We start from the raw sequence: 72,089 nt of genomic DNA, 5'->3' as shown, positions 1-72,089 counted from the left end.
ACCCCAAGTTCCAACTAATTTGTTGGACTCTCAATTTACCACGTGCCTGTATAGCAGTGGCGGGCTGTGCATTTTATACCTGGGCCTTCAGTGCTGTCCTTCTACAGTTGAACCACCTCCTAATAACCTCATTATGACCCCACGGCTATGGGTTATTATTTATTTCTAGGGGTGTAACAATACATGTATTCGTAATAAACCGTTCGGTACGAGGCTGTCACAGCTCTGCCACTACTATCCTGTTTTTTCCCACCTCTCACTCACCTAATCAGTTCATTCAGTGCACCTGCCAGTCACACTCACCTCATCAGCTCATTACTCTCACCTGCTCACTCTGCTTCCTCCACTATTTAAACCCCTGCCTCACACACACTCACTGCCAGATCGTTCTCCACTTCCATGCAAGACTTTCCCGCGTACCCCCTTGGACTGATTCCCCGTTACCGACCCTGCCCTACCCCGTCTTGCCTCTGCCCCGATAACTCACTCAGCCTTCTGTCCCCGACCACGAGAACATGCCGCTGTTTTCCTGTGAATGTTCTACCTGATGTGTGTGCCGAAGAAAATAAAGCTTTGATTCAAACTATCCCCGGTGTTTGTCGTACTGCTCCTGGGTCCTTACTACACCCGTTACAGAGGCTTACGAACCGAACAATACGTTTGAATATTACTCGGGCATTAATGCAGAAGTTTAAATTGTGGGAAATATAATGTTTTCGGTGGACTACCATCAATCTGGCAACATGCTGTCTGACACACCCGCCCCGGAACCATAACATTGTACCCTGGTGAGGCGTGTGTATTCTGGGAGGCACACTATGCTAAACTAGCTTAGCAGGAAAACAACAGCAGGACACACGCTACACTCTCCCCGCAGCATTTAGCTGTTCCCTACTGATTCAAACCGGGCTAAAGCAATCGCCACACAATCCCCATTTCAATCATCCATCCATCCATTTTCCTCCGCTTATCCGGGGTCGGGTCGCGGTGGCAGCAGGCCAAGCAGGCTGACCCAGACTTCCCTCTCGCCCATTTCAATCAGTAGGGACTTAATTGGAAAGATGCATAGGGCATAATAAAAAATGTACTGACAGTGCACAATAGGAAAGTTGAGTCTTTTGCAATTAGACCCCATCATGACGTTCGTTTTTGAGGAGGGAAGTGATGCCATTGGTTGCCCCAATAGAGCCTGGTGGTGAAGAGGTGTAGAGCAACGGCTGAAGATGAGGAGCGGGACATCTGATTAGCTCAGTGGAAGGACCAGTGATTTTTCATTTGTTGCTTATTACAAAAACCTTTCAAGGTGAATGTGATCCTTCCACAGAGGAGCAATACGCCATGTCAGTGTAAACAAGACAAAATGAAGGGTTAGATAATGGATCTATGTGTGTGGGTGTCTATGGCATGGAAAGTTATAATGAGGTGTTCTCCATTCATGTGGAAAACCAATAGTGTTGTTAAAAGGGACAAATAAAGAAAAGGAGCAAGGAGTAGAAAGAGAGAGAGACTGAATCCTGTTTGTTGATTATTATATGATATATCGAATGTAAATCCATACTCTGCTGTTACATACATTTATATAACCTTCATATAGTCTTTAAATGATTACCGGCCGGTGCAGGTCCGCAGCTATGGTTTAACGCTGCGTATTGAATAGGTGAGAAGACAAAAATATCAGGACAGTTTGTAATCTTTTTTTGTGACTTATCAGTAATACTTCCCTTCAATATTCTTTAAAATGAACACTTACAAATCAAAGCTTTACTATTATGGGTCAATACATTTGGTCAACATTCGTTTCCTCTCGGCTTATTTTTTCTGTGAACTTCACAATAGATGTGCAGAACAAAATAAGCATTGATAAGGAAAGGAAAGTCCTCCGTTTTGTGTCCATTGCCCTCCTCAAAGCCTCAAACCGTGACTTCAAATGTCCGCTTTGTAGGCCTAATAATGCCACTGGACGAGCCACTCGCTAATCGTACCAATAATAGCTTTGTGTCTAGGTCGACAGCATCAGACTGTGGCCAAGTCCTGCACCAATGATCTTGCGTTCCCCCGGGAGGAGCACAAGCAGCAGCTGCGTTTTGCCCAGGCTGCTGACTCTGTCCATAGCCCGGTGCCAGCAACAGTGGGACGTACAGGTTATGATACAGAAGCTGGAGACCACTCACGAAATCCTCTGACCATCTCTGACCCCAGCAACCTCCCCCTCGCCACCATCCGCATCAGTATCAACAACAGAGCTGGGGGACCTGACGAGAGACCAAACGTCGAGCCATGCTTAGCCCCCCCCGACCACCCCCACATTGCTAATCTGGCATGTTCGTGATGCTGCCTCTGGGAGGAGACAGCAATTGCAGCAACAACCATATTCTTACAGTAAAAGGGTTGAAATTGTACATGGCTTCAGAGAATGTTTTTTACAGCACTACACATGCAGTTTTAAAGGTTTGTTGTTATTTGTGTTATTAGCCATCTTGTGTCAGCTATTAACAATGGCCAAGAGACGCCCCATCCAAGTTGGACAGGACGTTGCCCTTTCCTCCATGGACGAGGCGAATAAAGGGAATACGGTAAGTGATTCCTGTTTTTCCTCTACTTCCCCATTAGGGCCCCTACACCCCACTTCTGTGGCTAATAAGGTATTCATATCACACTGGTTATCTAGCCACCGATCTGCACAGTGAACCAACCGGGCCAGCCAGAGGTGCATCTGGGCATACTATTCTATACAAATGGTTTAACAAAAGTCAGGTTTTCAGGAGACACAGGCTGACATGAATTTACATAAAAGAGAATGAGGACGAAGCCAGAGATAATTCATGATAGAAGAGAATTGATGCGTAAAATACGAAACAAGGTGAAAATGTAGTGGATGAGTATCAAAGTACTGAGAATGTGCTCATCAGAGTTACTAAGGATAATTTAATAACTGCTTAAAGCTAAACGTAAACTCAGTTAAATATCTTACAGTAGCTTAAGCTAAACAACAATTTACCTTATTTTAGTGCTAGACACTACTCTATAGAATCACGGCAGTTGGTCCTTTGCCTGCATGAATCTATTTGAATCTTTTATGGAAAAGGTTATGCAAATTGCTTCACTGCCGGTATGAATAATTTTGACACTAAATATTTAAGATCAGCTTTTCATACATTTTACCACAAAGTTTTGATTGAAAAGCTCAAGCACTTGGTTGGTATCTTGTACGGCTTTGAAGTGGTTATGTTCTTAAATCAATAAAATCTGAATTCTTTAATATTTCTATTGTCTTACCTCACTTTTTAGTTAATTGTGGAGTCCCTCAGGGGTCGATACTAGAACCAATTTTATTTTTGCTGCCTGAACTTGGCTACATTATACAGACCTAAAATTTGATTCCGCTGCTACGCTGATGAAAAGCAACTTTAGCTCCCAGTAAGGCCTACAAAGACTGCAAACCTCTACAGGCCTAAATATTTTCTAGTAGATATATACATATATATGTGTCAGTTAATTTTCTTAATTTTCTTAATTTTCACCAACCAGTGAGCAATCTCAGATCCGTAGGAACCTGCTGACTACTGCAATTTGATGTCACAGAAATATTTGAAAATTGATCAAGATCGCTTAACAGTGCATAACATTGTGGCGGCCCCTAACGTTAAATTGACTTGCGGTTCAATGGGACAAAGGCTTAGCAGAACTGATGTTGGGCCTACTTTTGTACCAGTGTGATTCAGAAATGAGGAAGAAACAAGTGCTTAGAAAAGGTCAGCTGAGCACATAGCCTGTTCAAAAAGAAAACGAGTTCACCAGAGCTCAATGTACAATTGGTAGTTATTTTCAGGGGAGTAATTTTCCCCACTGCACTGGATTTTAGGGTACCCCCACCTGTCAAATCCCACTTTAATCCCTTCATCAGTGTGAAGAGGAAAAACTATTTCTCAGAGATTCTACAGCTTGGCATGAACAACATGACTGGAACAACAACCTGGCCAAGCGTAGGAGCAAAGCCTGGATCAATATTCTGTGGATTGATGAGATGATTGTAGCCAGGTGTGTGGTGAGCTGGGAGAGGCGATGAGCTGATTGCAGGAAGGTATGCTGGTAGGGTCCAAAGCAAGTACAAAAAGGATTTAAATTGACTAAGTAATTATTTTTTTCTGTGGCGTCTCTTTTTAATCAATTTGAATCTTTTTGTATTTGCTTTGTGTGTCTAGTTACTTTTCGTCTCTTTGTAGTCATTTTGCCCCTTTTCATAGGCATTGTGACTTCTGAGTATCTTTGTGTGTCTTCACATCTGGATTGCATCACTTTGTATTGTGTCTCTTTGTAATTGTTGTGTTCATTTCGAATCTCTTCCTGTTTGGTATGTTTCTCTGAGTGATATTTTGAAGGTAAATAATTTTCATAGGACATCATACAAACCGTTGTATGAGGATACGTTGTATGAGGATACGTTGATCCTGAAGCAACATCTGTTTCTGATATCAGGAAATAAATACTGTATCCCCCTGCGTTCACCGAGAGCTCTACGATACCTCATATCAATCGTAACGCCATTTCTTCACCGAAGTTGAACAATTTCAACTCATGTCGCCACGCCAAACGCGCCGCACCATCGCAAATTTGCTTCACTCCAATCCCATCATGTGAGTTGAACATTTTCAACTCATGCGATTGGGGCGTTTTGGCGATTGACGCTGTGGCACGATAGCCTATCAGTGTTGAGATGCTCCCCCTGTCATCCTGCCGTTGTTGAATCAGGAAATAAATACTGTATCCCCCTGCGTTCACCCAGAGCTCTACGATACCTCATGTCAATAGAGAACGGACCAAACTATGTGTATAAACCATATGGTACAAACAATGAAAAATATGCTGCCGTATTTACACCGAGATGACGTTATGTTGACTGTTGATGGAGCTGCTACATTGTTAGCATAGCATAGTACCGATCGATCCAAGCTCCATTGAGAAAACAAAACTACTTACCGACCTTAAGACTTACCGAAACTTGTTTTCTCATTGGAGCTCGGATCGATCGGTGCTAGGCTATGCTAACATTGTAGCAGCTATTTATTTCATGATTCAACAACGCATCTCAACGCTGATAGGCTATCACGCCACAGTGTCGCGCCATTTTTTATCCGAAGTTCAACAATTTCAACTTATGTTGCCACGCCAAACGCGCCGCACCATCGCAAATTTGCGTCACTCCAGTCCCATTGGGCCGTTTTGGCGATTGACGCTGCGGCACGATAGCCTATCAGCGTTGAGATGCTACCCCTGTCATCACTGACGTCCTGCCGTTGTTGAATCAGGAAATAAATACTGTATCCCTCTGCGTTCACCCAGAGCTCTATGATACCTCCTATCAATAGAGAACGGACCAAACTATGTGTATAAATGTGTGTGTAAACCATATGGTACAAACAATGGAAAAGATGCTGCCGTATTTACACCGAGATGACGTTATGTTGAGTGTTGATCGGTACTATGCTATGCTAACATTGTAGCAGCTCGCTACAATGTTAGCATAGCATAGTACCGATCGATCCAAGCTCCATTGAGAAAACAAAACTACTTACCGACACTTGTTTTCTCGTTGGAGCTCGGATCGATCGGTGCTAGGCTATGCTAAAATTGTAGCAGCAATTCATTTCCTGATTCAACAACGCATCTAAACACTGATAGGCTATCGCGCCACGCCATTTTTTCGCCGAAATTTAACAATTTCAACTCATGTCGCCACGCCAAACGTGCCGCGCCATCGCAAATTTGCTTCACTCCAGTCCCATCATGTGAGTTGAACATTTTCAACTCACGCGATTGGGGCGTTTTGGCGATTGACGCTGTGGCACGATAGCCTATCAGTGTTGAGATGCTCCCCCTGTCATCCTGCCGTTGTTGAATCAGGAAATAAAGTGCATTCAGTGCATTCAGTCAAGCAATACATTATGTCTTACAATTAACTGTATATATGGATAATTAAATATGGCTGAATAAATTAAATGAATAAATCAATCAATGCGGAAATAAGTGCATAAATAGATACATATTAAATAGATAATTAAATATATCAAAGCTCGAAGAAATTCATATTTTGTTTTAATATATTTTTGGAAATAGAACTAAAACGAATAACTCAGTAATTGCATAAATGGATACTTGTATGGCATGAATAAAAGTCAACAATAGATTACAAATTTGCAAGGACAGTAATGCAATGTATTTTACACTGACACAGATTATTTTATTCATTCGATGCACAAACACACACACATTTTTTATGTAATTTATCAAGGTCACAAATTGTCACTGGGACTGTAATTTGTTATCGACCCAAAAAAAGATTAAAACATTATGCAAAAATATAAATCGGAAACTTTACAGATCTTTTAAACATGATACATTTGTCATATTAGAAAAATAATGCCTATATCCTGTGATTTGAATCCGGTCTAAAACTTAATGGCTTCCTCCTTGGCCCATGCTACATCCTTCCACCAAGTTTCATGAGAATCGGGCCAGTGTTTTTTCTGTTACTCCGCTGATAAACAGACACACACATACTGAGCCGAAAACATAACCTCCTTGGCTGTGGTCATTATAATTGTTTCAGCTCCAAACTAGCGAACAGCTGTTTACAAATCTGTGGCAACATTTTTTTTATTTGTGGAAAGTGTCTAAACTCTGTCACAAATCAGGATTATGTTCTACTTGCACCATTTATGAATGCAGAAATGCGGATGTGCTTGTTTCAGTGCATGTGCACATTGTAAATGCGCACCATGTTGTTTTTCTGCAATCAGAAGTGATGGGGTGGGGCTAAGAACAACCTAATGAAAAACATTTTTAAGCAACCAAAATGTTACAATTGACTTTTCATAAACTCTTAGGCTTATTAACTTGCTTATTTACTTACTTACAGGCTTACATACTTACAGGCTTACCTACTTACTTACTTACAGGCTTACTTACTTGCTTACTTACTTACTTACAGGCTTACTTACTTACAGGCTTACGTACTTGCTTACTTACAGGCTTACGTACTTGCTTACTTACTTACTTACTTACAGGCTTACTTACTTACTTACTTACAAGCTTACTTATCTACTTACTTACAGGCTTACTTACTTACTTACTTACAGGTTTACTTACCTACTTACCTACTTACCTACTTACTTACAGGCTTACTTACCGACTTACTTACAGGCTTACTTACAGGCTTACTTACGTACTTACTTACAAGCTAACTTACAGGCTTACTCACTTACAGGCTTACTTACTTACTTACAGGCTTACGTACTTGCTTACTTACTTACTTACAGGCTTACTTACTTACTTACTTACATGCTTACTTATCTACTTACTTACAGGTTTACTTACTTACTTACAGGCTTACGTACTTACGGCTTACCTACTTACTTACAGGCTTACTTACCTACTTACTTACAGGCTTACTTACTTATGGCTTACGTGCATATTTACAGGCTTACTTACTTACTTACTTACAGATTTACTTACTTGCTCACTTACTTACTTACAGGCTTTCTTACTTACAGGCTTACTTACTTACAGGCTTACTTACCTACTTACAGGCTTACTTACAGGCTTACTTACTTGCTTACTTACTTACAGGCTTACTTACTTACAGGCTTACTTACTTGCTTACTTACTTACAGGCTTACTTACTTACAGACTTACTTACTTATTTACTTACAAGCAAACTTACTTACAGGTTTACTCACTTACAGGCTTACTTACTTACTTACTTACTTACAGGCTTACTTACTTACAGGCGTACTTACTTACAGGCTTACTTACTTATTTACTTACAAGCAAACTTACTTACAGGCTTACTTACTTACTTACTTACAGGTTTACGCACTTACAGGCTTACTTACTTACTTACTTACAGGCTTACTTACTTACAGGCTTACTTACTTACTTTCTTACTTACTTACAGGCTTACTTAATTACTTACTTACAGCCTTACTTACCTACAGGCTTCCTTACTTACAGGCTTACTTACAGGCTTACTTACTTACTTACCTACAGGCTTCCTTACCTACTTACAGGCTTACTTACTTACTTTCTCCCTTACTTACAGGCTTACTTACTTACTTACTTACAGGCGTACTTACTTGCATACTTACTTACTTTCAGACTTACTTACAGGCTTACTTACCTACTTACTTACAGGCTTCCTTACAGGCTTACTTACTTGCTAATTTGCTTACTTACAGGCTTACTTACAGGCTTACTAACTTGCTTATTTACTTACTTACAGGCTTACATACTTAGGCTTACTTACTTAGTTACTTACAGGCTTACTTACTTACTTACTTACAGGCTTACTAACTTGCAGGCTTACTTATCTACTTACTTACAGGCTTACTTACCTACTTACTTACAGGCTTACTTACAGGCTTACTAACTTGCTTATTTACTTACTTACAGGCTTACATACTTAGGCTTACTTACAGGCTTACTTACTTACTTACTTACAGGCTTACTTACTTACTTACTTACAGGCTTACTTACCTACTTAGTTACAGGCTTACTTATTTACTTTCTTACTTACTTACAGGCTTATTTCCTGACTTACTTACTTACAGGCATACTTACTTGCATGCTTACTTACTTTCAGGCTTACTTACTGACAGGTTTACTTACCTACTTACTTACAGGCTTACTTACCTACTTACTTACAGGCTTACTTACTTACTTACTTACAGGTTTACTTACTTGCAAACTTACTTGCTTTCAGGCTTACTTACTTACAGGCTTACTTACTTACAGGCTTACTTACCTACTTACTTACAGGCTTACTTACAGGCTTACTTACTTGCTTACTTACTTACAGGCTTATTTACTTGCTAAGTTACTTACTTACAGGCTTACTTACTTACAGGCTTACTTACTTGCTTACTTAATTACTTTCAGGCTTACATACTTACAGGCTTACCTACTTACTTACTTACAGGCTTACTTACTTACTTACTTACTTACAGGCTAATGTACTTACAGGCTTACTTACTTACTTACTTACACACTTACTTACAGGCTTACTTACTTACTTACATACTTTCAGGCTTACTTACTTACAGGCTTACTACCTTACTTACTTACAGGCTTACTACCTTACTTACTTACAGGCCTACTACCTTACTTACTTACAGGCTTACTTACCTACTTACTTACAGGCTTACTACCTTACTTACTTACAGGCTTACTACCTTACATACTTACAGGCTTACTTACTTACTTACAGGCTTACATACATGTTTTACAATTTCAGCCATTGAATGTTAAAAAACAAAGCTCGGTCAAAAATAAATAATCTACACCAAGCAAAATGCAAAAAATATCATAATTTCTTCCATATCTTTATATTTGAACTCTTACTACTACAGAGCTGCTCCTGCAAACTGAGCTGCACGTAATGCTGACGTGCTTATAGGCCAGCTAGAAGGCTCTGGCACGTCAAAGAAGACGCCCAACATGTCAAACTAAAGATCTGATTGGTTGAACACTATGACAATCAACAATATTGTCCCCATTCACTTAAACTGCAAAGGGATTCACTTGTGAGCCTGCAGGCCTCGGGCCTCTCTTCTTACCTAGAGACACAGAGGTGAAATCTGATTGGATAAAAGCTCTACTTAAAACAAGCTGCACTGGAAGCAGAGCAACTGAGGAACACAGTATCTGTGCAATGAGAAAATAAGATAATGGGAAAAATATTTTTATAAATTATGATACATGTAGTGTATTTAAGAACAATTATTAAATTATAAAATAGCTATAACTTTGTGATTCTGTTTAGGCCAGCAGAGAAGGCTTTGCAGGCCCTGACGGCCCGCCACTGCTGTATAGACTCATAGCAGGTAAGACACAACAATTGGGGGTCAATCTTGACACTCAAACCTATTTATGAAGCATAAGCCCCCCGTAAGGACTCAGCCTGCAAGGTTTTATGACCCTACCTTTCTCGTTTTACAAGTATTTACATTTCTGAGAAGCAGAAAAGACACGGAAACTTAAGGAAACCAAGTTTTGATGCAAAATAACATGCAGCTTAATTAATATGTTATGCTGAGCTAACATATGTTTTGACATGTGGGTTTTGGATCTTCTGTCGACCTCTCTCCAATAGACTAATTCCTTGAGCTGCAATCCACATCTGTGATTAAGTTACTTAATTAAGTTACTCTATTTTGGTCAATTTCAGTTATTATAACTTAAATACTCATGCTGATAAATAAATAGTCATAAGCTGTAGATCAAGCCTTAAATAGGCCGATCCTTTTATCTTAATCATTTGATAAGATCCTGCCTCATAGGTATCTTCATATTTGCAAACCTTACGTCCACAGAGATCTTAAACAGACATTTGAATGCACACAAATACCACATGTTTTAGTTAATCCTGGTATTTTGGAAATATATTTTTTAATCTACTTCAGTGTAACAAATTCACCCCATTCGCCAGCAGGCCATGGGAGGTGGGGGGAGCAGGCAGTTATGTCCGTCTGCAGACTCAAAGGCCCACTGTGAGCTGAAACATCTCCACAGGCTGAGAGGACATCCAGCCAACCTGCGACGCAAGAACCTGAACCTGAACCCAAATTGACAGGACAGTATTCTGAATACAAAACGTAACACTTGGTCTTAGTTCCGTCCAGTACACATGATAAGGTTGAGGTATACGGTTCAACAATGGGAATTCCACCAACCCCAACTATTTTACAGCAGAGAATACTTTTCTTTGGTGGTTTGAGTATTGCTGATATTTTAATACTGAGTCTACTAGAAATGTGACATTATGTCCTGCTATGTTTAAGGTCAATTCTGGCAATTTTCTAAACCCCTCATGATCATCATTGTACATAGCATACGTATGCTTGTATGTTTGAATTTGAGCTTCAATGTGTCTTATGGCCATCAATTATTTGTCATAATAAAATTGAAGCGGTGACTCACTCTGCATGGCTTATGTGGTGGATAGGGTGGAGGCGGAGCAGAGTCCAGAAGAAGGTCCACTGTGAATGCATTACCACTTTGTCTTGGTTGTTCCTCGGGTAAAGAAGGATAAAGTGAGCCACTCTTACATCGATCTGTAGGTTTCTCTTCCTTTCCCTTAATTCTGCCTCTTCTCTCCACATACTAAATGCCTCTCCCTCTCTCTACATATACTGTATAACCTTTAAAAGGTTTGTTTGTTTGTTGTTTTCTGGACATGTCTGTATGTCTCTCTGTGTCTGCCTGCCCGCCTTTCTTCAGACATATCTTCAAACTTCCATTGTGTGGGAAACCCAGTGCCCAAACCCACTTATCAAATTGTACCATGGATGCTTTGTCCTTTTCTGTCATGTACTTTATAATTGTTGGTAGGATTCTAGTGTGTCTCCTGTGTCCTCATCAGATTTCTCCTTACTTTGACCTGTCGCCATCTCTGATTATTTGTCAACCACCAAAAATTCTTAAACACTAGAAAGTAATCAAGGCACATCTGTCTGCAACTCAATTGCGAGCTTTAAACCAGTATTTAGTCTTTACTTAACCCTCTAACCCCGAACGGGACCCAATTTGGTCATAGAGGGGGGGAGACAGAGTGTACACATGTAGTACAAATCACTTCTGAGAACAAATTAAATGATATTTTATGATGAAATTCTGATAAAATGGACCATGTAACCTATTTTAATCACTCAAAAACATATATATACACAAAGTACTACAAGATACTACAAGTACTACCACAATTTCACCTATTTTTCGCCAGGAGAAGGCGAGCTATGTTCTCCGTTAACGATCCCAGGTGCGACCTCCGGCACTTTCACAGACAAACAGCATATCAAAGAGCACGAGGACTCCACACTGAATCCAACAATATCTTCCAAATTCTTCTCCTTCAAACCATTAAAAAGTTACAATTATTCTGCCACAGATCAACACAGCCAAACAATTGAAACGCTCCGCACCTTGAGATGTTTGTCTGGAAGAAAATCGCTCCAATTACTCCTTTCAGCCATTTGCTCCAGGTCTGTCTCCTCCGTTCTGTGAAAAAACTCTACGAGCTTGTATAAGGAATGGGTAAGCCTTTCAGTTTTGGCCAATGGGTTTGACCCTTGGAGGCGCGCCACGGTTTTTGATTTTTTTAAAATTCTGTCAATCAACTCAAAGAATGTACCATTAGACGCGTTAGACTCTTACGGGTTCAAATCTGTGTCACATGCGCAAATCGGCCAATCACAGGCTGTGTGAGGTTCAATTGAAGTCTGTGAAACTGAAATTCAGATGAGGATGAGCCATGTTTTACAGGTTTATAGAGGGCCCAGGCTCTCAAAATAATGCGAAACTGCTGTATTAGATAGATTGAACTATTGAACTATTGTTTTAGTGATAAAACAAATGAAATATATAGTTATATAGTATATAAAATTAGCATGGGAGACCTGGAGCAGCTGCATCCAAAATGAGAATTTGGCCTGATCTCGGCCGAACTTTCCATACAAAAGCATCTATTTTTCTATTGTGCTTTCACTTTATCAAAGTAAAAACAGTATGTAGAGTCTACTAACATGTTGTACTATGATTGTGGAGTTGTTTAGGCTTACTGCTGCATTATTTCAAATACAAATCAACAATAAAAGTGCTTTTCTTTCCAGGCGAACCTGAACATTTTCAATTTTTGCTGTGTGTTATCTTCATTCAGCATTAACCAGTAACATATACACTGATATGTACACATCTTAACAAAGCTCACATTTTGTTGTGTTATTATGCCATTTAAATTATTCAAATAGACCTTGTAGTTAGAGAGAAAAGCTCTTTTCAGTATGGGTATGACATTTCCGAGCAGAGAACTCAAAATAGGCTTAGGGGTTAAATTTAACTCCGCCAAATACCTGAATAATTCTTAATGAACTTCTCACCGTTTAAGGGTTCTTTTCCCTCTGATTTGGGATCGGAGTGATGACCAGGGCTCCGCCCGATGACAGCCTCTAACCTGCAGGGAGAAATTATTCCATGAGATCGACTACTTTTTTACTACTTTTAACTATTTTCTCTCTGCTGTCAATAGCACTGAATACTCAACTATAGGATATCTGATCATGCGCCCATTATTACTCGGCCTCTCTTTCACACTTTTACAAAAACATGCCCCCCCTAGAGATTGAATTGCACACTGATAAATGATGATAGATTCTGTGAAACAATTTTCTAAAGTGATTGATTTCCTTATATCTATGACTCTGACCTCATGTCTCCATCTTTTCTTTGGGAGACATTAAAGACGGAAGTCCAAGGAGAAATGATATCTTACAGTGCAAGGCAAAATAAATTGAGAAAACAAAAACAGGAACAGTTTATGGAGAGTGTAATAGAATTGGACAGCAGACTGTCAGTGTCAAAATCTACAAAAGCTACAGATCTACAGATGACTTTCAATTTGCTGTCAACGCAAGAGACTGAGAAGTGACTTTTAAGATTGCACAGATTTCTTTATGAGCATGGTGAGAAGGCAGGACATTTTTTGTCTCACTACATTAAGAGCCAGACAGCATCCCAGCAAATAAAATAAATAAGGAGCCCCTCAGTTAAACTCACAGTAATCCCCTCTGTCATTAATGAAACCTTTAAAACGTTTTGCTGATAAACATCTCACAACCCCCTGCTGATGACATAAGGTTTCTTACACTTGAAATTGCAAACTCGATTAAACTAATGCAAAGTGACAAGGCCCCTGGTGCAGATGGCTATCCAATAGAATTTACAGTCTAGCCCCTCTCTTTTTAAAAATGTTCACTGACTCTCTGGATCTAGGAACCCTACCTCAAACTCTAACTGAGGCTTTAATAGCCTTAATATTAAAACCAGGTAAAGAATTTTCTGACTGCAGTTCTTATCGCCCCATCTTTCTTTAAAATGCAGGCTATACAATTCTAGCTAAAGCAACATTATATCACCAGATAAAACCAGTTCGATGAAAAACCAACACTCCTCTAATATCCTTCATCTTCTCAATTGTATGTTCTCTCCAGCATCCACTGAGACACCAGAGGTGGAATTCTTAGATGTAGTTCGGAACATACACTTCCTCTATGCGAACAATTTATTATTTTTTATCTCTGAACTGATATCCACCATCCTCTAGGCCAGGGGTGGCCAACCAGTCAGAGACCAAGAGCCACATTTTTTACTGTGTTACCGCAAAGAGCCACATCATACACATGGGCACACATGAACATCACCCTATCCCTTCCTCACACACACACATACCTTTGCTCAGCCAGATTTATTGTAAATGTCACACACCAATATGATAATGACAGAAATTGACTCCTAAGACCACAGGCCAGTCATTTTCAACAATGAACATTGTGTACACCAGGGGTGTCAAACTCATTGTCGCTCTGGGGCCACATCAGCATCATGGTTGCCCCCAAAGGGCCGGTTGTCGGCGGGGGGGTGCTGCTGCTCCTTCTTCGTCGGCGGGGAGGGTGGCTGCTGCTGCTGCTGTCACATACGCTGGTGGAGGTGTGCGCGGCGCGTGCGGATCGGGGAGGAGCTCCGCCTTGCGCGATACAACGGATATTTGTAAATTGTCCGACTTTTACATTTTTACTTAAAGCGGGGCTTTCAAACAGTCCGTCTCGGCGTTAAATGGGTCGACGAGGAACGTAATCTGTGGCCGCACATGCGCGTTTGACGAAAATACCGTATTTAACTCAAGCGAAGCGAACACGAACATTAAAAAAACACAAATACAAACTTCGATATGAACGTAAGAGCCGCATGAAACCGGGCAAAGAGCCGCATGCGGCTCGCGAGCCGCGGGTTGGCCACCCCTGCTCTAGGCAATCAAACTGCTAAATAGATTTGGAGCTTTTTCAGGTTGCCAAAATGCACAAAATGGTCCTCTGGATCCAGGAACCAACGTTAAATTGGTGCTTCTACTTCACTTTTGGCTTTGCTTTCATTTAAACTGGCCATTCAGCCAACCCAATTTTCTTGTAGCCCAATTGTTGTGCACCTGTGATGATGAATCCGCTCTTTCTCACTCCCTATACTGACATGGTCTTTTCTCCATTGCATAGGTTGGGCCTACAATTTAACCTCCCATTTAACCTTCCAATATCTCATTTATTTCGATATTTCCAAGTATCTTAGTCCGTGTTAAACTAAATAACACCACCGTCCCCAATACCCCGCCTAATTCAGTAATTTACTCAATTTTAGACATCCCCACGAATATCAAAGGCCCCATCTCAAAAATGTACACCTAAATTTCCCATCTCTCAGAGGCCTGTCTTGATAAAATCAAAAAAGATTGGAAAGATGAACTTGGCACAGGTATAGATGACAATGATGATGATGCATTAATTAGAGAGAGTGACAATACATCTTGTTCCAGACTCAATCTGATACCATTTAAGTTGTTTAGTGCATCTATTTCACCAACTCCAAACTTTCAAAAATGTAATTCGGTGTCACAGATACTGGTAATACATGTCACCAGCAAACATGACGCACATGTTTTGGTCTTGTCCTAGACAGTCTACAAGGCTACTGGACAGCCATTTTCAAACACCTTGCTGAGGCTCTTAACATGGAGCTGTGACCATGTGCAGAATATCACTAGTTTGTCAAATAATTAGAACACAACTTGCTTTGGATATGTGAGGGTGAGTGGTAGAGGGTGTTAACATAATGTTTCTATTTAAATTTCATGAAATGATGATTCATAAATCTGGTAAGAAATGTAAATATTAACTTTTTTAAAACTACGTTTTTCAGAACCAAATTATGTTTCAAACACAATATTGAAATGGTGGATTTTTACTTTAAATAAATCTGAATGCGAGAAAAACACATATATAAAATATAAAGTATTAAAAGGCCTTATTTCTACAAAAAAATAGTTTTTCATGAATGGTTAACTCTTTATCAACAAATAAAGTGATGATTTAAAACACATTGCATATATATTTTGTACAAGTATACAATAAAATTATACAATTATATTTTTTAATTCAATTCAATATATTTGTATAACCCAAAATCACAAATTTGCCTCAGAGGGTTTTACAATCTGTAGAGCATGCAACATCCTCTGTCCCAGGACCCTCACATCACAAAGAACACCCTCAATTTCTCCAGAAAACAGTATGTTCACAGCCTCCTGAGTTGAATAGTTTTTGTGGATGCATTATACGCTGATCGTATCATCAGAAAATCAAATCACAACTGTCAAATACATCTAAACTGTTTTCCCCATTCATTCCCTACTTCCCTTCCGTTGACATTCAGATCCCCTTTCCATTGGAAACAATTCGGAGTAAAAACTATAAATCTTGTTTATAATATTTTTATATGTTTATGTAGTATAAAACCTCCTGTTTATTTGAAACAGTTTAAACACAAATGATGTACTTTAACTACATGATCGAATGTTCCTTAAACACTCTTTGCCTCACAGCCGGCTATTTGCTTAAAAAGGGTCTGTGGTTCTATCGCGGTCCATTTTAGATAATGTGGAATACTAATTGGCTTAAAGACATTCAATCCAATTGGTAATCATTTGTGCATTTGGGTGGATTGAGAAGACACTAATTATAAACCTTGAAGTCCTAGAAAAGTCTGTCCTGTCTATTTGACTGGTCGGGGTATCTGAACAGTTTAACACCAGCATGTGTTTTATCACAGTACAGTCATATCATTTAGTTTACAGCTCCATAATACATGTTTGAGTGTGCAGTACTTTTTTAAATGATTAAAGATCAGTGACGCTCACCTTAGTTGTAATGAAAGCATTCATTCCTGTGTCAATATCACAATTGAATAAGCTGTAGTTGGGCAACGTGTAATACAATAACCCATCTTAACAAGCTGTGCTTTCTCTACACACTCTAAACACAGCTAGGATGAACTCTCTTTTAATAAAGCCCACACTCAACCCTTCTGATGTAAATAATTACAGATCTATCTGTCTTCTTACATTTCTTTCTAAAACACCTGACCATGCTGTTTTTAACCAACTCTCTGCATATCTCCGAACAACCTTCTTGACTATACTGCTAGAGCAGCTTCCCTCTTCATCATCCTGGTAGACCTTTCAGCAGCATTTGACATGGTGAACCACCAAATCCTTCTCTCCATCCTCCAAGAGCTGGGAGTCTGAGGTTTTGCACTCTCCCTGTTCACATCACCTCAAGGACAACACTCACAAGGTAACGTAGAGAAAATCTGTGTCTGAACCATCTAGCCTTACAACGGGGATTCCTTAGGGTTTAGTTCTGGGTCCCCTCCTCTTTTCTGGTGTGGCTACATGTGACATCCGACCTCTGAAGCTAATCCAGAAAGCAGCCAGTTCTTTCACACTACACAGCTCATCCACACCCTGCACTGCCCGATTTGGATTCAAAACACTGGTAACTGCCCGCTGTGCTGTGAATGGGTCAGGCCCATCCTACATCCAAGACATGGCGAAACCCTAGCCCATCTTCTACGCTCTGCTGCTGTGGTATTCCCTCACTACTAGGTGGGCCCAGCTCCCACTCAACAAAATCATCACTGTTTGCTATCCTGGCTCCACAAAGATGGAATGAACTCCACATTGACATTAGGACAGCAGAAACTCTAAACACCTTCCGTTGCAGACTGAAACGCATAAAATAAAATAAAAAATAAAAATAAACTCTTTCTCTATCTCATATTGTCTCTAAATGTAGCAGTTGAAGTAAATCAGCATATTTAATGAAGTTGATGAACTTTCATGATTCTTGCACTTTTTGGGATGGGACCACATGGCTGAATAAACTTATTGTAGTTCCTTTTGGATAACAGCGTAAGCTAAATAGAAGTAATGTGATGTAATGAAATACCGACTGCTCCTCTTGACTTATGAGAAATGTAAACTTTAGTTCATTTTAACACTGGAAAACCTAAAGAGATGATCATACTTGGAGCTGAGGGAGAATCTACCTCTTATATAAATAAATAATAAATAAACCAGTTTAAAATGTGAGAGTTCAAATTTCTTGGCACTATAATCCTGCAAACTTTAAATGGGAAAGCTACATTCACAAAATCTCATCAGAGACTATTTTTTTGGCGTAAGCTCCAAACATAAAGTGCTTTGAGTAGTGGGAAGACTACAGTACAGTCCATTTATTGGGTGTTTCAAGGAAAACCATGGTCTGGTTTTACACATCTGTTGTAGAAACTGTGTTAACAATCTTCATCAAAGATTTTTACTACTAAAACAAATACATTAGAGGAAATAGTTGAGACTGCATCTAAAATACCTTCAATTTATAAAATTTGAAAGAGGAAATTTTGCATTTTTGTTATTTGAATAAACCTCCATAGGCCCATTAATTTTTCACTATTGAGTACCATGTATAGCTGCTTGAGCATGTATAAACTATTAGTGTTTGTGCTTTGTTTGCTCTTGTGGTAAGTGGTTTATCTTAACAGTGCTTAAATATATGTTCCCAAAACAGAGGAAATAGATAAATGAGCATGATTACTTTTTGCAAAAGTATCAATATGTTATTTAAAGAAAAATAAAGAACATCAAATATTTCTGTATTTATTCATTTGATTCCACAAACGTATTTCTATTTTTGTTTCCTTCCACATTTATTGCTACATGTTTATCTCTCCTCTGATAATGAGGGATGGTGTCACACAAACTCATCATGGTCTCTCCTGGCTCTCATTGCTGGAACAGTCCGGGTTTCAGTGATGAACAACAATGGTGGCATCATAGAAATAGTACATGAGTAGAACTCAAATCACCGTTGAGGGTTGGTCAGACCCTTTTGATGTTTACTGTTACAAAGAACGTAACGGGCTGCTTCCGTCTAAGCTGACTTGCGTCAAATTTGGAAATATACTAATTAAAAAACACTTTATTTTTTGAATATTTATTTTGTGAGTTCATCTATTTATTTATATTCTTTAAATCTCTCATGCTCATTTATTTATCTATTTCTTCTGTCACTGTTTAAGCCCCCATACAGGATGAAAATGCTGAGAAGATAATCAATGCAGGTCCCTAATTCAGGGCCTGACAGGAAGTCCTCTCCCTCAGATACCATTACTGGTATTAATTCTGTCCGCGGATGGGAAAGGGTCACAGCAGTGTCAATGTTCAGTGTGGCGGTGACCTGACCTTTGTGACTGTCTTCATCTTGTTTAAGCCCTGACTCCTCAAGAAGACTTTGGATTGTCCTGCTAGCCTATTAGCCCACGTGGTGGGGGGTTGGGCAGTACATAGTTTATTGGCGGTCTGGGGGCTTTCTGTCACACTTGCACGCTATTAAAGGAAGTGTTAGTTTTGTGATCAATATCCCCAGTTTACTAAGTATATCTGACAAATTGGACACCAAAATAAATGTTGAAGTATGACTGAGTGATCTGGCATATTCTGTGTGTTTATATTTGGATGTTTTATGTTATGTTTCATCAGCTGAAATGACTGGGCCTGATCTGTATTTTAGTTCTTTCTAGTAATTTCTTGGTATTCAGAATATATTCAAAATAAGTTAATTTACCAATAAGGCACCCTCTCCGGTATTGATTTTGCACTCCCAAAATGTCCTCCCAGCAGTGATAATCGACTATTGGGAGTTATAACAAAAACCATGGCACATACAACACTTATTTCTACCTTTATCTGTGCCCATATGTTCAGTTGCAACCATCTTGATTACTATAGGCCAGGTTCATAGCAGACATTTTGACTTGGCACAGTAGGTCAAGCACAGGTGTTACTAATGTTGGCTCAGTCCCAGTAAGTAATGACAATGTGAAAGTGAACCAGCATGAACAATACCAGTGTAAAACTGAAACAGATATATTGAATTATATGTATATATATATATGTATATATTATGATGATGAAAAGGGATATAGACACACACACACACAGACACACATATATATATATATATATCCTTTTTCATCGTCATTTTCATCTGTGTTATTACACTAATGAATGCAGATACTTGAGAAGAGTAGAACACAATGTCTGCATCCTCTTGGGGTGGATCATATGTCTGTTTCACCGGCTCCTTCCCCTTGACAAAAAACACACCCTTTAGTATCAGCATAATCAATGGGGAGTGGTGCTGGAGGGGGTGGCTACAACAGTTGGCCTCTCTGGGATTTGCTGACATGCGCTCTAATTGGATCAAGTAGGAACTTGCTTAGCTGGATGCTTTGTGCTGGGATTGGGAGCAGCCTGCAAAGAGAGCACGGAGCACCACCACCAGACAGGAAGAGAGGCAGAGAGGGAGGAGGCCAAAGGCTGCCCTGCTCACCACTTGGAAAAGAAAGACTGAGAGAGGAGGGGTGAGAGAAGAAAAAGGGGAGTATCCCGTCTTCTCTGCCCTTCTCTGCTACTGCAGCCCTCCCCCTCTCTGTGATTCTCTTTCTCTCTCTTTCCCCTTACTCATCTGTTTCTGTGGCTGTGCTGAGAGGAAGGGCACCTGCCGCTCCCTGATGATTCAGCCTTTCAGCTACTTGGAGCTCCACAGACAAAACAGCATGTCCCTCCTGCCACTGCAGTGCCCGGCCGTCCTGTCCTCTGCACTACAGCTACTGCAGCTGGCCCATCGCGTCAACACCGCCTCTTCTGCCCAAGTGCTCAGGTGAGTGAGTGCTGCTGTTTCCCCACTGCTCTCTCGTAGACCATGCCGAACATTTAAGGAAACAAATTCTCTGGCAATCTTTTTTGTTTTTGTCTGCAGCCAATTTGACAGTTCTATTTTTAGACTGATTGCGTTTCCTGTGAGGGAGCATGAGTAAGGAGCTCCTGTCCCTCTTGCGCAGAAGGCTGTCTACATCCCTCCCAGACTGCTAAAACGGTTCAACTCACTCTGAAGAGCATTTGTACCTTCCTCTGACATCCCAGCTCTGACTCTGCAGCCTGATGATGGAAAACATACTCGAGGAGACTGGTGGCAGACAGCCACTGTGTGATGCTCTGAGTTAAAAGCTGAGGTACTCAGAGATCCTTCATCCAGCAGTTGGAAAGGATGACTGAGGGAATGGAGGACTTCTCTGCTGGGCCAGCTCCCCCTCCTGGATCAGTCACCCCTACAAGGTCTACTGTTGATACTGGACAAGTCCCAGAGGAGAAACCAGAAGAGACAGAAGCAGCTGGCCGGGAGAGTGGGGAGGAGGGCGCAGAGGGAGGTGGTGGTGGTGATGGGGAGCATTTGGGGGCTTTGGGAATAGTGGCTTTGCCAGGGACCTGCTGTGTGTGTATAGAGATGGAACAGATTAACAATTGCCTGCACTCTGAGAAAATCTGTATTCTTCCCATCCTGGCCTGTCTGCTTAGCTTAGCCCTCTGCACAGCTGGCCTCAAATGGGTCTTCGTGGATAAGATCTTTCAGTATGAACCACCCACACACTTAGATCCGAAACGCATTGGACAGGACCCAATCATCATATCAGTTACCCCCACACTGGGACTAACTATGTCCATTCCTCATTCAAGTCCGTCTTTTGTCTCCTTGACCACCGCCATTACCCCAGGACGTCCTGACGATTTAATGGAAGAGAAATCTACTCAAGGGCCGTACATGCCTCAGTCTCCACGAGTCACTCAGTCTGATCCCTCTGTTACATTGAAATACAACGCTGAACGTCCTGTCGTCCAAACTCCCCATCCCCAGACAACACAGGCATTAAACGACATCATCATCCCAACAATCTGTAAGTACCCAACACTCAGTTCTGTGAAAGCTCTTTCAGACAGGATGTCCCTTTGTTTCAAAACTAGTCTCTAATTTCATGATATGGGATATATGTATGGGCTGGGGATACAAGCTGGAGTCCTGCATAACCTTGGACTGTGATTTTCATCTTTGCCGAGACAAGCAAAGTGTTTTTATAAAAAGGATTAAAATGTTTATTTTGTGTCTGTTTAATCACTGAGTTTGTAAATGGTGCGTTCTATCAGCTGTGCCAGGAAGTGTCAGGACTTTACCTGAAAGCAGACACGTTGTGACTTGCAGAGTGTAGCCCATGACTAAGCCTCTGAAATATTGCTACACAGATAGGCGTGCAGGAAATGATAGTTCTATTGAAACCTGCTTTACTTCTACAGTGGTTAAATGTGTCATTTCTAACATTCACTCCTTCCTCTCAAAGTATTTTACGATCCATTAAATTAAACCACATGATATGTCTCACTACAATAAATGGATGTTGTTAAGGTTTTATTTTGCATTTTTTAGCTGGTAGGCAGCTTACAATATCTAAGATCCCGAAAATGTTTCAGTGTACATTTTCAGTTGTATGAAAAAGTGAAAATCAATAAATGATGAGGGACACAAACTGGAACTGCAGGCTGTGGTACAGGGAGACTTCCTGTTTTCTGTCTGTGCTCCATTTCAAGGTCAGAGCCTGCTGGAGGCTAATTGATGCCCCATCCATCCCTCCGCCGCAGGGAAAAACAACCCACTAATACTATCTGTCTGCCAGCGGCTCAGCACTATGACATGTCTGCTGTAGACACATCACCGTGTGCTGTTACACTGTTTCTGGGTTAGCTAATCTAAGATGAAAATAGTGAACAGGGGTCAGTTTCAAAGCAGGTGTATACTGCTTTCTTAATCAGCACCACAGATAGATGATGGGTTAAGAGGATTATGTTATTAGGTGGGGGGGGAGGGGGGGGGGGGTCCAGGGGAATCCTCCCTTGGGAAAAAATGTAGATAAACCAGCTCTATTGATGCTTTTTGAGGCACTCGTGCACTTTATTTCCGATGTCTTAATCATTGACAAAATATTAAAAATATTAATAGTTGATAGTAATTAATAGTACTAAGTAGAAACTGCAACCTTGACAACTTTACTGCCTAGAGTTGGTAAAACAGTTATAAATGTATTTAATCTTACAATAGTGGAATGTAACTAAGTAGATCACTCCACTACATCTCAGATATACATATGGTAGTTACTCCCCTAGATTTATCTGACAGATTTAGTTACTCTGCAGATTAACATTTTTAATACAAAATGTAACTTAATGATACACCAACAAAGGCAGAGAAGAAGACGACTGTCAGAAAAAGAATAGGTAGCACCTTCTATGACGCCCATTTCTATAATGCATTATAATACTAATACTGCCTCATAATCTGCATGTAACGCTATATAATTATATATATATATATATATTTGAAAACCTCAATCAAAAGCGTGAAATGTAAAAACAAATGATGTTCAGTACAGCCTATCTTGCTCTTAGGGTTAACATTGAATGCGGTGGGAGATTAAGAGAGACCAGTGTGTATTTCATGTCTGAAAATAAATGTCAGCTGACGAGACCCTGAAAATTCAAAAGACATTTCAAAACATAACAAGTCAATAAAAGAAAACTGTGAAAACTGTTCTTCCTTCAAAGGAGGAATGACAAAAAAAAGTTTGAGAATGACTGAGCAAGATGGATCCAACCTGGCCACTGAGCTTGAAATTCTCCAAAGAATCTCCTTTCTGATGGAAAAACATCAAACTGCTCTGCCCTTCTACATGTAAAACTGCCATTTATACAAATTAGTCTACATCCTATGATTGCTAGACTGCAGGGCATGTGCAATGTCCGTAAAGCGGACCTAAACCACCACTTTCTAGTAGTCGTTTAGTATTTTTGACTACTTTGAAAGAGGGCTCAGTTCATTTTCTGGTCAACTTCAGCTCTGATGGGGTCTTCTTTCTGTTCTCACTATAGTCCTTTCTTCATCACTCTGCTGGTCATTGCTTTCCTCTTCAATTCCATTTTTTGGCTTGGTACAAGGTTGCAACCTCTGGTTCTGAAAAGTGAAGCCAATGTGCAAGTGCCTTTAACCTTTCTCAAATGTCCACCAGGGGGCGACTCCTCTGGTTGTATAGAAGTCTATGAGAAAATGACTCTACTTCTCTCTTGATTTATTACCTCAGTAAACATTGTAAACATGAGTTTATGGTCTCAATCTCTAGTTTCAAGTCTTCTTCAATACAGCATGTTCATTTAGTAAATGATGGTCCATTTAGAGTCACATAGGCCGATGCTTTAGGGCGGGCTACCTTGTGATTGACATGTCGCTATCGCTACCAGAGCCATATACGGCGTCCCTACGTCACTCCTAATTACGCCCCAATTTCACAAAACTACCAAAGGCATGCAAACAAAAAGCCACTATATATACTATGTATCACTGAAGATACCTCTGTACTTCACCGAAGTCTTTCATGGTTGTCGACCATGTGATGTGCACCCTTATATGTTTCTCTCTTTTGGGACTTGCGCAATCCAGTAACACAGTAATGTGTCTCCTTACTTAAAAGAAAATAAGCATAGACATAAGAGGCATGACCATTTATTGATATATTTATATTCATTCATATTCTTATATGTATTTATCTATTGTGAGACAGACTATTTCTTGACGGACTTTACATATTTATATTCATTGACAGTCTGTACATATGTTCACTCACTCACTTATAGATCCAGTGCAGATATCGAGGTCCAGCTGCTTAGTGTTTTACTTTATGTCTATTTTTATTCTTATTATCTTGGTTTGGTTCTGTATACCTGTACCCAGTGACGGGCCATGCATTTTATACCTGGGCCTTCACTGCTGTCCTCTAGCTGAAACACCTCATTATGACGCCACAGCTACGGTTATTATTTGTTTTGTGTAAAAATGAAGCTCAACACCTATAAGGGAACAATATACACCATAGACACATGAACACAGTAGTAACGCTACGATCACTCCCTCCAGGAAATACACGACTCCATAGTTCTTGTTACTGACGAATTTATTCGTCTGTCAACACCGAGAGGGAAAATGAGTCCACTTGAAAACACATGAATCTTCAAAGATGATCACTTAAACACTTTAACACTTAACTTTAACACTTTGACTTTAACACTTTAACTTAAACTTAACTTTAACACTTTGAACGGAGTATATAGATTTCTGCTGCTTCACGTGTCTTCTTGTTGCTGTGCACCGACATTGGACGTAACAATAGTTCCTATCATATATAAAACCAAACAAAAATCAATTTTCATAAAAACAAGTTGTACAAATAATAATATATAAACAAGCATATTAAAGCTACTGCAGATGTAAAAACAAAAGCAGTTCACTTACCAAAGCTGCTGTTCACTATTTATACTCTTTAATACCTAACCCTATTTTTAGACCTCTGCTCGAAAATTGCATACCCATACCAAAAAGACTGTAATTCTGTAACTATGAGGTCTATTTTAATAATTTTGATGTTATAATAATGGTAACACTTGTGAGATTCGTTCAGATGTGTAAATATCAGTGTATATGCTACTGGTTAAGAGTAAATGAGGATGGAACACAGCTCAAATTGAAAGGTTTCAGGTTCACCTGAAAAAAAAGCACTTTTATTGTTATTTTGTTCTTGAAATGAGGCCCTGGCTAGCCTGAAAACTCTCCCAAATTATAGCACATGTCAGTAGTCTCAAAAGAAATGTGGCTTTGATAAAGTCAAGCAGGACAAAGTTAGAGAGGTTTTGGTACAGAGAGGTCAGGCGGGGTCAAGCAAAATTGTCATTTTGGAACCAGCTGTTCCAGCTGTTCCATTGTAGTTTTATATACTATATAACTATATATTTCACTTGTTTTATAACTAATAGTGTTCAATCTATTCAAATACAGCAGTTTCGCATCATTTTGAGAGCCAGAATGCTCTCTAAGGCTGTAAACCATGGATCCATTCTCATCTGACTGCAGTTTGACTGTGTGTATGTGAGGCTCTGCCAGCCTATGATTGGTCAATTTTAGAAAATAACACCTCTTTCGACACGCCAGAGTCTCAGGAATGCAGTAGTAGAAGCCTGGTCTTGATTGACAGAGTCTTTAGCCAGTAAAAATAAAAAAAAACACCACACACCCCCGAGCGTAAAATTCCATTCGCCTAAAGTCTAAGACCTTATCCCGGGGTCCCACATGTTAGGTTGACCCCCCATTCTCCAGGAAACAGATGAGAAACACACAGGACATACGTAGCAACAGTGTTTAGCCGACTGTAACGACGTGCCGCCGTTACTTAGACCATGGATAGTGTGCGAGGAAGGACGTCAAGGACAATATAAGTTTATTGGATATATATATATATATATATATACATAGAGCAACAAATTACCTCTGCCTGTTTCCTCTTCCCAGGGTGTTCAGGCAAATTACTTCCCCGGGGGCCCGAGCACCCATTTATAGTTCCGGGAAATACCAACTACAGGAAGCAGGTAGGGGGAAGTGAACATATGTGTTGCTGTATTTAGTTAGATAACTTATGGGTGATTATTTACGTTAGGTATAGGACTTATTTATATATAGTTGTTAATTAATATTGGTATGGTTGGGGTGGGTAAAATTCAAGTCATTCTGAAGGTATCTCTGGATTCTGTGTCGAATTCTCATGCTCTGCGATCTATTGGTGGTCCGTGTTAGCCGTTAGCTTTTTGTTTGTAGCTTTCTCAGGAGTGGTAATTTGCCGAGTCATGGCGACAAATATGTGATATTGTGGTACATCTTCTAGTTGCTTATATTAGTTGTGTATAATTGTGTTTGGAGTGTGTAAAATGACTTACATGGTACTGTTGCTGTTTAATCTGGTATATAACATGTGTGTAGCATTCATTATATTTGTTTCTGAAAAGTGTATTCTACGAGACTCTCTTCGCTAAACTGTCTCGCTGAAGGACCAAATGGTCCTCGCTCGGTAGCCAATGGATTTATAGACAAAGTCCATCCTCTTTTCTTTGTTAACAAAGAGTTTAGTCCCACGGTTGTTCAGTACATCCGTGCGTTTTAGTTCCACTAAGAAGTCCTTCTTAATTCATGGACGGCAGTGAAAACAGTCGAGCTTCCCCAGTTGTATTTCTTGAATACGTTTTAATGCTTTTGAGGGCTGAAAATGGGATTGTCACCGTCCAACATGTCACGTTAGCCCACTGACCAATCACGTACATGTAGGCCAGCTAGCAGGCTCTGGCACGTCAATGAATACGCCCAACATGTCAAACTAAAGATCTGATTGGTTGAAGACTATGACAATCAACAATATCGTCCCCATTCACTTAAACTGCACATGGATTCACTTGTGAGTCTGCAGGCCTTGGGCCTCTCCTCTAACCTAGAGACACAGAGGTGAAATCTGATTGGATAAAAGCTCTACTTAAAACAAGCTGCACTGGAAGCAGAGCAACTGAGGAACACAGTAGCTGTACAATGAGAAAATAAGATGATGGGAGAAAAAGATTACAATACATGTAGTGTATTTATGAAAAAGAAGGCCTTGCTGGCCCTGATGGCCACCACTGCCTGTACCTCTCCTGTGTTTTATTGTAATTGCTGTTGCTGCTATAACTTTGAATTTCCGTCTGGTGTTTAATAAAGGTGTATCTCATCTTAATTATAAAGGCATACAATTAGCAATTGGCATTTCATTTGATAATTGTATATGTGTAGGCTATGTGTTGAGTTGCTATGTGTAATGGCCATGGGCATTAACAATAACACTAAACATTAATGGCCACAATTGATTACAGTGAGCAAACATAAGCAACATAGAAAATCAAAGGCCAAATTGACATGTAGACATAGACTCGCCTCAAGTAGACACGGTTGTGCAAATAAATTCATGTTAAACAATTATATAACGTTAGCTTAGTTCAAATGCAAAATGCTGTTAATGCTAACGATCTGTCAGACAACTACCACTGCACTGGCCAAACATGAATATTTCAAAGTATATTATAAAAAAGCTATCTGGTGGATAGGATTAGGATTTAAAAAAATCTATATCGACTCGAATAGGTGAAAAAAAAACTTTAGCGTATTTGTTTACGTAAAAACTAAATAATTAATAATTTCATGAGTCTTCACGCAGGGTTGGTGATTCTCTGTCCTTGTATCAAAGTATTTGTAAACAAGACACTGAAACCCAGTTGTTCCTAATGTTTAGGCCAGTGCATGGAAGCTCCACTGACATTGATGTATGAGTATGTGTGTGGGTTAATGAGTATGAAATGATATATCAATAATAATAATTCATAAAAATGATTTATCATTTCATTTCTGACACAAGGCTGTAGAAGGAGGCTGCACTGACCCGTATCTCTGTGAAGACACTGTTCTGCTTGAGGACTGAGTGATGAAATGAAGTGAAATGGCTTTAAGTTGATGTTTAAAAAATGTAAGCAGAAATCATTATTACTACTGATTAATGCAACGTGTTCATAAACGGTGTCACTTGTAGTGATAAACCCACAGAGAATCACCAACTCTGCTCGATGGAGCTTTTTTAGCCTCTTTTACGTCACTGATCAGATTTCACAGCTGCGTCTCACCAGCCTGATTTCCAGCAGCAGCAGGCACGTGTTTGCTCACCCATTCACCATGAATAATTTGGTAATTGTATGTTAAATTGTTAAGGCTTGTTTCTTCTGCCACCAAGTGGCCAAACAATATGAGTAAGCATACTGAAATGTATCATGGTCAATCCCAGCCTCAGTGAGCCGTTATGAGAATGTGTTGTCAATCCATATCTCTTGTTTTTACCATAATCTATAGGTTTACAGAAGTGCTCCATTTTCTGTAGTGGTAAAACACATTGCAAGTGTTTTTTTTTTAACATTTTGGTTCTCTGTCTACACTATGATGCTATTTTGTCAAACCCCCAAATGGAAAGTCAAGATTCTTAAGACATGAACTGTATTAATGAATGAACTTCATCTGTTGGATGGACATGAGTTTGTGACAGAGGATTCTTCGCCAAGGCAATGTGCATTGTAGTTGTGTGTGAGGGTGTGTATGTGTCGATCATAGTGCCAGCTGCTGGATAGGATCAACTGGATTGTGGAAATTGTTCTTTTTTTTATAACCTATGCATTCAGCATTTTTGGTAATTTATCCTATTTATAATTAATCTACATAATACTCTAGGGCATCCTAATGTACTCTGCAGGAGTCAATCTGCAGCTCCAGACTAAGCATGTGAAATTCTCCTACTCGTAATTTTTTATTTTCCACTCAGAAGTGAGGGGTGAGAAATCAGCTAGAATTAGGATTTGAGCCTCTTCGAATTTTTAGATCAGCGTCACGGAAGCGCTACTGCAGTCATGGGGCCAGAAGCTGCAGAGGATGTACTTCCCTCAGGCCAATCCGATTCTTTACTTGGTTGTATATATTTTATCTGTTGTGTATATTCAATCTTTTTTTATTATTATTATTATGTCAAAAAAGCATAATACTGGAGGGGGAAACAAAGCATTTCACTTAACATAAAAAAGTGTTGAGAAACTTGAAACCAATCAAAGAGGCTGACTATGGTCAGAGGTGAAACACACTTGAAACTTTCAAGAAGCAAAGGTCAGCAAAACATGAAACACGGTGATAAGTTGCTCTTGATCATTCTCTGAAAGAATAGTGTTTATCTCATGGTGACACACTGAGTCTCCCTGTCCTCCTTGATCTTTGCTTTAGCCCTTCGCATTTCCTCTCAGGTCTGGCATATCTATGAAGATTTCCTTTCCATGCCATACACCACCTGGCCACCAGATGCCCCCAGACTTTCCTGCCAGATTAGCACACGTGTCCCTTATTCTTACACAAATCACACCTGGCCCTTATCACCGCAACTGTAACTACAGTATATCTGCTCACAATCACTTTTCCTCATGTTGATCATCAATGTACAAGGGGCTGTATATAAGACGTGCATGTAGTCACCCTGACATCAGCCATTGGTTTGTGGACTACGATTTTTGGCGGCTTGAGTTTTGGCCATCGCAATCTTGGCATTTTGCAAACTTAAGTGACATGAGAGGGTGGAGCAAGTACATTTAAGTGCTGAGTAAGACAATTTTACGTTATGTGACAACTAACTTTCATAAACTGACAACACACTGTGAAAGGGTTTAAGTTCTAAGAATAAAACACAGACAACTCCCAGACCGGACAACACTGTGGTAGCTCCCTGCCCTAAAGCATCCCCTGCTTTATGGTCTATTTGACTCTAAATGGACCATCATTTACTAAATGAACATCATGCTGTATTGAAGAAGACTTGAAACTAGAGATTGAGACCATAAACTCATGTTTACAATGTTTACTGAGGTAATAAATTAAGAGAGAAGTAGAGTCATTTTCTCAAAGACTTCTATACAATCAGACTTCTTTTGCAACCAGAGGAGTCACCCGTTGCTGGCTATTAGATAGAATGCAAATTTAAGACACTTCTGCATTGGCTTCACTTTTCAAACACGGAGGTTGCCGAGCCTGTTCCCGTGCCTATCAACTCTACCCAACAGCAATTGGTTTCCTAGTATTGATGTTGCTGTATGTAAGCCTGTCTACCTGTCATGACCGTCCAGCAAAGTCACTGTACTCTACCTGTCTGTCAGTGTGCCTGTGTGTCTTGATATGGCTCCTAACTTCTGTGCTCCATACTTGGCAGTTTGTTGCCCAGGAAGATTTTAGCAGCAATCACATACCCTGTGTAATTAATTGAATTATGGATTTTGCATAATTCAGGATATTCTGGTTGCCTGAAGAGTATTCCCCTCTATCTATATCGGAGAGTCAAATGCCCCAAATTATGTTAAAAAATTAAATTGCAAGTTGCAAGTACCTGGAATAAAGTACAGTAACTAAAACAAACTAAATAATTCGTGGATTATTTCGAATTGCAAATATATCAGTTAAAACGACTACGCCTACATTTTGTTTTCACTTATTACAGGACTTCACAGATGATAACGCTTTCCGTTTTCCTTCCTGGCCAATAAGTAATAAGCTCACAGCTGGGAGGGTCTTGAACTTGTGCATTTTCTAGCCATGAAGACATCATACTGTCTAATACATTTCAAAAACAAATTGGGTTGAGTGCTTGAAGAGGGCCACTGCAAAAGGAGAACAGTCAGCACTGTTGAGCTCCTCTCCCTCTAGTGGTAGTTTCCATCATTCCAGATTTTACACTTCCATCCATACCACACAAGATTAATGAAAATATAAATGACTAGTGTTAAATTATATTGAGTTCCCCCTAACATTGAGTGGCCTGAAGCAAAAGATTTGCCCTGATTTATCATTTGAACATTTGATAGATGATGATTTAATCACATACAACTTTTGTAGGGCCTTAAATAAACATTGCCAATTAGTAAAATATGAGTGCTATAGTATACAGAATTCCAAGTGCAGACTGAAAGAAGATTCAGTATAATAGAAAGGGTTGTTCTGTTAATTATCCCGTGTTATATTAGCCTTTTGGGGTTTCTTTCCCCCTTTTCCCTGCCAGTATATTTTACTTGTCCAATGTAGGATTAATGGTATTTTTCTACAGATACAAACAGGTCTGAGCTGAAGTGAGTCCACTCTGTGGGCACACTGTAGTCTGTCTGTCCATAGGATAGCTACAAAAGCACCTCTTTATCTAATCATTTCAGCTGAGCAAAACATCAAATGTTTAATTCTAGTCAAAAGATGAATTGTTGTTCAATCAAAGTAATGTCACAGCTTGTTTTTTTAAACCATTCACATAAAATGTGCAGAAGAATGTCTATTTTAAGATAAATTGGTTAATTTACAAACAAGGCTTGTTATCATCTTAATATAATGATCATGAAACATATGCAGGAAGTAATGAGATAGTTCCAACATTATCATTACGCATCCAGATTAGTTTACCACTAAGTTAAAGGAGCAGAACAGAAAACAGTGTAGCTCATGCTATGAAAAGGTCATGCTGGTGAGAGAATGACTGCTGGGTATTGTGAATTAATAACATTTTTCCAAGTTTATGTTGAATTGGCAGCCGAGCACAGAAGGCCAAGAGATTTTTAGAAATTAAAATCCTACAACGGTGTTCACAAAATGGGTACATATAATACAGTATTTAATTCACATTTAGATTATTTTGTCTGAATCCTTTTTCACTTTCACTGTGACGGCTGTGATTACAGTTAAACAGGAAGAGAGATATTTCTGCTGGTGCAGTGCATCATGGTTTGTCCTTGACCACACTTGACAGAAACACCATCCGCTGCAGTAAACTGATTGCCCTGCAAATAGCCTACAATCCAGCTCTGCCCAAAGAGCCTGGACAGCAATGAAGTGAAGTGGCCTGGTGGCTAAGCTCCAGCCCTGTGTCACTGCCCAATGGTTTAATGTTTCTGATCTATAAGCAAAAGCTAAGCAGAGAAATCTGCATGAATCTCTGTACTCCATCAGGCATGATGAGGGTGGATACGGCTGCTCTGCTTTGAGCAGTGTAACGCTGGGCAACATTGTAACCTTGGTTCTCTGAGTGAAGAGACTATCTCTGCACACAGTTACATATTCCATATGTACGGGAACTGACCACACTGGGGCAGTTGACATGGATATTTCTTTAACACACACCACTACGTGGCCCATGCTTGGGCTTATTACGCCAAGGTGTGCATGGATTCACTGATTAACATTGATTTGAATGGCCTCAGAGCGGCCTTGCCAGTGGAGAGATAGTCAAGGTTACAATACCTAGTGTTCTCTATTGTATCAAGACTATATCTCCACACAGTTACATATTCCATATGTATGGGACTTTGTAAGACCCCTTGCGAGAAGACCAAAGAGACATAGCAGATACAGCTCCTCAAGTATTCCCTGAAATTCCAGACACTGGTATTCAAATTAGACGTCCCAACCACCAGAGTGCTCAAACAAAACCCTAATATACACTATATAAGAACAAACATACATTCATCGGCTAGTGACACCACAGATCTCAGAGAGGTTGGTGCCCTGCGACAAGGCCCAGGAGGTTGCTATATCCCGTGTAGACTGCGCCCTGACTCCCACTGGGGCTGGTGTGCCCAACTCATGTATGATTGCTGAATCGTTTCTACCACCCACTGACTTAAAGCAGCCAGCCTATTAGCCCCAACCTGAGCAGCCTTGATAGCTGCCACCATGCTCCTCAGGGTCGAAGGTGATTTACCAGCCTCAAGTAGCCTCTGCAGGTACTGGAGCACCTCCAGAGCCGGACAAGCCAGTGCGTTAACTCCGTTAAGCCCTGCACCATGATACAAAGAGTTGCCAGCGATACAAAATATGCCGCTCTTGTTGGTGCTAGATATGAAGGCAAATCACTGTCAAAATCCGAGAGCGCAAATGAGATCCATGCGCGCGCATATCTTACTTTGACGAGCGCTTTTATATCACTCACATTCACATTCAAGGACACCAGTGAAGACAGTCGAGCCTCCCCAGTTGTATTTCTTGAATACGTTTTAATGCCTTTGAGGCTGAAAATGTCCGCTCCACAGAGGCAGCAGATATTGAGATTGTCACCGCCCAACATGTCACGCTAGCCCACTGACCAATCACGTACTTGTAGGCCAGCTAGCAGCTCTGACACGTCAAAGAATACGCCCAACATGTCAAACTAAAGATCTGATTGGTTGAACACTATGACAATCAATAATATCGTCCCCATTCACTTAAACTGCACATGGAGGCACTTGTGAGTCTGCAGGCCTCGGGCCTCTCTTCTACCTAGAGACACAGAGGTGAAATCTGATTGGATAAAAGCTCTACTTAAAACAAGCTGCACTGGAAGCAGAGCAGCTGAGGAACACAGTAGCTGTACAATGAGAAAATAAGATAATGGGAAAAATATTTTTATAAATTATAATACATGTAGTGTATTTAAGAAAATTATAAAATTATAAAATAGCTCTAACTTTGTGATTTTGTTTAGGCCAGCAGAGAAGGCTTTGCAGGCCCTGATGGCCCACCACTGAGATTACATGATGACGTGAGGGTGTTGTACTGGGTCGTGCCCACTACGTCATTGCAATGTCGCAGGGGACTTTTTTGGTATTATGACTCAACCTGCACATATGCAAGATGGAGATATTGGGAGCTAAAGCACTGCCATCTGACGGTCAGGAAGAATGAAATAAAACCAGCTATTCCGAGAATGACCGATAACAACGGTTAGCGGATGTATGCCAATTTCCCTCTCTAAACTACTTATTCTCAAGTGTCAAAAATGATCAAAAACAAATAAATTCACTACATTTTTTAAGTGAAACTGACACACCGAACTATTCACGTCTTTATTTATTTATTGCATATATTGAAATGCTGTCATAAAGAGTTCATGTTTAATAAAGTCTGGAATGGAAATCGGGTTCTGATTTAACCTTCTTTGTGCTGCATATGTCTTAGACCCTGATTGATGTTCATCTACTCAGCTGCACAATCTTTTTTTCTTATATCATTCATTGTATTATTAGTTACCTGCTGGTTGCAATGCTAAAATGTGCTGTGCAACACTAATATAATACCTTTATATGAAGACAATATCATACTCACTGTACCTAGTCACCTCCTTGAGGCTTACTTCCTTTTTTCTTTGAGGAATAGATTTTCACTAATCACGTGGTTTATCTGAAATGCACTCATGAAAGTGATTCATTGGAGAACGAAAAGAGGGGCACAAGCATAGACTGTTTATAAGAAGTGGAGGTAGTCATTGTTATCATGTTACCCATTGGTTTGTGGACTGCCGTTTTGAAGCCTTGAGTTCCTTGTTGCCATCTTGGATTACGGCCGTCGCCTTCTTGGCTTTTTGCAAACAGTGAACAGAAGTTAACATATTTGGAATGCAGAGGAGTGACGTAGAGACGGCGTATACAGTTCTGGTAGCGGCAGCAACCTGTCAATCACAGTAAGCCTGCTCTAAAGCATCCCCTGCTTTATGGTCTGTTTAACTCTAAATGGACCATCATCTACTAAATGAACATCATGCTGTATTAAAGAAGACTTGAAACTAGAGATTGAGACCATGAACTCATGTTTACAATGTTTACTGAGGTAATAAATCAAGAGAGAAGTAGAGTCATTTTCTCATAGACTTCTGTACAATCAGACTTCTTTTTGCAACCAAAGCAGTCACCCCCTGATGACTAGTAGAGAGATTGCAAGTTTTAAGACACTTCCGCATTGGCTTCACTCATCAGAACAGGAGGTTGCCGCCTGTAATATTGACCTTGATCTGTGATAATTATTTATCAGGAAATAGGTTCAATACAAGGGAAATAAATAAAACTCTGTTGCCTCACCTCATGACATGAGTGTCAGATGTTGCTGATATCACCAACATGACAGATCTCAGCGTGCTGACTGTCTATTCCCCAGTCTACTGCAGGTTAGGTGAACTGGAAACTCTAAATTGGCTGTAGGTGTGAATGTTGAATAATTTGTCTAAATGAGAGTTTTGGCTTAAAAAACATTGATACACTCATCTGAGTTGCCCTCAGCCATTACTGTGTGCTCAAAGAAATGCTCTTAATGAGCAGCAACTAGTGGTGTGTCCAGCGCTTTGCATACTTTCCTACTAGTATCACCTCTCAGGCTACTTAATAGTAAAACCTGCAAACCCTACTAAGGGCTGGAAAAAGTAGCCTACTCCCAGCTCCATTTTTGATGTAATATTTTCCCAAAAAGCTATTGGTCAATGATGGGACAGTAGAGCATAGTGCCGTTTATTGTAAAGATGGAACGTTATCTGTCAGAAAGTATTAGGTATCTATAAATGATCCAATTTTAGCATTTATGAATATATACAAAGAACACACACACACACACACACACATATATATATATGCATATGTTTGCATCATATTTTATATAATAATATATATGTATGTATATATATATATATATATATATATATATATGCTGACTTCACTCATCATCATCATCACTTATTCATCACATAGCCTGCTTCTTCGTGGAGGATGGCAGCTGTAGTTAGGCTGAACAGTTAAGAGTTGGACTCCCATAACTGTAACACGTTTCAAAATGTTTATCTACTTCTGCAGCATAATGCAATACTGCTGCTCATGCTCCAAATACTATTTTCACCAAAGTATTGCTGAATGGCTTTCATTTCACACGTGTTCTTGGATGTAATCTTAAAAGAGAAATGAACAAAGCCCATGCTGATGACAAATGTGAGTGTTTGGAACATACTGAACATATGAATGTAGAGTGTAGTGACATAGTGTTTTGCAATGTTTCTATATTGGCATTTTGATTTTTTTCATTTGGAGTCATACTGAGTCTCGTTTTCTTGGTGCACTAATTGCGGGTATCTTCTGCAGCTGCCACCAGCACCACCACTACAGCCAAGACCTCCAGTCATGTGACACGTTGCAGTGACAGCCAGAGGAACTACTGTGTTAATGGAGGGGAGTGCTTCACCCTTGAAATCATGCCAGGCACCACAAAGTTTCTTTGCAGGTATGACAGTAGGTTATAATACTGACTTTCATTCATCCGACTGAATATGCTATTAAGCAGTTACTGTGATTTATGATATCCCCTACATGCTGAGTAATGCCAACATAATGTAATCTTTATTCCATGCATAAAACAAACTAAATAATTAGAGGTCTATAACTTCTGTGTAGTGATCAGGGATTTTGTGATTGTTATATGTCATCAGATAAGACTTTAATCAGTGGCTAGCACACAGAGAATGTTCAAACATATATTGTTAGAATCGTAAGCTGAAGTATACACTAAATAGAAAGGTGCCCTCAGTGTGCAGATCTCCACCAGCTGTGTCTGCATCGACCGCTGCTGTACTGTGTGATTGAATGCATACAACCCACAATTGGCTATCTCTGCGTCTTGACACCAATGGGCTCTAAGCCTTTGTAGAATACACTTCAATCTCACAAACTCACAAACTTAAAAATAAGCAGCAATGTTTGCAGGCAATCGGTTCAAAGCCATCCTTTAAGACATGCCATACAATCTTGCCAAAAAACAAACTTAAAACGTATCAAGCTGTCTGTCCGTGTAGCAACGACTGAGTGGTGGTGATGTACTTAGCAGTGTGGGCTGTTAGTTCTGTTAGCTGCTAACTGTGTAAAATAACAAAAGGGAGCAAACTGTTTCCCCCACTGTGTAGTAGTGGCTGGAAGTCAGCTGTGTCATCACTAGGGGCCCCTACTGGCTGAGGGATGGTTGAGAGTAGTGAGTGAGGAGTCAGCAGGCAGTCAATGGCAGTAAAAAACAGGCAATAAAAGGTAAAAAAGTTTTCAATTTATTTGTATAGCCTAAAATCACAAATTTGCCTTAGCGGTCTTTACAATCTGTACAGCATTCAACATCCTCAGTTCTTGGACACTTGCATCGGAAAAAAAGAACGTGAAAAAAGAGGAAGAAGAATCTTTTAGACGAAGAGGTTAGCCAATTTAGTATAACCATAAAGTCCCCAGACGGTATCCTTTTCCAGACACCACAGGAAGACCAGGTACTAAGCTGCTTTTGGTGCATAAGCACAAACAACAGTCAGAGACTGTCTCTCAGTGACTTGCAGTCGCATGGAGGCGACCTTCTCATTCCCTGGGGTGTGGCGCTCAGCTTGGAGCTCACGAGTATCCCCAAGTCCAGAAAATGCAACTCCAGCCCCTTTGCAGGAGTTTGGTTCCAGAACCAATGCTATGCGTAGAGGTGAGCCCAAGTTAGGAAACAATGTAAAACGTAATGCCTAGCTAAACAGCTAAAACCTGTTGTATTTTTTCACTCACAAAAGATTGTAACTTTTTAATATCACAATGGGGCAATGACATTTGGCTGTCGCATGAAACAGAACCTTCTGCAGGGGTATCTTGTTTGAAAAATAATTTTGAAAGAGGCATTTGACATTCCCACTGTGACATTTATGATCACTTTGTTAGTTTGGTTCATAACATCATTTTGATTGTTCTCAATATTTATGGTTTCAATTCTAAGCCTGATATTGTCCATTTACTCCAGTGGTTCTCAAACTCTCTGTCACGCCCCACTTTGGAGGAAGAGAAATGTTCACGCCCAACCGCCCCAACAAAAATGGAACAAAATGATCCATGTTGAACTATTATTGAAATAACATTTTGTGACTCCTCCATCTGTGCTTTTTCTAATAATAGAATAAAGAAAATTGCAATCACTTTCAAGTAAACCAGATTGCTCCATCAGACAAAAACAAAAACAATGTTCAATCCCTTTGTTAGAACAATGCAAATGAAGTTCTATCTGTGCAAAAAATAACTAATATTTGGCAAAAAATAGCTTATTGTGGCTGCAATTAACCTGTTTTGCACTGAATATCTTTTCAAGATAATAACAATAAAAATGCAACCTGTGAAAAACTAAACAAAACAAGTTCAAATATTTGGCAATAAAGAGTTTTACACTGCATATCTTTTCAAAACAACAATAACGTGCAACCTGTGCAAAACAACATGAGTGCAGATATGCGTGAGCCATATGCTCACACATACCAGGAGCATTTTATTTTAAATATGAGCTTTAAAATGTAGCATTCTGGTGTATTCTGAGAAGAAAGTTAAGCGATAAGACATTTACTTTAAGCAAAAAACTAATTTATTATTCAGTTATTAATCAGTATTTCAGATCTATTATTATTAACCTATAAAATCTTTAGTCATATAAAAACAAAGATAGCAAGAGTAGCGAGAACCATCGCCTGTACAAATAAAGTGATTAGTTTTCATTACTGTATGGCTTCATATTAACTTCCACTGTTACTGTACAGCTGTTAGGATTGTGGCCAATCTTCTATTTGCAATTAATATGTATTCAATCCAGTTATATTATTTAAATGAAAATGATAATCTACTCTGGCTAAGGTAGTTTATCATGTTTCATCACATTATGTTTTTTCCTCCTAAATCGCGATAATGACGAACGTTAACAGTCCACAGAGTTCCGCATGCAGTGAACGTTAACTTAACCCAGCAAGTCTGAACTGTAACGGAACATAACGGAACTCAAACTTTAACTGAGGGAAAGACGCTGTAGACAACTTAACGTTGATGAGCCAAGACTCGACACGTCACATCAAAGATGTTTTATTGTGAAGATCATAACATCACCTTTTCTCCTCGTCTCACTCCAACCTGAGAAACGCTGGCTGGCCAGTTGACCCCCCCCCCCCACAAAAAAAACCTCTACTACACGATTCACGTGGATGATATATTTTGATTCAAAACGGTGAATTTCGCCGAAAAGCGATAAGTTTGTAGGTATGAATAAAGTTCTTGAAATAAAAAAATTCTGCATTTCCCCCCCGCGCCCCACCTGCAATACCGCTGCGCCCCACTAGAGGGGCGCGCCCCACAGTTTGAGAACCACTGATTTACTCGATTCTTTGGAAGATAGACTTGCAAATTTCTCAAAAGCTACAGGACTCTGTCTGAATTAGAACAAATGTGTTATTTGCCTTAAAAAGTTGTGATATAAACTCTATTAATGATACACCTTAAATATAAGTAAAGTATTTAGGCGTCCTTGTAAGCAAAGAAAAAAACATGTCTTATTAGTTTTAGTCCAATGATTAAAAAAACTGAAAATAAATGTAATCTTTGATTACAAAGAGTTCTGTTGTAGAAGGGATGTGTCCTCTTATTGAAAGCTGAAATCATCTCTAGGTTTGTTTAAGTTGCATCCTCTATTCTTGACAACAAAACTGCCAAAAACATTGACCAATTGCTGTTTCCTTTTTTGTGGAAAAATTGTATACACCTTTTTCTTTTTCTTTTCTTTATTATTATATCTTCATTTACATTTTTCTATTTTTATGTTTTTATTTTTTTTATATTTTGCAGTTGCCCCGCTGGCACGTTAGTTTGAATGTATATATTTTGCTGTTTCATATCGTCAGTTTGTGAAATTGTACATGTGCAATTTGTTCAATGAAAAAATATTTAAAAAATGTTTTGTTTGCCAGATGATCGTCTTTCCTTCAACATTCTGGATGTAGCCTTCAATCCAGTTGCTCAATTCAATTTAATTCAATTCAATTTATTTTTGTATAGCCCAAAATCACAAATCACAAATCATTCTCTATCCCTTTGTTTGGTTTGTTTTGGGGATCCTTACAGACTTATCTGCCCATGCTTGGTTGTTTCCTTACCCGAGTATGATGCAAGATATACCGCTCATGGGGGCACACTTAAAATGATTGGTTGAAAATGACATTTGAGACATTTGACTGGCTACAGATAATTCCCTGTTAAAAAAAGTGCATTTGTGAATCGCGCAATGTCATGGGAGACTCAAAAAAACACATAAATGCAAAAAAACATGCAAATGACAAGCAGTTGGTAAATGCAGGTCCACAGTCCAACATCCAAATATGTTTTTGATGAAATTTTCAAATACTGTTAAATTTAATTTACATTCATTTAAAACAAGGAATATTTGTGTGTGCATCAGGAATATATTTGTGAATATTCATTTTTTATTTGTGGATTTTGTTTACATTTATTTATAAAGATAACTAGTTTTGTGTGCATTAGAAATATTTTTGTGGAGAGTCATTTATATACGAATCACAAAATACATTTGTTAATCCTTCCATATGCATTCATTAATACTGAGACTGATCTGACCATCCTTCTGAATCTGGACCAGAGAACCTTACAGGACTCTCCCTCAAATCCTATAATGTGTGGGGTGGTCAGCACACTGGATGAGGAGGAAGTCAAAGCAAAAGTGGGAATGGAATGGCATTGTGTTGAAAAGACAACAAACTTACTCTTGAACGATAGAATAACCATTTAATGTTTTTATCAATTGAGATTCATAAAATTACATTGAGTAAAACAAATAGGCTGGCTATCTCAGTCAGGCGGGAATTACATTTATATTGGACAATACTGCACCTCATGATTTAGCTCCAATACCATCGTTCAGTGCCAATACAGGAAGTATACCCTTTAACAAGGTGGAAATACAGTAAGGGTAAGGTTGATCAGTGTGTAGCACATCTGTGTAGCACATCTGACTTCAGCAGTAAGCTAGGAGTTTTTGACTTGTCACAGAACTGCATTTGACATTTTCCATTTTAGTCAATATAGGCACAATATTTTTCTAACCGTAAGTGCTTTAGTTGCCTAACCTCAAACATTGTTTATTTAGCATTACCAACATTTTTCCTTTACCTTCCATGTGACACTTGGCACTCGTGGCCCACCATCAAGGGAAAAAAGGATGCCCAAACAGCAAACTATTTCCGACCCAACAGTGGGTGCTAAAAATCAGGAAGCTATACTAGTCACATTAATACTTACCTTAAACAAATCATGCACACATATTGTAAAAGGTAATCATTTCAAAACCATTGGAATTGGACATTAAAAAACGGCAAAACAGCATTTTTTTTGGCAATAGGGTTGTATCGTGGATCCGACCATGTTTTGTGAATGTACACTGGTTGTCTTTGTGTTTGTGAACGTGTTCTCATGTCTTATATGTTGTATGTCAGTATTGTTTATCTTTTTCCTTTCTACCCATCAACCAGGTGCTTGGCTGGATTCACTGGGCACCGGTGTGAACAAGCTGTGCTTAAGAAAGTCTCAGACCCAAAACGTATGTGATCACAGCTGTAATCAATCCCACATGTCATTGCTGGTGTTTCACCCGTCATGTTTTCTCCAAGAATTGGTGGAGAAATCCATGTTTCCTTTATATTCAGGGATAAAAATCTGATGATAAGCTAGGCATTATACCTGCTGTCATTCTGTTTCTGTGAGCTCAAGGGAAGCCCTCTAAACGGGTCTAAAGTCTCAAGCACATTCTCCTGTGGAGTAGTGCACTAAAATTTGCATGTAATTCACATCTCATCACACCCCATCCATGCTATTCAGGGCAGCAAACTGCCTTCATCTATGGTTGAAGTAGCCTGTCTTGTCTGAAGGTATGACAACCTATCTACTGCTCTTCCCATTCAGCCCCACCTCATCCCCCTAGAGAACACTCTCATAACAGGTATTCCCTGCATCCCCACGTTTTCTCAATGGTCCAGTACTAGACTGACCACTGTGTGATTGGTAAAGCAGTGATGATTTTGATGTTTCAAGTCCAAACTCAGTTGTTAAAAAACGTCTTACATACCAATCGGTTCTCACTCCTAAATTGTCAAATACTTCTTTGGTCATTTCCCTGTGGCATCGGAGATCGATGAATGGAGGCCCTCTCTAGCGACTCTATGCATTGCACTGGGCATTGAACTTACTCCAACGTTAAGCTTCTTGTGGCATTAATGGACTGTAAGACCATGTGACGTAGTATTAAGTGCGTGAGAGTCTGCTTTGGGTTGACGGGAGTGGTAGTGGATGGGTCAAACAAACACAGGACTTACATCCAGGAGACTGGTGTTTGTGTCAAGTGTGAAACTGAAAGTAAATATTGACATTTTGTCCCGTGTGTCGTTAAACATGTGAGTCGTTAGTGTCATCAGTCGCGTGAGTAGCTAGTCAAATGAGTCGTCAGTCACTCGTTGACCTGAGCTGCCAGTGAGTCAAATTAACGTCAACCAGGCTCGTTTCCTAAACATAACTAACTGGTTGTTTTGCCTAAACCTAACTTCCTGTGAAGACGGTAGCCTATTTTGAAAGGACACTATGCATGTAATGAGCGTATATTGACATGCCTTCCTGGAATGTTGAAAACTAATGCTAGAGGGGTACCTAGTGCGTTGACCAAGGGGCACTGTCCAAGCGACGCTATTTGACGAGTTGGGAGTGAGAATGTCTTGTACATACAGGAGACCCAGGGGATCACTGGCTGGGCTGCTGGCACATCATGACTAACAGATTGCCATCCTGTATGACTGCCATGCATCTTGGTCTATTTTGCTATTTGGATGGGATCATGACACCTTCTTTATTGGTTTATATTACAGGCAGGACTAGACTTGCCCTGAGTGGCTGCATTAGTACATGCAAATTTCAGTCTACTGCTAAGACAGTATTCAAACCTTTAACGAATTTGATAGAGGGCATGTGCAAAATAGAACTGTTTATCTATATGAGATAGACACCCTAAACTGGAGATCATAATCCAATACTTGTGTATAAGGTCGGAGATGGTTGATAAACTCACAGACTATGGCTAGACATTTTGGTCTAGCTGGCCCTTCCTGCCAACACCAGTGATGACTGTCGTGGGTTTTGCACAGCTCTTGTATAAATTAACTCCTTCTCTCTTGTTGCTTGTTTCTTTTGTTTCCTCCTCAGGTGTCAAAATGAATTTACTGGGGATCGCTGCCAAAACTATGTAATGGCCAGCTTTTACAGTATGTATATTTCCTATTATACCTGTTCTTGGATTGGAGCATGCTCAATTAACAGTTCTTATGCTGTGTACCTGTTCTGGATATCTGTGATTTATGCAACCCAAAACAGTTTGCATGTTAAAGTTTGTTTCTCTATATTATTTTTATGTTCAAGCTGCATGTGGTATTGTAGAAGTTGTAGACATTGTATGTACATTTCAAAATACAAGTAAACAAGCTTGTAAATTGTCTGTATGTTTAAATATATACCTGTAGTTATATATACAAAATACCTGATTTATCTATATTAGAACACAATGAAATTTGCCTGATCAACGAATAAGCACAATACGATCTAACGATCAGCCAATCAGCACCATCGGCTACGGTCAAAGTCAAGCTGTTGTGAAGTTGTTGTCAATCCATTGTTAAGCATTGTCAGCTGTGTGTAGTAATAATAACAACAATGGAGACGACACTGACGCTGCTATCAAGGCTGTTCTAAATCAATGAAGAGTACCAAGCAGCACTCTGCTTTGATGTCTGGAAACATTTATTATTTACCTCCGTCATACTGCTACAAGATGACAGGTTGAGACTCTGGCACAGCTTTTTTTATCTGTGTTGTGTTTCTTTGCGTATCACAGTCCCTCTTCTTTACTCTTCTTACGCCTTCCTCATTTGTGTCTGTAACCGTAACAATACTCCAGCTGCCCCATCTTTTCAATACATTGTCAATCTTCAACCCAAACAAGTAATCTTACTGAAATATTGAATGGAATTTGACTTAAGATTTGAGTTGGCTTACATCTTTTATAATTGAACGGTGCTCATGGAATAGTTCTGGCTCATTAGCACAAGCACAAATAACACTGCTGGTTTGAATGTTTATGATCAGTTGGATTTAGCGGTGGTGAAGACTACATTTGTGTGGACAATAAAACACACAATAGTGAGCTTTATATCTTATCAAAAAAGTTTTCAGTTTGATAGGGCAGGTAGACTTTATTCTCGTACAGTGTTGTTCTCAAAATATTAGAACTATCCTCGACTTCCCAGAGAACATCGATATATGGGATATGTTTTGAATGTGAAGGAAGTGTTGAACCAGAAATCTTGCTGAAACACATATTATGCGCTATTAGAAACCAGAAGATTATAAATTAATTAATGTACCATTAAAGAAACAGGAGCCTCATGCACATTTAAAGAGGTTAAAGACACAAAAAGGAAGGAATAGTAAATCATTGGCTATGTGTGTTGACTTGGCAGAGATAACATTAAATGAGAAAAGTTGATCTACAGGAAAATATATGAATAATATTTGAAAGAAATGAATGAAAGAATGCCTGAGAGCCTTACTGCATTATGTTCCATCATATTTTTATATTTTGAATTTTCACCTGTCGACTGAATTTACGGTTACCATAAATTGATGCAGAAAATGAGGTGTTGATCCTTGTTAAATATGTGTCCCCACCATTGTTGAAACCAACCCACACCCTTGCAACAATCAAACCAGTTTTCAGTTGGCATCAGTAGGTCAAATGTATTCTGATGAACAGGTGGGCAAGTAGGCTGAGCAGTGTTCCAACTATGTACAGTTTTTGAGTAATTGTCTCTTTTACATCAGTGGTTATTACAATTTTCCGTATTTTCTTTTTCTTAACTGGACCCCATTTATTTTATAGTGATTGTGTTTTACATAAAAGAATGGATAGATATACACATGTGATGAATCAAACAAGGACAAATAGTGTATTTGATACAAAGTACTTGTAGAACTGCAGTGCCAGCTGCTTCAGACCTGCATTTCTGGATATTCAATTCCAGTCGACTGTGGCTCAGCTGGCCTGAACAGAATCACAAAGTTATAGCTATTTTATAATTTAATAATTTTTCTTAAATACACTACATGTATCATAATGTATACAAATATTTTTCCCATTATCTTATTTTCTCATTGCACAGCTACTGTGTTCCTCAGTTGCTCTGCTTCCAGTGCAGCTTGTTTTAAGTAGAGCTTTTATCCAATCAGATTTCACCTCTGTGTCTCTAGGTAGAAGAGAGGCCCCAGGCCTGCAGACTCATAAGTGAATCCCTTTGCAGTTTAAGTCAATGGCGACGATATTGTTGATTGTCATAGTGTTCAACCAATCAGATCTTTAGTTTGACATGTTGGGCGTATTCTTTGACATGTCAGCTGCTAGCTGGCCTATAAGCACGTCAGCATTACGTGCAGCTCAGTTTGCAGGAGCAGCTCTGCAGTGAGATGCAGTGTGTGGTGTGATTGGTCAGAGGGCGAGCACGTGACTATTGTGAAACGAAACTTAGAGCAGAGGCTTAGTCGGAGTAGTAAGAGTTCAAATTGAAAGATATGGAAGAAATTATGATATTTTTTGCATTTTGCTTGGTGTAGATTTTTTTTTTTTTTACCTAACTTAGTTTTTTTAACACTCAATGGCTGAAATTGGAAGAGAAACGGATTTGTGAGTTGGGATTTAACTGTGGGATTAAACTCTTTGTCAGCAAAGAAAGGAGGATGTGATCAGTATTTGGTAAGTCAACTGGTTTGTTTTTTCACATCTTATATCTGAATGGCCCTTGAGTGTGTAGCAGAATGCATGTTGCTGCTGTTGTTTTTCCGTTAAGCTAGTTAGCCTAGCCTCCCGGAACACTTGTGGAGGCCCAGCTGTCACACAGACCATTGTCTCCTAGTGAGTGCAGAAAACATTATATTTCCTACAATTTAAGCTTCTGCATTTTCCAAATGCACTAGTATTATTCAAACGTATTGTTCGGTATGTAAGCCTCGTACCGAACGGTTTAATATAAATACGTGCATAGTTACAGCCCAAGAAACGAATAATAACCCTAGCTGTGGCGCCATCATGTGGTTATAAGGTGGTATTTCAGCAGTGAAGGCCCAGATATAAAATGCACGGCCCACCACTGCCATTTACCAGTCCAACCTATCAGCGAGAGATATAACAGTAGCAGTTTAGAACTGCAGGGTTAGACATGCCAACGTTTACAACACGTTGAGTGGTAAAAGAGGAAATTAGGTCAGTTTGTCTTGAACTGTTCAGTCAGCTGTAAGTCCCAGAAAACAAAAAATTACAAGCACACTCACACAAATAATTGTTTTAATATAATTAAATTATTGTGATATCAAGAGCAACTTTAACAAATCAAGCTCTGTATATTGTTAAAGTGGTATTTCTAAATCATGTCCCTAGCAGTAAGTGACGAAACCAATTGCTTTATTTACATTTTCTGAGAGTTTAGCTGTGGTTTCACTCCTCTGTGTCTCTAGGTAGAAGAGAGGCCCGAGGCCTGCAGACTCACAAGTGAATCCATGTGCAGTTTAAGTGAATGGGGACGATATTGTTGATTGTCATAGTCTTCAACCAATCAGATCTTTAGTTTGACATGTTGGGCGTATTCTTTGACGTGTCAGAGCTGCTAGCTGGCCTAGCCATACGTGATTGGTCAGTGGGCTAGCGTGACATGTTGGGCAGTGACAATCCCAATATCTGCTGCCTCTGTGGAGCGGACATTTTCAGCTTCAAAGGCATTAAAACGTATTCAAGAAATACAACTGGGGAGGCTCGACTGTCTTCACTGGCGTCCTTGAATCGAGAAGGACTTCTTACTGGAACTATAACGCATGGATGTACTGAACAACCGTGAGATTAAACTCTTTATTAACAAAGAAAGGAGGAACAGCAGCTAAATAGTGAACAGCAGCTCTGGTAAGTTAAATGCATTTGTTTGTACATCTGCAGTAGCTTTAATATGCTTGTTTATATATTATTATTTGTACAACTTGTTTTTATGAAGATTGGATTTTTGTTTGGTTTTATATGTGATAGGAACCATTGTTACGTCCAGTGTTGCTCTGGGGACATATTTAGCTGGTGCCAACTTGGCGACTTTTTCGCTAAATCTGACGACTTTCCAAACCCTCATGGCGACAAATCTAACGACTTGTTCTGGTGTTATTGGATACTTTTCTGACGTTAAAGCTCATACGTTCTGCACTGTCGTGAACGAGCAGCGGGTGCTGCCCCTCCGCCGACCCAAAGCCCTCATAGGCGGTCAGAGCAGAGAGGAGACGCACTCCCGGCGTATTCTCTGCGGATAGGTGTTGAGCTTCATTTTTACACGAAACAAATAATAACCGTAGCTGTGTTTCAGCTGCAGGACAGCAGTGAAAGCCCAGGTATAAAATGCACGGCCCGCCACTGTTACCTACCAGTGAAAGTTGGCTGTCTAGGACAAGGCATGGATGCTACACAATTAGGGGCTTGGACTGTGGTGCAGGTACATGGTCAGGGGTCGGCAACCTTTACTATCCAAAGAGCCATTTTGCCCTATTTTCCACCAAATAAAATTTGTCTGGAGCCGCAAAAGCTATTTGATGTCAAATTTCTCGCCACATATCAAGCATTCAGGTAAGCCAGCATCGTTGGCAGTGAAAGCAAATGAATACGTCCACGCAGAATTGAACTCTTTATTTTCCTCCGTGACTTTTCTTCTTTTGGATTTATCCATTGATAGTTTACCGAGGGTGGAGGTCTGCAAATTATGATCAAGCAGCTACAAGAAAAGGCGCATTATGATGTAAGATGGATGTGGCAGATCGCGTAGCGCGGCCGCTTTCGAATATTTCACTATTTAGCTCGACAGAGTTCGAATCCAGGTTGATGCGATCTTTCCATAAATATATTTTCTTCAATGTATTTCTTCATACGTGGCTGTGATGTAGTGCTCACTTATACAATCATAATCCCCGCAATATATATGAGATGTGGCTTTTAGATCTCCAGCAATATGTTTGTGAATGTTTGACGAATCAGGCAACAGAGGCAGAAAACAGCTGCTGCTGTTACGCGAACACAACACACCACGGAAGGAAACCAGTAGGTTTGAAAACCAGTAGGACCGGCACCCACTGCATGCACAGTGTACGTGAATAGTCACGTGATATTTGTTTTCAGGCGTTTAAGTCTGGACGGAGATCATCTCGAAAACAATGCTTAAACGCCGTGTGGACGGAGGACTCAGGGAGCCGTAACAGAGGGGCCGAAGAGTCGCAGGTTGCCGACCCCTGTACCTACATGGTGAATAGAAAGGGAAGAAGGTGTGGTTCATGAATACTCTCTTCCTGTTCTGTGACCGGCTGTCAGAAGAGCTGTTACAATTTGACATTTGTATTAGGTTTCTAAGCCACATCTTATGCTACATGTTTACATCCTGATTGCTTATATCTAGATGTTTTAACAGAGTGAAAGATCTTAATCATCACGCACTCACATTTGAAGTTTTACGTCTCCCGGTCCAGTCAGCCCACAAAGGCTAGTGGTTAATTTTAACTCTGGGTGCTTCTACATAACCACAATAACTTATACACTTCAAACAATTATATTTCCCCAATGTTTTACGATGACGACATCATAAAATATAACAATAGACAGTCAAAACGTCATTCGAAAAGCTAAAGCTTTGTTCGAATGTGAAAATTCAGAACAGACTTCTTTTCACTGAATAGACACCATTTTATTGATGGTAAACACATCAAATTGAACAAATAATAGGCTACAGTAAACCACAATCTAGTAGCCTGGGGAGGAAATACCCAACCTCATTGTTTTGTGAGTTGTTGAATTAGAAGAAACTTTGTAAAATTTGGTATTGGTAATGGTACCCTCATTTTTTAAACAATACCAGCCCTAGACAAACGTGATTGCAGAGTCAATCTAGGCCAGATTGTACTGTAACGATTCTGTGTTAAGACAGAGTACCAGAGACAGACGAGAGGTATGTTAAAAAAAATTCTAACGACAGATAAACTAATAAAGATCACTAAAAGATTATTAAGCAAGAATGTCTTCAAGTCCAATGGCTCTTGACACCGAGCCAGAATGTTACAGGTGAGTGACATTAATCTTGGCCTATTTTAACAGACATTTCCAAAAGGAAAAACTGGTTACACACCTGACAAATGACAAACACATTCATATGCTGGAAACAATGCCATTGGTTTTTTAAATCTTAATAAAGAGTACTATGTTTGTGTTGGGAATTGTGCATGATCGCTATAGCATGCTAAATTTAGAGTGTTGACTGGTGAGTGTATCCTTATCTAACTGATTGTCTGTTGACTGTTTGGCATGGTGGTCAAGAAATGCAAGCGCACTGATGGAGGTGCATGCACTAAGCCACACCATTGCAGTAGCCGTGCCTTATAGGTGGATACATTATGTATGATTGTATTCAGTTCATTATAGGTACCGTATTACAGTACAAATATTTGTTAAAACAATAATACTTTGTATGAGAATACATACTTTCACCAGCATTTTAAAGGTACAGGAAACTCACATTTTCAATTTTGTAATGAACTAGGAGTTAAGCACTGAAAGAAATGCCATCAATTGCTTTTAACATTCTCATATGGTGCTGTTTTAATAACAATTTCCTGGATCATATCCTGGGATTTAAAACGGTTTGGCAGTGTTCATCACAAACCCCGAAAAAGGTCCAGGATGTCTCCTTTAATGTGTGATTGACGCTCATCAGTGCTGAGAGAATACCCATGCTTACTTCTCTGAAGTGTTGCCCAGTGAAGGATTATTAAATGTCAAACATTTTGTAGATTTTTCACCATAGCATTTTCAAAATTACAGAGAAAAAGTAGTATTTGTGTGCAGAGTGAATTACTGTCAGAACTGGATGCAAAACAAACTGAGCTGACAATTTATTGCAATCGGAGCTCTGTTGTTGGAATATGTTAAAGCCTGTCAAAGAGAGAGATTTTTTTCCAAACGAAACAGATAAATTAGCTACCCACACATTTTACTGTAGCTTTGAGACTTGTTGAACTCATTTGTATCTCTGCCAGGGTCAGTATGAGAAGGTCAGGGGGGTGGATGGCGTGTAGCACAACTGACATTTATGCCAGAGAAACACATTCTCATTCTAACCCGTTACATGTCAGACCCCTCGGCGCACATGAACACAGTAAAACGTAAACACGTGGTTAAAAAGTCTTGTTTAGGTTTAGGCAAAAAAACATTTTCAGTTTTGGTTTAGGAAAAATATCATGGTTTTGTTTAAAATAAGTAGGTACCATCCAATATTGTGAATTAATGAATTAAAAAAGGCTGGCATTGGATGCAAAATTATTGAAGTTGTCCAATATCAACTCTTGGGGTTGGCAATGGGGTTGCAAATAAACACAGTGAAATAGAGAGCTTGTTTTGTCATTCATTGGGTTGTTTACATTTTTGATGTATGGTATATTATTATTATTGGTGTCATTCCTGAGGTGCAGCATGTTGATAGTAAATCAGTGTTTAGCACACACAATCTCTCTATTTGCCACGTGGCTTTGTCGTTCCCAATTTTATTAACATCTAATAGAAATGTGCATATCACACTGGTGTCAGGAAATCTTTGAAAAGTCTGTACAAACATTTTGTATACATTTTGAAAATTTTTTAGTTATTGATTGTTTCCTGTACCTTTAGGATAGATTTGCGATACTTAATGTCTATACAAGTTCATATAGAAAGTCTAAAGTGTTTAATGTGTGTATAATAACTGTGTTACCCTTAATCCGTCAAGTTAAATCTGACTAAATACTGTGAGAACTACAAATATTATCCTCTCATCTGAAAAATCAAATTTTCTTTTTTTTTGTCACCTTTCTGCACTGACAGAACATCTTGGGATTGAATTTATGGGTATGGATTATTCCTTCCTCCTAGTTTGCAGATGTAATACTGTAAGCTAAAACCCTCTACTAGAGCTAGTTTTCTCCAAGGTGAACGGATCATACAGCGATGACCATCAGCACAAATCACATATAACATAATACATATTTTAGCAATCAAAATGAACAACACATCAACATTATTTAAGACAAAGCACTGTGATGCAGCGACAAGCTATCATTTTGACGTCAAATATCACACGTGTTTTGATTCTGGTTAACAGTCCAAATGCTGCTGATTCATTTGAGTACATAATGAAAGCCAAAGAGGCTGTTTATTTCTAATGCTGTATGTTCACACCCCTTCAGCTATCCATTCCTGCATCTTCTGTTGCCACCAGTGTTCAGCATGAGACAATAAAGCAGCATCACTGTCCTCCTAACTTTACCCATCTCCTTCCATCTGCCTTCCTGTTTCCACAACATGGTCTCACTCCCAACTCGTCAAATACTGATGCCTGATCAGTGCCCCTCAGCGTCAAGGTACAGAGGCACCCTTCTGTATGCGACGCACCAGGCTTTCAACTAACTCCAAAGTAAACTATCCCGCGTTATAATGAGATGATCAGAGCAACTGACACAGTATAAATTGCGCGATAAACTGCTAATGGGGCGGCTGTGGCTCGAAGGTATAGTGGGTCATCTTCAATCCCAAATTCCTTCGGTCCGCATGTCAAAATGTCCTTGGGCAGGACACTAAACAATAGTGGTGTAACGGATCACAGTTTAATCATCATAGTGTGTAATAAAGTTTTACTGCTGCTGTTCCCGAATATCAATGCAAAGTGTCAGTGAACAGATATAAAGCAGTAGTGTGTTCATGTGAACGGAGCGTGTTAGAAGCGTTTAACGGTGAAAGTCATGGCGAGCGGACGCGCGTCAGAAGCCCCCGGCGTCATTTAAGTTTGGGAGCATTTTGTCTTCCCTGTAACTTCTAATGACGGGATCAGGGCGGTGGACAAAACCGTTACAGTTTGTAGGCGTTGTTTGAAGAGAAAGACATACGACAACGGCAATACATCGGACATGTCCACACATTTGAAGCGCACGGTATCATCGTGGCATTTAAGAAACAGTTTGTGGCAGAATCAGACCGGGCTAAAGCTATTACAACATCTATTGGGGTCTTTATTGCTGAAGACATGAGGCCATTCTCCTTTGTGGAAAACAAAGGATTTCAAAATATGGTTAAAGTGCTTGAGCCACTCTACGAAATTCGCTCACGCACCCAATTCAGTATGAAGATCAATCCAGGCCTCTATGAAGAGGAAAAGACTGAGACCGCTCACTTCATCATGGCGATTCAAAGTCTGGTGCTGCAGACATGCCCCTCTGTGAGGGCCACAGACACACATCTGGCACTACCCTTTCCCCAAGCAATGAAGATATTCTCATCTTTTTGAAAATTAATATCTTAAATATTGTGGTTTTCATGTAAGACTATAGCCCAAAGTTATTTGCTTTCAGTGTTCTTGGAGTTATTTTAACTAATAAATGGAAAGCAAATTATTTGTCCACCCCCCTCTTTGCTGACCTAAAAAATGTTCCGATCCGTGACTCAAAAACCGTGATCCGATCCGAACCGTGAGCTTTGTGATCCGTTGCACCCCTACTAAACAACCAATGGGTGAATGAGTGTTGAGTCCTGATGGGCAGGCGGCACCTTGTATGGCAGCCTCTACCATCAGTATATGAATGTGTGTGTAGTGTACAGCGCTTTTAGTGGGCAGAAGACTAGTAAGGCGCTATACAAATGCAAGTCCATTTATCATTTAGGGTGGGGTGGTAGTGTCCTGTGTGATTTATTTTGTCACGTCATTCATTTGACTCGTTAGTCACGTTGTTGATAGTTGATAGTCACGTTGATAGTCACATGACTCATTAGAGCACTCGCTAGTCACGGGAGTCCTTAGTCAGTCAGAATAATGTCAACCAAGATCTTTTCCTAACTTAATGCTTATGTTTCCTAAAACTTTCTTTCTGTGAAGTTCATTTGAAAGATATTATGCATTTAACGAGCGTTTGACATGCCGTCCCTGACACTTCCAAAACAGACGCTAGAGGGTTACCTAGAGCATTATTTGAGGAATTGGGAATGAGAACGTGGTGGTTTCCACCTTCATCAAATGTATGTTTTCAACTGTTAAATGTTATATTCCCTCTTACTTATAGCATTTTTCTAGTTTCTGCCTCTTTTCATCACAGTGTCAGAGTCATGTTACATCTGGTAAATTGTGTAAAAATGCACTAAAGTGTGTAATATCAACCTACCCAAAGAAAGCAGACGACAATTTGCATTTTTTGCTAAATCTGTCACATCACATAATACAAAACAATACGTTGATATAAATCAATCTATCAATATTATATCAATATTTATTTTCTCTTTTAATAAGTCCATTTAATTTAAGTGGAATGCAATATCTTAAATTATGCTAACACCTGGACAGTTGACTGATTTAAAAAGTACTGCATAGAGCCTGCTGGGACCTTTCAGGTTCTTCATCATGGCTGACTAATTAACCAACACATTCATCAAACCGTTTTAGGCACAAGCACAAATTTAAGAAATCCTCCTTTCAGCTGCTTTATGAAACACTGATCTCATAAATAAACTGTTTATTATCTGATTGCTCTTTGGTAAATTGCATGCAGCTGTGGCAAGAAAATGAAGCCACACTCCTAGTTTCCCACTTTATGGATGCTTTATGTTGGTGTGTTAAATCTTAATAAATGTATCAAAAGATATAGGGATTCACCATAATTACTGGCCTACATGATACAGTTAGCTTCTGTTCCTGTTTTATTTTGAAAATACCTCTTCGTGTGCAATATGCAAATGCACTTTTTATGAGCAGTGTGTTTGTCACTTTAAAAAAAAATCTCTTAATATTTGCTTGCTAAAATACAGTTGGAAAACAGGACTTCCAACAGTCCCAGAGAGAATCAACATAAAGAAATGTAAACGAAAATGAAAATGTTTATTTGAGCTTCTGATTTGACAACAGAGTAAAGACAAACATATTTTACAGAAAAATGCTGGTATGGAATTCTAGCCCAGTTCTACTTAGACAGCATTGGTGACAATTGAGGGCAATTCTAGAAATTAAGAAAAGTGAAGCGAAACAGGCTCATGGATGTGAGTTCACCTTGGAGAGATCATGTGATATTAAAGAGTTTAACATTATAATTAGCACCATCCCTGAAGAGATGAGGTTTTTAGGACAATAAAGAGAAGCTGGTATCATGGTTGAGCGCTAGATTTTGGTGTATTGCATGTTAGAGTCATTTGTCTTTGATTGCTGACTGGAGCCCTATAGATACAGGATTCATGAAGCCAATACCAGTATCAATATTTAAGAGTTATAAATAAATTATGTAACGATGATACATCGCCTGATAATCTTTTTTTAAACATAAAGACAAACTTAAACAAATTTTTCCCCCGAAATTAGTTTTTTTAATAATTGTGACTATCATGTAAAGAGAGACACTGTTTCTAAATGACCTCAAACATATCATAGACATTTCTGTGCTGACTGTTACTTGACTACACTGATACAAATGCACCTGCATAAGCTTAAACAGGGCAATGTATTGGCTGGACTGTCATTGTTAAGGGCCACTGTGTCTCCCAGTTCAGTGGATTAGATTCCAATCATGTCTATAGTAGAAAATTACTTCTAATAGAAGGAAGCATTTGGACTTTTGATTGCTGTAATTGTAAAAAAAACCTCCCTGCAGATGTGTTGTTTATTTATTGTTTGCATTTATGGCTGGATTGGTCTTAATGTACTGTATGTGTCTGTCTGTGTGTATTGTACTCCTGAAGTTTTAAGATTGTACTGTCCTCTTTTTCAGAAGCTGAGGAGCTGTATCAGAAACGCATTTTAACAATAACAGGAATCTGCATTGCACTCCTAGTCGTTGGAATCATGTGTGTGGTTGCCTACTGCAAAACAAAGTAATTCATGTCACATTTTCATATTTCATTAATAACTTTAAAGGTCCACCATTTTCTTTTAGTACCCAATAGTCCCTCAAGTCCCCAAATCTCCTTTCAAAAAGTAAATGAATTGTCTGCAAAAATGTCTAATAGGTGTTAGAGATATGGAGAATGTTCCATGTGAGTCAGGACAGAAATAGAAAAAGACCTGAACTTTTAACTTGAACTGAGAGGCCCAAGAGGAAGCCAGTGAAGCCAGAACTGGGGTTGATTGACTGACTGAGTGAGTGACTGAGTGAGTGAGTGACTGAGACTGAGTAAGTGACTGAGTGTGACTGAGTGACTGAGTGACTGACTGAGTGTGACTGAGTGAGTGACTGACTGACTGACTGACTGACTGAGTGAGTGACTGACTGACTGAGTGTGAGTGAGTAAGTGACTGACTGACTGACTGACTGAGTGTGACTGAGTGAGTGACTGACTGACTGACTGACTGACTGAGTGAGTGACTGACTGACTGAGTGTGAGTGAGTAAGTGACTGACTGACTGACTGACTGACTGACTGAGTGAGTGACTGACTGACTGAGTGTGAGTGAGTGAGTGAGTGACTGACTGACTGAGTGTGAGTGAGTGAGTGAGTGAGTGACTGACTGATTTACAGACTGATTGATTGACTGCATTTAGAGTGCCACAAATATGAGGACATTTAAAAATAAACAAAAAACATCAGAATACAAAATTTCGATTACAAAAAGGTCTTATTTTAATGTATACACTGATCTTTGTCTTAGTCCTCATGCTAGGACTTCTTGGCTTAAACTTTAATACAATACATTACAATAGTCAAGATTCCTTAGAAAAAAAGACCCAGAGGTTTTTGGAAACCAACTTTGAGTTGATAGCCAGGTATGGAGTGAAAGTAGTCTCGAATGTGTATTACATGATCTACAAATGAAAAGTAAGATTTACAGATGTGTACAATTGTTGTGTAATTTTGGCTACTTGCAAATGTGTGTTACAATTTACACACAAATACCAAGTAATATGAACATTTGTAAAACAATTTTACAAATGCACACATAATGTAAATTAATATTTTATGTACACATTTGTATCTTCAACTTCAAAGATATGATCATGTTCGCCTTCAAAAAGCTTACTTTGTATACAAATTCCTGTGTAAAAATATATACGTGACATTCTATTGTATTCATTTATAGACTAAGATTCTGATGAGTGCATTTGTAAAACTTGTTTCACATGTGCTCAAATTGCTTAGTATTTTCATGTAGATTGTAACATGCATTTGTGAGTACCCAAAATTACACACAAATGGTAGTACACATTTGTAAATAGTAATTTTTGTTTGTAGATCATGTAAAACAGTTTTTGTGATCATTTTGAGACTCATTTAACTCCAAAGCCAAGTGGCCGAATGTAACAATTCAAATGTTTGATTGGAGTAGGGGGTTGTGATCTAGCTGCAGAAGACTGTGAGACATCCAGACGCTGACCTCCTTCAGACAACTATGTAAAATAATAAGATTAGAACATTTCCAGGGTTTCACAGATAGATAAGAGATACAGCCAAACCAAATGAGGTGAGACGTTTGAGGACTTTGTGGTACTATTGGAGGCAATAACAAAAATTGTGTATTTTGTACTGACCTCAATCTGTAAAAATCAATTACCATTACTACAGTCAAGCCATAAAAACATTAGGTGAAATTGGGGTAAATGTATCTCTTTAACTACATTTGGAACTTTCCCGTCTCCTGTTTCTTCACAAACAGGAAGCAGAGGAAAAAGCTCCATGACCATCTGAGGCAGAGCCTGAGGAATAAGAGGACCAACAATACCAATACTGGTATTGGCCCCAATCTGGCAAACTCAGCTAGAGGACGTCAGGTTTCTAACTTGCCTCTTCAAGATTTGCAGCTCATCGATGTATGTTGTTACTTGTAAATAAAAGACGTCAAAACCTGTTACATTTATGATACATATTGTACACGTAAGGCAATTGTCAATGTGTTTTATGCTCCTCTTTTTTATAGCATTGTAATGGGACAACTATGCAGCATGCAGCTGAGGGGGACACAGAAACAAACTTCTCCACAAGCAAAAAGGCTTTATTGGTGCATGAACCTACCACATTCACCGACATCTCTAGCACGAGGTAAGGAATAACTTAAAACATATTTTGTCATCAGCAGTCATCTGATGCCGAGTTGGTATAATGACATAATAAGGGGCACACATATAAAGTGTAAAAAAAGTGCGGCGTCACTTACTTGAGAATCTGTATGTCCTATATGTCCTGAATATACTATGATGTGTGTATATGTCATATATATATATATATATATATATGTAAAGCTAAATAATGCTTGTTGCATCCGCCGTGGTGTCCATAGCCCTTGTTTATTGTCATTGTTTTAGTATAATTGTCTGAGTTTTGTCCTCTTTACTGGATAGCTAAGGCTATACTGAGGGAGAGGGTTATATATTCATAACTGATAATCAGTTTTTTGTTCAGTTTGCAAATGTCGCATCTGTAGAATAATTTACTGTTGGTTTGGTCATAAGGGCTTGTGGTGCGGTTCAAAACCAGGGACGCTGCAATGTTGTTCCATTGTAGACGTTGACACTGTAATGCCCTTTATTTTCTAGCCTAAAGGTGGTCTTTGATTTAATAGTTCTATCATATCACATTACCCTCCTTTACTGAAAACAAATATTTAAAGTAGCAGGAGTTTTAGCTGAGTAATATGATCTACTACTCTTAGCATCTACCACTAAAACAAGGTAAGATGCCTCCAAAACACTGACATACAAATCCTTTATTTAATTTTCTTAAAATCTGCAAAAATGTCACACACTTGAAATATGCAACAGAGCTTACTTACAGCAGCAACATCTGCAGTGACTGCCAGCTCATTGCAAGGGACAGTGGCATAGACCAGCATGCTTAGATTAGGAAACCATGAAGGTTATATTTCCTTATTGCGATAAAACTACATAACATAAAACAAAAATAACAAAGAAATGTCTTCCCTAAATGTCATGCAAGCCTAACATATGCACTGTACAATGAAGAAAAAATAGCCCAAATAAAAATGTAAATAAATATTGAGTCATAAAAATGTGTCAGGTTAGTGTACGGTAATGCCTCACACTTAGGCTTTTTCTGCACCATAAGTACAGATATGAGATTATGATATGAGTGAGATAGTGGGATGATGAACAGTCAAAAACAGTCTTTACAGATGATCAGGAACCTTGGTTATATAAGAACATGGATATTCAAAACACTGATTGCCAAGTTATAAGGGGAAGCAGTTAACTGATGAAATTACATGGAACCAGTTTCAACCTCCGGATGTCCAAGTTGTGGATCTTAGTCCCGTCACAGCAAAACTCCAATGAGACAATTCCTGGAAATAAACTGATAGCTGCTAACATAAAAAAATCCAACATACTCTATCGCCCCAAAAAGCACACAATTGTCTGTGCATTTCACCAGAATGTCTGTACCTGGAATCCCATCCGCTGGGTGTTTGCTGTGCACCAAGTCATCCATAACTGTATGATTCAACATTATTACAATTATTATAATTCAACAGAAAAATGCTGTCTCATCCATCAGTAAAGAAAAAGAAACATAACTACTACAGTACTACTTTCTTACATTTTGGCAGGCTCAATACTGATTGGCTAAACATATTCTTGCAAATTTGAAAAGAGTTCCAGTAGCTGATTATATAATTAACTACTGTATCAGTAAATAGGACTTTGAATTAATGCAGACTGTGAGAACACTGAAATGAAATACACTGAAAGACACAAATTTGACCCGCAATATAATTATGTCATGGTCTAGAGGCCTGTCTGAAATCTGTCTCCATCTAAACGACCCCCTCCCTGTCTCTGCAGCTGGACTAATGACTGGAGCAACAGTCTTCTGTCTGACACTGAGTCTGTCTCGGTGATGTCATTGCCGGAGAATAGCCAACGTGCCACACAGGGCAGCCGAGGTCGTCTGAATGCCACTGGTGGCAGCAGAGACTTAAGTGCTCATTCAAAGAAGTGCTGAGACACACCTACCTCCAACAGGGACTTGCATTAAAGTACAAGGTAATTGGTGACTTTGCGTCACAAATAGAAAACCAAGAGGCTCATGAAACTGACAACAATGCAACAAAGACTCTCAGTAGGTACATATATAGCAATTAGAATTTGATCTAAAAACACGTAGGCTGAATATTTATGTATAATAGTATATGCCACTGTCTCTCACAATATACTCTCCACCAAAATGCTACACTATTGGGGAAAACATGTAATGAGGAATAAATGAATGAATAAATAATTCAGTGTGGCTTTGTGCCAAAGCACACTGTATATAATCCATCGGGCTTAATAATCTTTATTCGCAGAAAGTTTGCCGCACTTCTTCTCACACAGCGTTGCCAACACCTGTGCAAAAAATACATCAAAACGTGCGGCCTGATTGGGAATCGTGTGCAATGACTTTTCTCAGAGATTCGCCCAGCGGAGCAAAGTTTCTCCATTCACTTGAATGGGGTTTCGGCTTGAAGAGAGCTAAAAAAACACTTACATTTGGGCCCATATTGACTAGCCATACTTTAACGTAGAAACATGATTCAAAGTTTAAAACGTAGACAAAACGCTGGACTTTATTGAGCCAAATGGACATTTTGATAGCTAGCACAGGTTTCATTAAATCACAGATTAACGGGAACATTTTGGGTCCATTTCAGATTTTATAATGGGTGTGTATTGCATGGCTCGTTCAGAGCTAGAGTGATGGCATAACTGTCAGAGTGGAGCGGAGCAGGAAAATATTCTGTGATTTTTCCATACAAATTGCTCCAGGTCCCACAATTTTTACTCTTTATACACCATTTTTGGCCAAAAAGCTTGTAAATGTTGTGCTGGTCGCAGTCAAATGTCTATGGAATCAAACAGACTTACACATTTGTCTCAAAGAGCCGCAAAGCGACATGAACTCCAGCCAACTGCTCCATTAGAGTCCATGTTAAATCTGTCCACTCATTTCTCAAAGAAAGCAGACGGTACCAGTTTTGTATATTGCTCTGAAGCTCACATTTTTAACACCACAAACATAAAAACCACATCAGTGCGTATCTTTCTCGGGGTACCCATATTTTGGCACTCAGCATCCTGCTTTTTGTTAAAAGGAAGCAGGGGTTTTGTTCAAAATCACTGTTTACTGTGACATTTCTTAATCAGTCTGCCTCTAAAGGTGTGTTCACACCAAACGCGATGAACGCGGCGCGATTACATACAAAGTCTATGTACAGACGCGATGAACGCGATGGCGTGGGCGCGTCAAAACGCTCCAAACGCAGAAGTTGGAATATTTGAACTTCTGCGAAAAAATCGCGTGACGCTCCAGCGCGATAGCCAATCAGCGTTGAGTTGCTCTCCCCGTCATCAGTGAAGTCCTGCTGTTGTTGAATCAGGAAATAAATGCTGTAGCCGCCATGTTCACCCAGAGCTCTACGATACCTCATATCAGTAGAGACCGGACCAAACTATGTGTAGACATTTGTGTGTGTAAACCATATGGTACAAACAATGAATAGACGCTGCCGTATTTACGTCTATATGACGTTATCGTGAGTGTTGATGGAGCTGCTATAATGTTCGTATAGCCTAGCACCGATCGATACGAGCTTCATTGATAAAACAAGTACAAATCAGCATCATTACGTAGTTATTTCGGAGTCCCTTTTTGTCGGTTTATTGCCGTTAAATCCCAGCCAAGTCAGTTTATTGTGTGTTCATACAGCTGTAGTAAACAGCCGACGTGTGTCTCACTAGACACAGTGAGCTCGATGAAATTCACGGAGCTCCTCCGGACTATGTTATGAACCAGACATGACGGCGTTTAGTTCCCCGTGATATCTGGGACTTCCACAACACGTACGTACGCTATTTTTCTACGGTTGATGGCGGACAGTTGAACAGCTTTCAGGCCGATAAGCCACGCCCCCTTTCCGGCGCGTCCAGCGCGATGGACGCGATGCACGCGAATGAACACAAATAGTCCCTGGCGATGCCGGCGGCGCGAATCGCGTTCATCGCGTTTGGTGTGAACACACCTTAACACCAGGTGCATCCTCACCATGGCAACCACTTACACACACACTCTCTCTCTCTACACACACACGACTTGGAGATATTCAGTCAAAGGCATTGTCAGACCTCCTGTCTGTCTGCCTGCCTGTCTCTCTCTCCCACTCACTCAATCCATGTAACTGTCTGTCTGCCTGTCTTTCTCATTCTCTCACACTCAGTCTCTCTCTCTCTATCATACAGTCATTCAGGTCTTAGATATTTTTAGAGGCCCCCCCCCCCCCCCCCATTTCAAAATAAAAGCCCCACAGAATGAATTCTAACTGAAATGCTTGTGATGAAGTCATTTTAGTGTCAAACATTATGATTCTGTCTCCTCTACCCCACCCAGTCCCACCATTTCAGAATAAAAGCCCCACAAATACAAGATTCAATCCAAGAGTATGAATCTAAAATGCAGAAAAGAGAGAAGCACTATCTCAATTGAACCTGAATGACACTACCGGTAACATTGGCGTGTATATATATTGCGACGTCTTCGGGCAGTAGAAGCCACACTGTCAACATTTCTTCCGACATTTTCTAGTTAGATATGTTGTTAATAAGCAATGTGTAGAGCAAATTAGAATTACATATACTCTTCAGAAAATACATCTAGAAGAATCTGATCTCCTTAAATGGTATTACCCTCAATTCAGACATTTTTGTTTATACACACAGTAGTTTCTGAATTATATTTAACGACAATAAATCATCCACACATCATAATAGACCCAGTAGGCTGGTATATGATTTTAATGTGGTTATCAACAATACCGACTAAGCAATTGTTAATATGGCCTAAATATAAAGACATCATTAATCTCAGTTAAGATAAATCAGCAATACTGTCAAATCTCAACTTTTACAGTCTTCAAATATAGTCTTATATGAATGACTGGGGCCTCTGCAATGGTAATTACCTTACATATTTTTCCACACGTCTACGTCTATTGCTATCAGTGATCATGCTCCAGTATAGCTTACATTAAATTAAGTTAACTAGTTAAGTTATGTTTTGGAACTAGGCCACGCCTCAACCACACCTCTAGTCAACCCTGATTATACCTGGTCAACTTGTCCTGTACTGTTTGTCTCAGTTTTCTCTATTCAGACCATGCTTCACACTTTTTCACGCGCATCCATCAATCTAAAAGTAAGACATACACTAGCTTTGATTATTTTAAACATCCAGCTCACCATGGATCCAAACTGCAGACAATTATCCATCCGAAAGTGTTTCTCCTCAAGCCATGACATTTCCCAAGCAGTCAGACAACAGACAAACTTCCCGGCAGTGGGGCAAACATTGGATTTGCCAGCTCCTCCATCTACATCTACCCTAACAAGAACTCTCGAACTCTCAATTGCAGGCTTCTTCAGGATCGTCACATGTGACGTCACTGATGCTCTATCTCCTCCAGGGCCACAGCCAGTATCGCAGTTTGCATTTCCACCTGTGCCTACTCTTTCTGTGTCTTACATTTTTCAAGTCACTTTGTCGTATTTTTTATCCCTGTGTTCACTGACTTCACAATATGCCCTAGTCTTTCATCCCTCCACCCCTTCCCCTACCCTTCCTTCAACTGTACACAGCAAAAGGATTCCGCTCCTACAAATTTGTCTCTTGACAGGAATCCAAAAGCCCCACCTAGCCACCAAAGGGGCCCCACCACTGGCTAACTAAATTGGTTGTCTGCTTCCTCCAAATTCATTCTATTTGTATTGAATACTATATTATACTGGAGAACCCGGAATGTGAGAGTGCCTTTCTGAGACCCAAGACAAAGGTGTTGCCAAAGTGATAACGTTCCAGGATTAGGTGGAGAGTTAGGATACAGAGTGAAAGTTTAGGTTGCTCAGGTTGCTCACCGCAAGCAGAATCTGCTGCTAGCTAGCACCAGCTTGTTTTTAGCCAGAGTAGCTATCTGGCTAAAGGGTTACTGCAGAACAGATCTCTTCAAACATGATTTCCTCCATCCAAGTCATGAATGATCTTGTCTCCTTTCTATGAACATAGAACTCGCGCTAAAGGCCTGTAAACCGTTTACCAGGAATAAGCAAGCTGTCTGTACATGCTAATACTGACATTCTTAAACTTGTACTTCTTACTGTTAGATCTCTAGCTAAAAAGACTTTCATTGTTAATGACATTGACATGTCCAAGGTGTATCATGCCTTCACACTATGTCAGCTGGGTTTGGCTCTTCAAAGGGGAACTCTGTCCTGCAAGTCAACAGGGGCTGGCTGGAGATTGCAGCAAAACAGAAAACGTATTCTTGGCTTTGTCTGTGAACTGGCTTCAATAGAAGTACATTTTGATGGGATTGTAAATTGGTATAATGGAAATGTAATGTGACTGTACGATAACAGTGTTGTTGAAAGTATATATCCCTATTTTCTTATAGTACATAAAACTGAAACAAATCCCAAAGTTTCCTCCCAGCTCAGTGATGTTTTGAAACATAACCCAATTAAGCATGTCAAATTTGGGGATTTGGGTTTTTTTTTATCCTGGAACAAAACCAAAGGAATGTGCATAAGGTCAAGTTGTTATGACGGAGCTACTGGAGAGTGCTTAAGTGGTACAACAATTGATTCTTATCTGATGGGCCACTATGTCAGGAATACGATGAATCCATATTTTAGGAGCCGTGATGGCTCAGTGGTCTGCACGTCACCTCACCAGGGCTCAAATCCTTTTCTGTGTGGAGTTGTTCTGTTGCGGCATAGGTTTCCTCTGGGTGCTCTGGTTTTCTCCCACAGTCCGAAGACATGCTGGTTAGCTTAATCTATAGTTGTGCATTAGAGGTTAACATAGCTATGGACCCTACACACATTTTTGCCATAGCTATGCAATAGCTGATGTGCGTCTCCAAGTGGAGACAACAAGAACTGTGATTGGGGTTTCTGATTGCATTGGAGATTGTTGTGGCATCAAGACAACATGAAGTAATTTTTAACTGCCTCAGTAATTGTCTTGTTTTCCTGAAGACACATCTAGCAAAGTCATTTCCATTTCACACCCTCTGCTCAACGTGGTGACACTGTTCTCTATCACAACAAGTAAATAAATGTGAACACTGTATTTTCATGTGAATGAAAATTGCAATGAATGATAATAGAAAGTAAAGCATGTAATCACCTAACAGATGATTCATCTGTCTATTATTATGGTGGTGTCAACTAGTGAAATCAGATGTTAAACTATAAATCAAAACCTACACAGTCCAGCCAACCCCTCACGTCAAGTATAATTTAAGTTTTAGGTGAAATTAATTACTCTAAAATGCCCATAAATTTGAAGGTTTGGGACTGTCAATTTCAAGAATAACTTTTTTGCCTTCTGCAATAAGGACTCTGGTTCCTAACTCTTGAAAGAAGAAGAAATTGTCCCTATATCTATGCATAATATGCTCATAGACATGCATCCTTCTCTGTCCAACGAGAAATACTGTGGTTATATATTTGTGTGATTAGTTATATTGATGTCATTGAGGTAAAATAATCTGTGTGTTAGCTGTGTGATAGACTGGAAAACTTTTCGAGTTGTTTTCTTAACTCAACATATGCAATAATAGTTTCCCAAGACCCCTGACCTTCAACACAGGTATGTCGGTCAGAAAATTAATTGATGGACTTATTGTCCACAGCCTCGCTGGGCCTTTATATTTTTTTCCAAGCAGTATCATTGGCAATTCAACTCTCAATATATTTGAACCTGTATTTTATTGTGTATCAGACTATTATGTTTAATAACTCAGACAATGATGTTTACTTTTTTAAATTTTAAATGTGGTACACAAACATTGATGTGAGCATCTTTCAAGTAAATGTGTAAACAAAGGTGTTGTAATTGTACTTCTGTTGTAGGTGTGTACCTGCCATGACAACCCAGACTCAGCTGTCTCTCGTGTCCCAGACCTCTCCTGCAACTCCAGGGTCTCCTCCATCAGAGATGTCTGCCCCCCTGTCCAGCCTGGCAATCTCTGTCCCTTCTTTGGCTTTAAGCCCCTCTGGTGAGGAGGAGCGCCCCCTGCTGTTGTCAAACACATGTCAGCCATGCAAGGCTTTGAGCCGAGATGAACAGAAGAGGACATCTGCCCACTACAACCATGGCCATGTGGCACATAGCTTACCACCTAGCCCACTGTTTACTATGGAGAATGGTTACTACATAGATGACCATGACAACACAGCTGGCAGCCATATGTTCTCAGCATTACCTGAGAAGCTACTAAATACAAACAACAACATCAACAGCTGCAGCACCAAAAGAGTCACCAATGGCCATGTGCAGCAGAATGTGGAGTCCAGTGGCGATAACATGCTAGTGAGGGAAAAAGAGGCGCGTCGGGGGGAACGCACATCCTTCCTTTCTACTGATAGCACTACAACCCTGCTGCTCAGGGCTATGGACAGCAGCAGGACTAACCCAGCATCACCAACTAATGACGTGCCAGACAAGTCATCCAGTTCCACCACCAAACAAAATCCAGTTGCTGTGTAAAGTCAAAAGAAATTGCTGAGAATCCTTTATGTTGAGGGAAAAAAATGAAGTCACTATTAAACCTTTATTTTCTATAAACTATTTGCTTTGTAAAGACTTTTAAACATAAATGAAAATGAAAATGAAACTTTTATTTTAGTGATGTAGTAAATAAAGAGTTTTATAAAAAGAAATGTACAAATGTGTTCATGTCTTGTAGGTAAAGTGCCATACACTGGTATGTAGCAATGGTTGACAGTATATTTCTGTGCAGAAAAATATCAATGGTGCCTTTCTATTTAGTGTGCTTAAGGGAACTGCAACATTGCATACTGGGACATATATTCACCAACTTAACAATCCAAAATAACTTGCTGGCTGTTTTTGATGTCCTGCAGTTGGAAGTGCCCGCTGACACAACAGTTTGCTATTATATTCATACAAGGTGCATGCTACGTCCTTGAATGCTGTAACGGAATGCACAGTTCATGTGTTTTCCTCTCCAATCATTTGACCTGGTACTAAACTCCAACACCTGGACTGATGTTTATGAATAAATGATCAGCTCTTAATTTGCATTTGATGAGAGATGGAAAAGATGGTTCAAATCATAATGGTTTTATTGATCATCGTCTCATCCGGAATCCTGCTGGTGAACGATACTCATAACTGATAGATAAAGATGCCATTACTAAAAACTGGCTCTGTAGTGTTACTAATACTGTCACTTATATGCTTAACGTAATCCTGTAGATATTTCATTTCATTAAATTCTATATTGTGATTTGATTTACACATTTCAAGTTTACTATTAATATGTTAAACGGGTGCTGCACTGGTGTAGTATTGCACTTACATGATGTTTAGGTACTGACAAGGGATAGATAAATAAATAATAAAAGTACAGAAAGATGCTCATTGAGACATCAGAGGCCTAATGTCCTAACTTACGCAAAATGCTGGATCCTACATTTCCCATAATGCTTGAACGGGTCTTTATGAAACTTAAGTTTCATGTCTTTCTATACTGGCATGTATCCACATCTTTACAGAGTGCAAATTGACTCGGATAAGGTGATGCCATCAAAGAAAATGACTAGCATGAAGACCAGCAATGCTCTTTTTCTTCAAGAGAACACTCCAATTACTTGTGTCCTCCATCACCAGTATGATATTGCTGATGGCATCTTTAAATGCAAGAATATCTACATAGTGTGTATTGAATTGAAAACTGAATATATGGCTCATTTTGTCCTTTGCATTTTGGGGATTCAAAAAATTGCTAAATATATACATGATGTTTAACTGCTGCATTTTGTTCAGTTTTATCTCTGGTATGATATACATGTATTTTGTTGCAAAATTGTTACAATTTCGAAGAAAATAGATGCATACATACATGTTTGCATTTATTTTATCAACTACCCCAACTTGTGTTCACATATTCAGTCTCATTGTATGTGTGATTTAGAAAAAGGTTTTATAATGTCTTCTAACATGAGCATATTTTATGAAAATCTGCCAAAGATTGTCACCACTTCTAGCCTTTAGAAGAAGAAAATCATTTAGCAAAAGTAAATAAAAATAACCATTATTGGGCTCTGTAATCAACCATAGTTTCTTAAAATGTATGTATGTAGAATCAGTGGTCAGCCTACTATATGAGTAAGTGCTATGATATAGATGTGCTGCTCCATGATTAGTGTTTTAATGGTGGCCATACTTCTGTGTAATTTGTTTTTTTTAAGATTATTTATCCTTCATTTAGTCAGTTTTGCTCATTACAAGCATCAATTACAGATTTTAGTGTATACATTTATATTTTAACAAAGACTAGTTTAAGATGTAAAATATATAGCCATCTGTCACATGGTTATTAGGACAAAATAGAAATGATCTACTTGCATATTTTGTCACTTGTATGCTCAACAATAACTCACAATGCATTGCTTTTAGGTGTAGGAGTGTCTTCAAATTATGTAAATACACGATGAAAACCTTCAGCCCTGTTAATTCTTATTAAATATTAAATCATTTTTGTGTTTTGTGCCTCAAAGTGTCAACATATTTAAGGTTCTCTGCTTTACCACTGAAGAATGCAATGAAAACGATTCCTAGGGTTAGAAATAAAGGAACAGGGGTTGGGATTATCCATTCTGGATGGTTCATCAGTGTGGGGTCTCTAGGCAGGCAATGGCCATGTCGACCCAGGTACAGTCCAGACACGCTCTTGTTAGGATTTTAAGGGATTGAATTCTGGCACCATTAAACGGCCATGAAACCTGACTCTGAACCTGGGAATGAAACAGCCACCATGTCACGACCCTAACCCAAAATGGGGCTTCCTTTTCTCAAATTATCAGATTTTGTAGAAGTCTCCGCAAGCACAACCATAACAATAATCCATCCACACGAAATAATAACTATCCCAGCCGGGATTGAAGTGGTTAAAAAAAAAATTGTACTCTAATATCTTGGCCTTATGCCTAAAGTCTTGCCTCTGTTGCAACGTTTCGGAGAGGTTTGCTCCTTCTTCAGGCAAAGACAGACTAACTCGGTGATGTGTCATGTACTGTCTTGAGTTATGTTAACATGACTGTACTCTATTTTGAATTACAAATATTAGGATTTTTGTCGAATCTGTTTTGAGTTAGCAAATAATATTGGGACTGTAGTCGACTCTTTTTTTGAGTTTCAAATATGGGGCTTGTATTTCCTCTGTGTTACAGCCATTTTGAGTCCTTTAGTCCTTTTTAGAGTCCCGCGGTTGTGTGAATTTATGCTCCTAATGTCAATTCACGCTCCTCCACTGAGGTTAGGGTTAGGAATAAAGGAATGGGATTATCCATTCTGGATGGTTCAACAGCAGCGGGTCTCTAGGCAGGCAATGGTCATGTCGACCCAGGTTTTCCAGTCCAGGCATGGGCTTGTGAGGGGGTTAGGCGATGGAATTCTGGCACCGTGAAAATGATTACAGGTTAGGTTGAAATCATATTCCCATAGATCTCCCTGCGTCGTCTGTCAACATCACGTTTGGATAGAGATCGAATGCAAGGCACGGGCTAGAGCATGTTACTCAGAATCCCCTCAGCCATATGTAAATTGACCCAGCGAAGGAAATCTATGGAGGTGTATACATGTGTAGGTTCTACTCTGTTGCTAAGGGGTGGTAAGCAGAAGGCAGAAAGTCCAGGTTGAGGACCTGAGAGGGCATGGTTGATCCCAAGCAGGACCTAGTATAATGGTTTGGGGTTAGGGTTAAGGTTAGAGTTCGGGTCCAGAGCAAAGTTGAGGTGGAAATTGCACCAAGACCAGGATGGTAGGTGTTAGGCATTAGATTGGAATTGTTAAGGTTGGGTCAGGATGAAATAGATCAGGCACTGAAGTCACCTGACAGACAAGTCTGACACACGTTTCTACTAAGGAAACTTCAAGATCTCTCTTTTTTAACCCTTTGATTTTATGGCATGTTTTTAAACCTTTTGAGAAATAAAGTATTCATGTTTTTAAAGAACAAAGACAGTGATTGCCGTTTTTACCACTTTTAACCAACAGAATTACTCTAACTATGCTAACTAACAGCTGGCTATGGTTAATTTGATCTAAGACTGGATGGTAATGAGCTTAGCCCCCTCTCTTCCTCTCATTGGTAAAAACTTCGCCCTGAAGACAAGCTTGGGCCTCCAAACTGTAAGTTCCCTAATGGTTTTAAACTGGCACTGACATTTCTTTGTTCCTTTTATTCACAGCAAAAGATCGCACAACAAACTTGCCCTTATCTCCCTCTCATTTCTCCCCTGTTTTTTTAACTTCTCCAGCTCCACAGCATTTTCAAACATGGACTTTCCCTTACTCCCAGAACCAGCCGATCCATCTTTCCAACAAACTAACCCGCCTCCATATTCCTCCCCTCCTCCTCTTACCACCTCACCTCGTTCCTCCTTCCCCCGACCCCCACGCCTCTCCTACCTCCCGGCCTCCTTCCCTTTCCTACTCCATCCACACAACCCACCCACTCAGACCTCTGCACCCCCGGGGAAGATGCGGGGGAGTCTGGAAATCCATCCACTTCCAATGAACAGAACCGTCTACTGTCGATACGTGCTGGGTCCCCAGTCAGCTCCCCTCCTCTCCCTCCCCCTCCTCTTCACAGACAAACAGAACATACACAGAGCATACACACTCACTTAGCAATGTTGCTCTTCAATGCACTAACACCATTTCATCCTCTCCATCTGCAGATACACCACGCCAACAACAGGGGAGCCAGAGCTGCCTAGTGCTGAGTCCTGTGACACCAAAGTGATCATGGAGGTGGATAATAAAACCATGATGATGAAGGGAGAAATGAAAAGCGACAAGCTGACTTACCCCCTAGCATCTGAGTTATCCTGCTCAAACTCCATCAGGGGCTATGTGGTACCACCTGCCTTCCAAGAGCGCCCGGAACCTCTGGCGTACCAGCCAAATCACCTCCCCGAACGCAACAATTTATATACCAATTATAAACCTTTCGAACAAGGTGGACCAGAGGAAACAAACTCAACACCACCATTGCAGCCAAATAAAGCTCTAGCCTAAGTTCAGTCAGGAAGACTATACTCTTAGTTTATTTCTCATACATCTGCCATTCACTCGAGTGCCAGGTTAAACCACCTAATTGCGTGTTTTACAATCTCCTCACCTGTGGCTGCACGTGAGACAGGATTCTTTCTGACGGTATCTGTAATCCAGTGCATTTTATACCTGGGCCTTCACTACTGAAATACCACCTTATAACCACATGATGGCGCCACAGCTAGGGTTATTATTCATTTCTTGGGCTGTAACTATATACGTATACGTATTAAACCGTTTGGTACGAGGCTTACAAACCGAACAATACGTTCGAATAATACTAGTGCATTTGGAAATTGCAGAAGCTTAAATTGTAGGAAATATAATGTTTTCTGCGCTCACTAGGAGACAACGGCCTGTGTGACCTCTGAACCGGAACAAAAACAGCTGGGCTCCGCAAGTGTTCTGGGAGGCTAGGCTAACTAGCTTAACGGAAAAACAACAGCAGCAACACGCAATCTGCTACACACTCAAGGGCCATTCAGATATTAGAGTTAAAAAAATGAACCAGTTGACTTACCAAATGCTGATCACATCCTCCTTTCTTTGTTGACTAAGAGTTTAATCCCACGGTTAAATCCCAACTCACAAATCCGTTTCTCTTCCAATTTCAGTCATTGAGTGTTAAAAAACAAAGTTAGGTAAAAAATAAATAATCTACACCAAGCAAAATGCAAAAAAAAAATTTCTTCCATATCTTTCAATTTGAATTCTTACGACTCTGACTTAGCCTCTGCTGTAAGTTTCGTTTCACGATAGTCACGTGCTCGCCCACTGACCAATCATACCACACACTGCATCTCACTGCAGAGCTGCTCCTGCAAACTGAGCTGCACGTAATGCTGACGTGCTTATAGACCAGCTAGAAGGCTCTGGCACATCAAAGAATACGGCCAACATCTCAAACTAAAGATCTGATTGGTTGAACACTATGACAATCAACAATATCGTCGCCATTGACTTAAACTGCAAAGAGATTCACTTGTGAGTCTGCGGGCCTCGGGCCTCTCTTCTACCTAGAGACACAGAGGTGAAATCTGATTGGATAAAAGCTCTACTTAAAACAAGCTGCACTGGAAGCAGAGCAACTGAGGAAGACAGTAGCTGTGCAATGAGAAAATAAGATAATGGGAAAAATATTTTTATAAATTATGATACATGTAGTGTATTTAAGAACAATTATTAAATTATAAAATAGCTATAACTTTGTGATTCTGTTCAGGCCAGCAGAGGAGGCTTTGCAGGCCCTGACGGCCCACCACTGCTATAATCACACAAGCAGATCATACAAAATCTCTTAACCCTCAGTGCAACATATAGCAAACATGCAGTCTAAAAGCTAGTTACATTTAAAGGTTTGCTATGCTATATTCAGAGCTAATATATCATATAACTATTATGTGAAGATATAGTCGAGTAATATCTACTTGAGCAGAGAATGAAGTTGCTATTCAAATATTGAATTTAGCACCGTTAAAAAGGAGAAAATCTGGGAAAGATGCTAATTTGTACGTTTGAACACTACATAAGATCTCAGGGTGACATTAAATATTAGTTACTTACGCAGGAGCAAAGTCTTCGATGCCATCTGGCTGAAGGGCTTTTTCCCATTTACCTCTTTCCAGTTGATGCTCTTCCCAACATCATCACTGAACATGCGGGCAAGGATGTTCCACATAACCCGTTTTAGGTCATGTCCTCCGATGGTTGCCAGGGAGGAAATCTAAAATGGATTTTTTTTTAAAGTACGTTAATATCTGATACTTTACAGAATGTTTTAAAATACATTTTCATCAAACAGGCTATAATCCAGTGTTAATACATATAATTGTTCAAGTCAAGATTGATTTTAAAACCTCTTCAACCCAAGCGAGCCCAAAAGGTCTCCGTTCGGTTCCGAATGTTGTAGAATGGACTT

General features: G+C 39.6%; 1 protein-coding gene across 2 annotated transcripts; it reads left to right on the top strand.

The window, feature by feature from the left end:
* Nucleotides 1-20,478: 20,478 nt before the first annotated feature.
* nrg1 (neuregulin 1) lies at nucleotides 20,479-67,558 on the top strand. Of its 2 annotated transcripts, XM_079179712.1 has the most exons (8): nucleotides 20,479-20,657; nucleotides 20,839-21,729; nucleotides 36,206-36,344; nucleotides 43,139-43,197; nucleotides 54,818-54,920; nucleotides 56,697-56,850; nucleotides 56,958-57,079; nucleotides 64,939-67,558. In XM_079179712.1, the coding sequence occupies exons 2-8, from the start codon at nucleotides 21,045-21,047 to the stop codon at nucleotides 65,573-65,575; spliced, it is 1,899 nt and encodes a 632-aa protein (XP_079035838.1). In that variant the 5' UTR covers nucleotides 20,479-20,657; nucleotides 20,839-21,044; the 3' UTR covers nucleotides 65,576-67,558. The 2 variants fall into 2 exon arrangements, with proteins under 2 accessions (XP_079035838.1, XP_079035837.1); XM_079179711.1 differs by having other exon boundaries at nucleotides 20,479-21,729.
* Nucleotides 67,559-72,089: the final 4,531 nt, after the last annotated feature.

This window comes from Pholis gunnellus (genome assembly GCF_910591455.1).
Source record: "Pholis gunnellus genome assembly, chromosome: 18".
NCBI classification, from domain to species: Eukaryota; Metazoa; Chordata; class Actinopteri; order Perciformes; family Pholidae; genus Pholis; species Pholis gunnellus.
The sequence above is the reverse complement of the archived record's forward strand: the minus strand, read 5'-3'. Positions and strand labels throughout refer to the sequence as shown.

Bases quoted from the DNA above. Each gene is read 5' to 3' on its own strand.
- nrg1 (XM_079179712.1), top strand. From the start codon at position 21,045: ATGACTGAGGGAATGGAGGACTTCTCTGCTGGGCCAGCTCCCCCTCCT. The intron at 21,730-36,205 runs GTAAGTACCCAA...TATCTTCTGCAG, and splicing joins CATCATCATCCCAACAATCT to CTGCCACCAGCACCACCACT. The intron at 54,921-56,696 runs GTAATTCATGTC...CTTCACAAACAG, and splicing joins GTTGCCTACTGCAAAACAAA to GAAGCAGAGGAAAAAGCTCC.